The sequence below is a fragment of the Rattus norvegicus genome, chromosome 4 (assembly GCF_036323735.1).
Source record: "Rattus norvegicus strain BN/NHsdMcwi chromosome 4, GRCr8, whole genome shotgun sequence".
Lineage (NCBI taxonomy): Eukaryota > Metazoa > Chordata > Mammalia > Rodentia > Muridae > Rattus > Rattus norvegicus.
In genome coordinates, this window is record NC_086022.1 from 44,759,765 (window position 1) to 44,831,853 (window position 72,089).

General features: G+C 38.7%; 1 long non-coding RNA gene across 3 annotated transcripts; it reads left to right on the forward strand.

The window, feature by feature from the left end:
• Positions 1 to 8,268: 8,268 nt before the first annotated feature.
• Positions 8,269 to 37,085, forward strand: LOC134486732 (uncharacterized). Of its 3 annotated transcripts, XR_010066106.1 has the most exons (4): positions 8,269 to 10,169; positions 10,353 to 10,509; positions 11,735 to 11,805; positions 11,912 to 30,249. It is a non-coding gene; the product is annotated as an uncharacterized LOC134486732 (long non-coding RNA). The 3 variants fall into 3 exon arrangements; XR_010066107.1 differs by lacking the exon at positions 11,912 to 30,249 and adding an exon at positions 36,748 to 37,085 and having other exon boundaries at positions 8,269 to 10,509; XR_010066105.1 differs by having other exon boundaries at positions 8,269 to 10,509.
• The last annotated feature ends 35,004 nt before the right edge of the window (positions 37,086 to 72,089 follow it).

The window sequence follows — 72,089 nt, forward strand, 5'->3', positions numbered from 1 at the left end:
TGGGGTGTTTTCAGGTCCTGGAGGTGAGTTTATCCATACACAAACACCAATTAGTTTTTCTCAATATCAAGTAAATAAACAAAAGTATTTCACGAAGGAAAGAGAATGAAGACTTCACAGCCTTTAGGGAGAGAATGTGGATTGACGTTGAAGGTGTGTGGAAGAGTTGTGGGGTTTTGTTGTTTGTTTTGAGACAAGATCTCAAATATAGGTCTGTCTTGACTACTTTTCTATTGCTACGAAAAGATACCATGACCAAGGCAATTTATAGAAAAGATAGTCTATTTGGCTTACAGTTTCATGATAGTTATACTATCACGTCAGTAAGCATGGTGGCAGGGAGGCAGCAGTGAGGCCAAGCAACAGGTGAGAGCTTACATCTGTCTGATTTTTAAGCAGGAAGCCGAGTGCTGGAGAGAAAGAGCTAATGGGAATGGTTCAGGAATTTGAAACCCAAGGTCCATCCCAAGTGTCAGACCTCTTCCAGCAAAACCCCACATCCTGATCCTTTTCAAAGAGCTTCACCAAACGGGGACCAATTACTCAAATATATGAGCTTTTGGGGCCATTTTCGTTTAAACTCTTACAGTGTCACTGGAATGATGAGAAAATTGTGAAAATGGTCGTTGTACAGGATTGTGGGTGTCCTTAATGCAACTGAGCTAGACACTTAGCAGGATGAATTTTAGCTCCTAAACACATGTTTTACTGGATTAAAGCTATGCCCATAACAAACCTCATTCTATAAAAATATAAGTAAAAACAAAGGTAGATAAGACTTGTAGATGCATACATGACCTGCATATGTGATGGTCAGAAACCTGGCGCACTGTGGTCCGAAGAAGGGGGATACCCGAGGTGAACCTCATAGCACAGCACTTGCTTACAGGAACTATATACAGAAGAATCCACAGAGCAAGTGGCTGGCATTTGCACTTAGTAAGAGTCCAAAGTGAAATGTCCAAAGGAAGTCCTTCCGATATGACATATTTAAGAAAATGACTTGGAAATAATTGAACACAGTACAAGAAAAGAAAAGGTGTGTCTTGATAATAGGTAGCTCCTGAAATACTCTTGTGTGTCACCTTCCCTTTAGAAATGCTATGCTGAAACTAATTAATGGCAGCAGTGCCAGTTATCTCTGTAATACACATAGTTTTGTAATCAGCCTCACTTTAAACAACAAACTCGTAAATTTTCTTTGGTGTTTCATCTACCCAGATCATAAGGGTTTGGCTTGGCATGGTCTCATGTTGGAATGGTGATGCATTAGGCATGATTTGTTTTTCTTTCATTGAAAATAGATTTTTTTTCATACACTATGTTCTGATTCCCCTCACCCTGATCCTCTCCATCCTTCCCCACCTTCCCTTCCATCTACAACCACACCCTTTCAGTCTCTCCTGAGAAAACAAACAGGCATCTAAGGAATAATAATGAGACAAAATGAAAGATAAGTCAAAGTCTGACACATTGGAATATGACAAAACAAACAAACAAGAAAGAGAGGGAAAAAAAACAATGTTTATAGACACAGATGCACGCAGAAGCGAACAGTAGCTCAGAAGGTGGTGCCTCTGTCCAATAACATCATTACACCCTGGCCTCTATAGTTTAGTTGCAATATGCATCTAATATGGTTCAATATGTGCAAAATGTGGGTGCTGCGTGGGCAAACAAATGACCGACAACAGTAGGACCTCAAGGAAATATCAACTGTGATGGCTAGTACCTCTGGCAGAAAATCATACGGCTCCAGCTGTAGCCAATAACTCTTACTAAGTTTAGGAGACATGTGTCAAAGAAAGTATGAGTTTTTCCCTCTGTGGCTTTATCATGGAGTTAATATCACTGTTAGCCAGAGGCGGCCCAGGGCCAATAAACACAGAACACCTGCAGGAACAACAATGCCTTCCTGAATAAGCTTCAGAAGGCTGTCAAAGGGCCGAAATGCTTGGTGGGAAAATCCCCTACTGTGGAGGTGCCTTATAGGGACACCAGCCGTAGTGTGCTACTGCCAGAGCTGGGAGAGTTCAGGGCCATCATTAGGAGTTGATGTCACCGGGCACAGAGCACTAGAGGACTGACAGAACACAAGTGGCTGCCCAAAGGAAAGTGTATTTCCCAGCTACTTCCCCTCTGTGGTACAGGCTGGGTTGTGCTGAAGGAGAATCTTGACTACAAATAGTTCTGAATAAATGCTTATGGATTTACTGGATGGACACAGGGAAAGGTTGATTTATTTTATGCTTTCTGGTGCTTGTCATTATTGAATTTCTTCTCTTTTCATTATCCTCACATAGGGCAATATATACATAAAGGGCATATGCACACGTATACATATCTATACATACATGTAAATAATATATACATATAGGGCATACACACGTATACATACATATACATACATGTATTCTATATATATCTAGACACACACATATATACATATATGCATACATATATATATAATATACATATATACATAGGTACATACACACATACACACATATGCATCCATATATGTGCCCACGGTCAGCAAGCAGACAGCAATGATTGCTGGTGCCCACTTCTAGTTCTTTTTATTCAGTGCAGGCCCCTATTCCATCAACAATGCCACCCATGTTCAGGGTGGCTCTCCCACCTCAATTACCATATTCCACAAAATCTCTCTAGGCCATCGTTTTGCTCCTTGATGATTACAGTTCTTGTCAAGCTGAAAATTAATATTAAACTAATGCATACTATTCACAGGTAGACTTTTATCTACTAGAATACTCTTCAGACACAAGAACATACGTTAGTGTAAATGCTGACTTCAATTGCGCGATTGTAAAAGCCTCTGTAGTCACAATGTTCGTAGGCAACTTAAGTGCCTTTAGTAATGCATCATGGACTTCTCGAACTAACAAATGGCAAACCTGGGCACCACTGCCTGCTTAGCCAGGGGCCAGATGATGAGGGCTTTTTGGGGGACTCTCTCTCCTACAGTCTCTTCTTTAGTTGAGCAACTATTGCTTCCATTATCAAGGGTGGTCATCATCACCATCGTGACCCACTCAGGACGAGAGAACGAGAACCCAGCATTCTTTCCTTTGCTCTTCCAGAATAACGTCCAGACCTTCACCTTCTTTGTTACTATCCAAAATGTTAAAACTCCTAAAACACAGGTCTTCAGGCTCTCAGCTGGATGTGCTTAACCCGTTCTAGCAGCCCGTGCTTTGTGCTGTTAAATTATTTAGAGTCGCCAGAAAAGTCAGAGTCTGTTTCATCTTCACCTTGTCTTTTGTAATATTTTTGTTTCATTTTACAGTGTTCCCATTAGTCCTCATGGGCATGCTTATGGGCTAATATAGCCCTCGAAATCACCTTCTAGCATTAAAAATTTTGCCTTGGGGCTTCTAAAGCACAGAGATGTCTGCTGGGACCCTCTCCTCCAGGCCAGCCGAGTCGATTCCCTGGATCTTTAGCGAAATAAGAAACACACCCTGACAGTAATTCCCCCCATTGGGTTCACCATGCTACATGCTGGCAATTGAATGTTACATGAGGATTTTAAGTTTATATTATTTAAAACACACACACATGCATACTCTTGGAATGCCCTTCTTTCGACTGTCAGTGCAAAGGTGATACATGTGAGATTAAAAGTGACCTGTGTCTCAGGAAGGGAACACATGTACCGTTCACCGTGAAACCTTTGGGGCAGCTCTGCTGTGGTAAGCCAACACTGGGCATGGAGCTCTGCCTCAGCCATAAGAATTAGATGATACAAAAATTTCAATATAGGTACCCATATTATACTCTCTAAAACTACAATGAAAAAAAATGTATCATCCTATTTTGTTTAGGTGAAACTTTCAGATGTTAATTAAAGAATAAAGAAGACCATAAGGAGACTATAGGAATAGTGTGTTCATCTGTGGCTTTAGCCATAACTTTGAAGACAGATATTTCCCAATTATAACATACGACTGGAATTCCTCCTCGCTTCACACAGCTGGAGTCACACCCAAGGCTCCAGGCTGATGGAGTCAGGAGAGCGAAAGCCACATTCTCCCCTGCTGATGTGTCCATGAAGAGACTACAGTTCAGGCACACAAGATAGCCTGAAGACAGAATACTGGCTGAAACCTGCATGCATGAGTTACTATAAATGTCTGTAATATATTGCAGTAGTGAGATAGGCATTCTTTGCTAAAATGGTTACAGGCGTTTGAGATGCCTTTGTTTACATACCGTTTGGTGGAAATGAAAGATTACCAAACAGTATATGCACTGAATTCCACGTCGATTTGAAAGCACACGGAGAAAACTAGACTTAGGTACAATGTTCTATCAGTGCCAACTTTGGCTGATATTACAGTGGTTTTCATTGCTCTTTTTTTCCATATTTTCTTTAATGTTCTAAATTTTATGATAAAGGTTAAAACAAGAAAATAACATAAAAATTCAGATAACTGAAAACTTTTTTATTAAACAAATGGAAATTCTTTGCATTTAAAATGATCTTATATCTAGTTATGTACACCGTGTGTCTGTGTATGGGTAGGTTTGTGCAAATGACTGCAAGTATCCAGGGAGTCCAGAGGTGTCTGATTCCCATCCCCAACAACCCGGGGCTTAGGTACAGTACAGATGGTTTTACACAGTCCTTAGTGGGTGCTGGGAGCCAAATTGTGTCCTCTCTAAGAATAGTATGTATCCTTTAACTGCTGAGTCATCTCTCTAGCCCCAAAGGAAAATATTTTCTTAGGATGCCTTTCTTACATAGGAATAGCTTTTATCCACAACTGTTTTCACTAGGGCATTCCATATCAATATCAACATGGATGTCAATGTCTCATGCTTTCCTTCTCTCTTACTTGGTGCGTGGGCTTTGTGAAGGGCTGCTTTTCTATGTTCCTGACAGCAGAAATCTCCCCATGCCTCTTTTCCAGGTCAAACTAAAGAGCAATTGCTGTCTTGAGACATGTTCTTCCCAATGTACAGGACAGAAACAATTGAATTGACAGAAATTCGTGATACCGGCAGAAGCTCAGAGATGACACGCATCATAGACACCAGCGACTTGCTCATGGCTGCTGCTGGCTGCAGCAAAGTACAGGAAATGCGGTCTCTACCCAGACAGGCACATGCCAGCCAGAGGCAAGAGTGGGCTTGTGTCTAAAATAAATCCTTCAAATCAAAATGGTCAGGTCAAAGGATAAATGCTGCTGTAATTTTCGAAAAGAATTCTAAATTGTTCTCCTTCAGAGCGAAACCACTTTGTATTTCTAAGAGGAATGCATGAAAATATGCCTCTCGTTTTCCTCCCTACATCATAAGCATAGACCATAAAACTTGGATCTTTTAAAAAAAACAATTGGATACATTTAACATCCATCAATTTCTTTCATTTTCTCTTATTTCGAGTGAGACGGAGAACCACTTCACCTGTCGAAAGGTTGGTTGCATTGTTTCTAGGAATTGTCCACTCAAGCTGGCCCTTGGTCCATCTCATCACTACTGTGGTCGTTCTCCCATGATGTGAGCATCGAATATGGCCACCGCCCCACTTGAGTTGGTCTGTCATCTTTGTTTTCTATCCCTGTGGTAATCAGAGGATGGCTTTTTCATGTCTGTAATATCTAAGGATAAGTTCGATGCCTCGACTAGATATGGCTTGTGATCCTGGGTTGGAGGTAAACATGTGATGAGTCACAGGAAAGCAGGTTAAAATGCAGCATCTTAGAACAATTTGGCCCCAGATGTAAGTACTCAATGGAGAGATGCGTGTTTAAATGAACTTAGACAAATGATTGTAAGGTTTAATTTTACACAGAAGTCTTTGATCCTATTTGAATGGCTTCCCCTCAGGGGTAGAAGGTTTGTGTCCAAGCATAATTTTCCACAAGAGTGTCCAGGTGTGCCAACGTCAATTACTATCCCATGCGCCCCTGATAATCTTCTGGACAGCAGGAATGCTCTAAATCCTGGCAGCTGAAGACACACACATTTGGGATATCATGGCCTTTCTGGTCAGGATTCTGAGTGGCTTCCTGGTGGCTCTGTCTCCAAGTTGTTCATTAAAGTTTCGTTTAGTGATTGGCCAGGAGCACAGTCATCTGGATTTGCGATTAGTCAATAATAGGCCTTCAAGCTCGCTGTCTTGGCTGTCGGCAGGCTTTAGTTTCCAAACTTGGCTGTTGGCTAGAGGCCTCTGACACTCAGCAGTCGGGTTTCTCCTCTTCTGGCCCCTCTGCATCCTCACGATGCAGTCTCTGCTTTCCTTACATAGCAAGTGTTTCAAGTAAGAAAGCTCCCAAGACAGAAACAGAGATTTTTGTTTTGGTTTTTAACAATAGAATCTCAGAAGGAACACACTATCACGTCAATAACTCACTAAAAAGATTTCTCGAAAGCAGACCTCACTCAGGAATGGAACTACTATTTTTTTAACGTTTCTTTATTCTGTGTGAGTGACCCTCCCACACCAATGTGTGTGCCTTGGCACATGTGAGGTCAGAGGACAATTGAAGTTCATTCTCTCCTTCTACTATGTGAGTTCCAGGTACTAGATTCAGGACACTAGATTTGGTAGCAAGTGCCTTTAACTACTGATAAATCTTGTCAGGTCTATTATTTTGAAGGAAATAGTAAAGGAAATAAGGATATATATACATATATATATATATATATATATCCTTTGTTATGATACATCTATAGTTTTGGGTACATATTAAGAAGTTCCGTATGTCGGCAAATACATAGGTGAATGCCAGCAGCAAACCATGGAACTGAGAATGGCACCCCTGTTGAAGGATTCAGAGAAAAGACTGAAAGAGCGTGAAGGGGCTGGAGACCCCATATGAACAACAATGCCCACCAACCAGAGCTTCCAGGGACTAAGCCACTACCCAAAGACTGTACATGGACTGACCCTGGACTCTGACCCCATAGGTAGCAATGAATATCCTAGTAAGAGCACCAGTGGAAGGGGAAGCCCTGGGTCCTGCTAAGACTGAACCCCCAGTGAACGTGATTGTTGGGGGGAGGGTGGTAATGGGGGGAGGATGGGGAGGGGAACACCCATAGAGAAGGGGAGGGGCAGATTGACCTGGAAACTGGGAAAGGGAGTAACAACTGAAATGTCAATAAGAAATACGCAATTTAATAAAGATGGAGAAGACTTTGATAATTAAATAAACCTCTGAAACTGTAAAAAAAAAGAAGAAGAGAAGAAGAAGAAGAAGAAGAAGAAGAAGAAGAAGAAGAAGAAGAAGAAGAAGAAGAAGAAGAAGAAGAAGAAGAAGAAGAAGAAGTAGTTCCGTATGTGCTGGAAGCATGAACCTCAGTATGGTGGTATTCAAATGATTGAACCTCTAAGAGAGTGTGAAGAACGGTAATTAGCACACAAGTACTTCAATTAGAAGGTATTAAATGCAGATTGCGTAGGGCTCCATTGGTTCTTATGAGCATTGGCTAAATAAAGCAAGACCAGGTCTTTGCTGAGTCTCTGTTTACACATGTGTCTTACCTCTTCCATAAATATTTCTGATATTGTGATGTCACTTGCTAGGTGACTCTCAACAGAATCAAGCGGATGCTAGGGCCATGCAGAACCAAACGACTCTGTTGTCTTCGTACAGTCACATGCGCCGGACTAACTTCTATAATTCTGGCAACTTTTACAAAGTAATTTTAGAAATGATGCATCTCCCTGTGATTTATACGAAGGGCCATGCTTGCAAAAATAAGCTGTTTTATGGCCTGGTGAACCAACTACATTACGAAGTTGCAAACACTGGGAAAATTCTGCAGCAATGTTCTACTTTGGAAGGCTTTACCATTATTATTTTTATGTGATAGCATGGCCAAACATGTCGTTTTGAATTCTAGTTGGATTTGCTGAAACCGGCTCTTGGATCCCAATTGGAATGTGAGTTGTGGGCCAGTTATGGAATTTTTCCATCATAACATTTCATGTGGATTTAACAGAAACGAAACCCAACCCGGGAAACAAGCATAAATGTGCCAACAAGTTTACAATCCGAGTCTTTCCTGCACTTCTAGGGATCTCTGTTTGTCCTTTGGGTTACTATCTCGACAGCCACAGCCGCTGCAATGTGTGTAAATATGTGAGCATATTTGGATTGGAAGAACGTAGGACCCTACACAATAGTGCATAGAAGAGAACCTGGGAGGTACTAGATGAGATCATCTCGCTATGGTTCTCCTTTGCACTGCTTCTGTAAAGTCCTCCAGGGTTTCCCCATAATTGACTTTTTTTTTTTTTTTCGGGAAGAGCAGTCAGTGGTTTTTTTTTTTTTTTTTTTTTTTTTTTCAGAGCTGGGGACCGAACCCAGGGCCTTACGCTTCCTAGGCAAGCGCTCTACCACTGAGCTAAATCCCCAACCCCCATAATTGACTTTTTTAATTGGAGCTATGTCTTTGATGCAAATAATTGTACCAGAGGTGAATCCCGGTTGAAGTCTAGTTAAGCAAGACAGAAAGAATGAAAGAAAATCTTTGACTGGACAAGGGATCTGGTAAGGGACCAAGATTCAGATGCAACGACAAATGTTATCTATAGTTGTGTATCCTTACAATGGCCTTGGCCTGGGTCTTATGATGCAATGTATGCTGGCCATGAGTCCACCGTGCTCTTCTTGTCATAGCCTCACAAGTGCTGGGTGACAGCCATGTACCAGCATCCTCTGGATTTTTAAACCATGTGTGTTTTTCCAGTTCACAGTTGCTGCACTGAATCTAACACATAGACATGTTTTGCCTAACACTCACACTCCCCCCAAATATTTAAGATGTGACAACTTTTTAAAAGATTTTTATTCTATTTTATTTATATGAGTACACTGTCGAGTTTTCAGACACACCAGAAGAGGGCACCGAATTGAGCTCAGGACCCCTGGAAATGCCGTCAATGTTCTTAACCACTGCGCCATCCCTTGACAATTTCTTTTACAAACTTATTTTTCTTTCTTTGCAAAAGACCCAGATATATCACAGTCCCAGACTTTCACAGTAATACCACTCCAGACCTCTGTGGTGCTTGCTGCCTTCCCATGGACTAGAGGGCTCTGCGGTTTATTGAAACCTCGCCTGCTTCTTCACGCCATCTCGTTGCTCAGGCAGAGGTAGGCGTATACTAAGGATTCCTGGAATAAAAAGCTCAGAGAAGGCAGGCAGAGGGAAAGCTCTATGCCTTACCTTTTGGAAATTGATTTCACCCATGGGTGTTTGCATGTGCTGTGTACAGTTATGTTCTCATGAAGGAAAGTACTCCAAATGGGTCACAAACGACCAGTAATCATCCCGCTTCAACTGTCATGTGTGCAGCACTTTGATGCAATGCTCATAGAAGTCAGAAGAGGGCGTCAGTTCCCCCAGAACTGGAATTATAGAGGGTTCTAAGCCAACATGTGAGTACTGGCAACCAATCCCAAGTCTTCTGCAAAGGCAGCAAACGTTCTTAATCTCTGAGTCATTTCTCCAGCCACCAACTGATTCGTTTATACCTCACAGCTTAGTAAAAATGACAGAAGAAGCAAACAGAAGAACTAACATTCTTTAAGGCGATTCTTTACCAAAGTCAGGATGAAGATCATGTCCTTCGGGCACGGAATTCTGGCATCTGTGCGTTAGAGCCGAAGTCTGGAATATCACAAGAGAACTCTCACTGACTCTTAGTCCGTTTGACAGAGCGTGTCCTGCAATATTGCAGCAGTGTCTTTAGCACCAAGGAGCTGTGTGATTTTCTCACAATACCTGTCATACTGCACATGATGTCATAAAGAAGGCAAGTGCGGGAGGCAGTCCTCTAGCCACAGTGTCCATTGCTGCTATGATCTGTTGTCATCGACCACGAATACTGCTTTGGGGTCGCAGACCAAGCACTATCATGCGCTGTCCTTGACAGCAGGGAGTTCCAGGATTTTCAACCACTTCAGAAGACACTATGGTAGCTTGCGTCTTTGGTTCTTTGTGGCTAAATTGGGCCAGTTGAGACTTTCATCAGGATGCTGAAAGGTGACATGAGTCAGGGAAGTGATTTTCTAAGAACTCTATTAGTGCAGTGTGTCCAGGAGAGCGTCTTTACCACACCCCATAGAAACTGATCTGTCAGCTCCTCTGCCAGCGAGGGATACAGCGCCGCTCACAGTACAGACTAAGTAATTGCTCCGCGAGAGCTCCAGCAGCTTTCCCTGGTCTTGCTTCTCTGGTTTCTTTTCCCAGTCTGCCCAGACTTTGATCTCCTAATTGATAGTTTGACATTCAAGGTTGCTTTTCTGTGTTCGTTTTGTTTTTTTTGTTTTTTTTTTTTGTTTTTTTTGTTTTGTTTTTGTTTTTCATAGAAAGAACATCCTCCACATTATGTATGACCCAAGTAAAAAGTAAAAACTGGAACAATAACAACAGGCAAACAACCTTCAGTGGATCCAAATAAGATGTTTCTGAAAGCCTTTGAGCCATACATAGCAGGCTGCAGGCAGTTCCGAGGCCCGATACAAGGTACTGCTTTCCGTTGTTGTTCTTTGTGTTAGCCAAGATAACACCTAAAACTCAGATCCATGTGACCAAAACTCAATAATTTTGGCTTTCTTTCTTTCCTCTTGTAAGAGATTAGATGTTACCAATAGTTAATTCTTTATCGTTTTTTGTTTTTTTAGCCATTTACACGCAGTCTCCACTGTCACATTTGGTGCCTCATGGTCACAAGAAGGCTGCCACATTTTAGTTTCAACTTTTTATTTGGAATAAAAAGAAGAATTAAAAATAGAAAGCCAAGCACTTTTATTGGCAGAGCGAAGGATCTTCCAGAGATTATACTGGAAATGTTTCCTTGTGTGCCACCGGCTAGAGCTAGGTCATGTATCCATCCCTAGAAACAAAGCAAATATATATGTATACGCACACACTGTGTCCTTCTGACCTACTTTCCTGTACCACTCACAAACATCCTGTGATTTAAAAAGAAATAGTGGAAATTGGAAATTGATTATAAGCAAGCAAATAGCAGTCACTGTCAATTCTTAGGAAGCTGCAAAGCACATAAGCCTATTTTGGAAATTTTCTTCTTGCCTGCTTTCTTGCAACTAGCTGCCTCCTTTGGTGGAAACAACTGTGACCATCTTCAGGTATTTCAAGGAGAGGACTGGATATTTATAGCAATATTCAGGCTTAACAGCTGCATCTGGAACACTCAGGGATCCTAGCATTCTCAGAGACAAACAATACTGCCTCTGAAGACAGAATGTGCATCAGAACTATTTTATGGCTTAGAAATAATTTTATTATCTGTGTGCTAATTTCACAGCCTCGATTCTCCTAGACAACCCCCTCACCTTCTCTGCAAATCAGTCAAAGGCTGAGTCATATAATTTTTTTTATTATTAGTATTAGACTTTGGGACTATAGTCTGATGCAGTGTGCAAACACAAGCAAAGCAAATACATGACAACATGAATAAATTCATTGAAAGTAAACTATCCTCTTATAATTACTTTCTTGGATATTCAGCATAATTCCTTCTCCTCGGGCAGCCTGGACAGCTATAACTAGTTGTCAAATCACTCATACCATTAATATTAACAATATAGCATCTGTTGAAGACTTTCAATATGTCATAAAGCTGTAAGAAATATGGCTAAGTCCCTGAAGATGAATTTATACTATAAAATAAGTGAACATAGTTGATTTCAAATAATAATTCTTCCATGCAAATTTTATTTACCAGGTGGAAAGTGCATAACCAATGGAACTGAACCCTTCTAAAGGTTTTGGAACACTGTTGGCCATTTTTCTAAGGTTTGGATGTGTTCATTTAAGTCAAACATCTAGTCAAAATATGCTACTGTTGCTTCTTAAGGGATCGAGGCATTAAAGTGTCCAAATTAAATATATATGTTGGCAGGAGGATGGTGACTAAAGAGACAAGATAGCTACGAGAGTGGATATTTGAAGGGGCAATGTGGAGTCTGAGATATATTCCATCTAGATTTCATGTATTGCTGTTCTTTTCTTGTTAAAATGCTGTTCCAAAATCTCAATATGATGTCATTGCTTATCATCACAGCAGTTGGGAAATGCACATGGGTGACTTGATGTGGGTGTGGTTTTCTAGTGGGCCAGCCTAGCAGAATCAGTGAGTCCTGAGTCTCAGTAAGAGATCTTGTTTCAAAAATCGTGAGTGAGTGTGTGAGTCCTGAAGAACAAGATCCAACATGTATCTCTGGCCTCTGCATGCCACCATGCACACATGTGTACCCGTGTGCACACATATGGCTATACATGTCCTCCTTAAATCATTGTAATCACCTTCAAATGCTTTCAGCCAAGAGTTTACCCAAACCATGACCACATGGGAAGCATGCAACACTGAGACTGTCTTCTACAATCCATCTTCCCTAACACATCTAGCAGGGCTCTTGGTTTCTCTCTGTCTCTCTCCCTCTCCCTCTCCTACCCACTCTCTCTCTCCCACACTATCACACTACTCAATTTTCTCTTTCATCCCCATGCTTTTATCATTCATAAGTGCTAACATTTCTTGTTTTATACAGACACTGTTACTTGATAGACGGTAAAAACAATTTTTGAGAACATGAAGACTATTGGATGGGAACGGTGTTAACTCAAACATATCTGAAAAAGCAGGTTTTTGTTTAAAGTCATTTTCCATGATTCCAAACTCCTTTCTTGGTACTAATTTCCCTAGCTTCTCTTGCTGCCTTCACTGTTAGTCTCCTTGTCTAATTATTTACAGCAGTAAGACTTTCCCATCATTCTTGATTTAATTTCTTAATTTATTCCTTCTTCCATCCTTAGGATATTTATTGGGTAACCAAAGGGTGAGTGGAGATTTTTATGCAGGTCACACCTTCCCGTGAATAACAATCTTGGTGGCAGGGAAGTCAGGTTCCTTCTACAGAGATTAAAAGCCTTACATCTGCAGAGGTATTTAATAACGTAAGGACATTGGGATGTTGTCTTGCTAACTTTTAAAGGTAATTAAAGCTGTAACAGTTCAGGCTCTCCATTGATAGGAGTAGAACATTCTCGAAGCTGCAAGTTGGAGGAGAAGAAGCCATCCCAAACCTTGCAAGCAAGCAACTCTGATATAACTAGGCAGTGAGCTCATAAATGAAATGTAGCTCGCGGAGTCACTGTGCTCAGTGAATTTTGAAGGTTAAACATTTCAGTTGTTAATTTGCTCTTATTATTTTAAGTCAGGACATGCGTAGACTTCAGTTTATTGAGGTACGTGACTAATGAATATATGGCATTTTTACATACGGGCTAAAATCCAAAGCATTCAGTATACAAAAACACCGAAGGATTTGTCTATGTTTAATCACAGTTACTAATAAATTAAAAAACATAACCATAAGATTTCAAAATGTACTGTGGCTAAGAAATTCTTACAGATAGTAGCCTTTAGATTAGTTCCACAAGGTTCCTTAGAATAACCCATACTATGCCATATCCCCCACACATAGTTCAAATATTAAGTCATCGTTTATAAGCTTCTTATAATTGGTAGCCCCTTAATTTTTATCTTTTAAAAATTAGTTCACAAAGTAATTGAACTTTTGTGAGTAGTCATCATACCTATTTTATCTTGGTTGATTCTTGTCTCTTCCCCATTGTACCCGTAATATGCTTTTTCTAGAAATCTAACATTTCCTCTACTGCTCATCCATCCAATCCTTTGCCAAGGGTTCCTTCCCTTTTTTGGTTACAGTGTAGAATGAGAAGTATCATGAAGAAAGGAAATAGCAAATGCTCCAGAATAGTGAACTAGTCTTTTGTTTGTTTTTTTTTGTTTGTATGGTTGGTCGGTTTTGGTATGGTTTGGATTGGTTTTGTTTGATAACTGTGCCAAATATTTTCAAGAATTATCTGGATACTTCACCTTATTTCTTTGCAACTCACTGCTTACATTAGTGTGAAGAGGGAATAAGGAGAGGGGCTTAGCACTCCTGGCTTCCACTTTCTGGGAATGTTTAAAATAAATTACCCTGCTTTTCAAGTATGCCACACTGGGTATCATTCATTTACTTTTTAATTATTAGCATTTATATCTTTTTTCATATTTACATATCATTTAAAAGTTCAAAGAAAATATTCCCGCTCTGCCAATCTGAAGAGCTTCATTTTAAAGGCAGAAGAAGCATTGGGGAATCCCAACTTATGCCGAGTGGAGCCAATCTCAACTGTAGGCCGTTTAACTCAAAATCAGAGGCAATTTTGCATCCTACTCTGTTTGCTTTTTCAAAAACAAGTGAAACAGGTCTTGGTATCTTTCTCCACATGACACTTACTCGGATCTGTCAGTGTACCACTGTGTTTAAAGTTTTCTTTCGTGGTTAAATATTTCCTTGCAACAAGATCCAAGAGTTAGGCTGCCTTACACTTGGATGCAGAAATATTTCCCCAAGTCAGAAGCACCCACAGCCAAGGCCAGTGCTCTGGAGGATTCCCAGTAGCCACTCTCCTACCTCATGCTCACTCTCAGCACAGAAGTCTGCAGAACCTGAATCATCCCAGATTCTTAGAAATATTGACAACTTTGACATTTTTTGTCTCTTTAAAGTTACACAGTAGAATAAATGAGATGCATGGTTTAACCTTCATTTTTGTTTGTTTTGTTTTGAATGAAGTGAATGTATATTTGTTAAAGGAAACTGTGACAGGAGATCTAGACTTTTAGGGACTCTTTTGTACCTCAAAGTGGTAGGTGAGCACCTTAACCCTTTACTCACGTCTTTATTTCTTACTCAGTTGTTGGAAGTTCAGAACTCAGCTTCTAATAATTGCATAGGATTGCATTTATTTATCTGTGTATTTATTTGCTCCTTTACCTAATGAGATCAACACTGAGAATCTAACCCAGGGCTTGTGCATGGCTGACCACCATGTGGAGTAGGTTTGGCCTAATGCTGCTTGTATTATAATGTTAGTTTTGGTCTCCAAAACTGCTTACACAAGGGTCTCCACATAAGACACTGAAGGACCATGCGCTTGATTGGTGGCAATTGGTGAATAAAGATACCAGCAGTCAATGGCTGGGCAGGGCAGACAGGCGGGACTTTTGGGAGGAGATGGGGAAGCACCATTGGAGGGGTAGAGGACGGACCACAATGTGAAGAAGAGGAGAGTGAGATGTAATGTAGTATAAATGTAAATGTCGTATAAATGTAAAGCAGCCCTAAGGTGGCAAGGAAGGTGGGCTGCCCAGAAGGTAATGGGGCAAAAAAGATAAAATTAAGATTAGGAGGGTGTTAATTCAGGTATATGCAGAGGGGAGGTTTGCTAGCTACGAGGAGGTTTAAAAATGCCCAGCCATCGAGCTAATCAAGGCATATCAACATTAACTGGCATGTGGGTGTGCCTCATTCTACAATCCAGAGGGGTCTGGTGAGTGGCTGGAAGTGGTTTAACTAATTCGCTGCTACAACCATGCTACCTCTGTAGCACAAGATTACCCAATTTCATTTTCATCTCCCAATTAATGTTCCTAATTTGTAGGGTTAAAAATAATATTAAACACTAGAACAGGGGTTGGGGATTTAGCTCAGTGGTAGAGCGCTTGCCTAGCAAGCGCAAGGCCCTGGGTTCGGTTCCCAGCTCCGAAAAAAAAAAAAAGAAAGAAAAACACTAGAATAAATATTTCATTAGAAATCAATAGGGGAAGAAGTGAATCTTTTCAAGCAAATTTTGCTTTCTATTACACATAGAGTCTCAGAATTGATTGTCAAGGTCTACTGTAATTAGAGTTTAGTTTGTTTCAGAGTAACCAGAAGTTACAACTTTCTAGTATCTAACTTGAGATTAGAGTAAAAGAATAAATCACCACAAAGATATTTTGTGAAGGATAGTTCCACTACCCAGCTACCAGTCTTTTGATTTATACATAGGTGGTTCAGGATTAAAAACAGCTTTTTACAATTCTGACTGATCTCAAACCTATAGTTCCAAGGTAAAAAAAATGTGTTTATTAAACAATACAACTCATGTCAGCAAAAATGAGCTCAGCAGATTTGATAAGTGTGAGGTAATTCTTTTCCTGGTGATATGTGACAATCACTAATCATTCGCCTGAAATCTTTATGTGTTGATGAATTAGCCAATTTGCACTGGTAAGCCATGTCTGATCCGGTTACTTCAGTTACCTTAATAATCAATGCAGATCACTGCATGATCGATTCAGCAGCAAGATGGGAATTAATCATAAAGACAGTTCTCTAGACTATGGTCCAATGTAGTAACCACAAATAGATGTGGTTGTACGCCAAGATTCTTTTTTCCACATTGCTGTTAGTGAACTTTCCTCTTCGGTCTTCCTTTTGTTGGAACAGCTACTATTTCATTCACTCTCGAAAGATCCGAAGCACCAATATATTGAGGACATCAGATTTGGGTGATGAGAGAGAAAGACCAAAAAGTTGAGTAGGAGGAGCTAGGAGGACTTGGGGGAGAGGAAAGAATGTGAATAAAATGCATTGTGTTAGAATTTAAAAATTAAATGCAAAAAGGAATAAAAGGGGTACAGATTTTGGAAATATAGTTATCAGGCATCTACACCCACAAAAAGCAGTAATATTTTTAAAGAAGAGTATCTTGGGGCCCTTGCTTCTGCCACAGAAGGATGGACATAACAATAAGACAGTAGCATTTCAAAGAGGAAGTGAGCCATACCAAGCATCAAACTTGATGACACTGTCTCAAGACCTCCCAACCTTTGAAGTGTGAACAATAACATTTATATTTATAAAAATCAGGCAACCTAGGAGTCACAGATAGCTTAAGACATCCCTCTATAATCTCTCATTTCTCTGGAGAAACGTGAGGTGAGGCAGTATTCTGAGTTAGAGTGTATTACAAGTGCTTAATACCTCATCCCTTCTCTGTACAAACCTACGAAGCTTAGGGCCATTAACATAAGGGCCCATAAAGCAAGTGTCCTACAGTGGACTTCGTTGTACTATGGAGGATATGAAGGTGGCCACATAATTTTTTCAGAGAGTGAAATTGAGTTGGAGCAACACTGAAAAAAAAAATCAATGCATGCCTCGTTGAAAATTTCAGGCTCAGTGGAAACCATACTGGCAAGGGAAGACGAACTTAGACATGGGTTCTGGCTTTCTCCAAGATTTGTGCATTCCCCTTTCCTTTTCAGTGAATGTGAGACAAACCACTGTGATACAATGTTTTCCCACAGAGGATTTTCCCCTTCACAATACTTAGAGTAAGGGACTTTTTAATTAGACTTCCACCGTTTACTTAAGTTGGGCATTTCTTTCAAGTTCATTGGAGAATGGCTCTTTTCAGTTCACAGAGGTCACTGGAGTCACAAATGTCTTCTCACTTGATCACCTTCTGCCAGCAACCTCACACTTTCCAGGGAGTACTATCCAGTTGTTTTTAATGATTATCATGTCAGTGGGCATGAAGGTCATGTGACAGAGTGTGCATCACTAAGCAAGGATTCAGGCAAGAGCTATCAGCAGGTGAGGGCAGACACTGAACTTCTCGTAGATGAAAATAAATGTTTTTTCATTTCACTGGGTACAATATTGAGCAGGCACTGTAGAAAGAGCTATAAAAAACATTAACATCAGAGCTTCTACAAAAACTTGAGAAAATGTCTTTAGAAAATCACCAATCTCACATTTGAAATAAATGGTTTTTCAAAACTATCTGGAAAATAGATACAGTGAATCAAATCAAGCATGGTTTCACAACTGCTGATGATACAAGTTTAGCAGGTATTGATACTTTTAACTAGTTGAACTACTCATAAGAGGCAAATAAAATTGGTCATATTTATTATTTATGAAACCATTTTTATTTAAATATTTTTACTTACTTATTTTACATCCCTCTCACTCCCAATCACCTCTTCCCACAATCTTTTCCCAATTTCCCTCCCCTTCTTCTCTAAGCTGGGTTCCCCCACCCCCAGTTATCCCCCCATCCTGGCACTTCAAGTCTCTGAGAGGCTTCCTCTCCCCCTGAGGTCATACAAGGCAGCCCAGCTAGTAGAACGTATCCCGTATATAGGCAACAACTTTTGGGATAGCTTTCTATTCCATTTGCTCATCGAGGTCAAGCTGCATATCTGCTACATATGAGCAGGGAGGTCTATGTCCAGCCTGAAGTCACCATTTTTGACTGGCCTCAAATCTTCATGCATATGTAAATATGTAAATTTATTTTTTTTGGATTTCTATCCTAAAGATCAAGTCTATTGTGCCCGAGTCAGAAAGATCTGATACTGTAGAATGTGGTAGATATACTGAGGGTCACTTTGCTGGAATATCCCATGGAGCATTTGCATTCTAAGACACAAGGTTTCCAACATCTATATTCAAAACATTCTTGCCAATATTCAAATCATAGCGGAGACTTAGAAGACACACGGGCCTGAGAAGTTTGGTCACTTGGGAAAAGACCCTGAAGATGCTTAAGTTGTGTTCTCAGGCTGACTCTCAACTAACTTTAGAAAGAATTGTGGTTTTTTTTTACATGGACTTGTATTGCAGTTTAACTAACCACTAACTCAGTCAATATGAAACCCAAGAAGTGAGGAAATATTTAAGCCATATGTTTTTCATTTTCTTTCTCTCTCTTGCTTTGCTTTAAGAGTATTTTTATTTATTTTTTCAGTTCTATTGAAATAGATTTTTAAATACAATATATCTTGATTACGGTATCCTCACCCATCTCTTCCTCCCAGTGGCTTCCCAACTCTCCTCCCATCTGGATCGACTCCCTTTCTGGGTCTCATTAGAAAGGAACAGGTCAAGCCACATATTTCAATGTGGGCAGAAGGAAATAAATTAGATCAAACATCCTTTCTACCTGTCAAAGACAAGCCATGCCTTTATGATGAATATTTAAATTAGTCAAGAGAACTAAGGACTTTTTCAGACATTTATTACAGTGTAGGACATTTGTACACTGATTGGATGTAGTAAGTTCTTTTAAAGTATAAAATTTTCCCATATGTTGAACAAAAGCAGAGGCACCACTACTCTTCTATTTTCTCTCTTTCATGGTTACTCCACCCACTGTTCAGGATGTGAACCATAAGCATGCCCCACCTTGCAGAATGTGCCCAGTTCTTTCTTTCTACTGGGATTTTGTTGTCGTCTTTCTTGTTAGGTGCACTTCTGTGCTCACAGTTTTGTCACATCCACAGAGCTTTGTTTTTATGCATTTGAAATGTGTCATGGTAAACTGATTCTAGCAGTACTCTCTCTGTGGGATATTTCAGGTCATAGATTTCAAGTTTCTCCCAACTCTGCTGTCTAAATGTCATGGAGTTATCTCAATCTTGGAACAATTTATCTTATTTCTTGGGATTTTTGCCAAATTTATCAGGAAAGACAAACTCAATTCCCAAATCCCAAGTTTACAAAGTACTCAGAGATAACTCCCTTAAAATACAGACCAACAGTAAGATAAAGCTTTTACATCTTCATTTGCTGGTAGGGGTCAATTTTCTTCATCCACAATTTAACAACTACTGTCTATCCATTATACAGTCACAATTCTATGCGTGGAAATCTCAGTACAACTCCCACACAAAGAGGTCATCTCTTTTATTTTATTACTGACGACCAAAACTGCCTGTGCCTGAAAGGAAGCACTGAACTTGCTACATTTATGCCTGGTTTTAATTCCTCAGAGTAATTAAACCCTGAGAATTTCCTGTAGTTTGCTAAGAACTAGGCTCTGCATTTAGAAGGCCACTATAAGGCTACATGCTGTCCCTCTATGTACTCTCTGTCAAGAAATGGTTCAGTTTATTTAGCAGGATACAGTACCAGAAATAAAGTTTCATGGATGCCCAGAGTTTCTGACTGAAGTTACTTAGATTGATCTTTCACGCCTATAAAGTTTCTGGATTTGTGTTACATGGGTTTCCATGCCATCCTTGGAATTCTGATTAATCAACTTGCTATTGGTTTAGTGTGTACCTGTGGTCTCTCCTGCCAAACCCCCAGTTTCTTTCTAGCTCATGCACAGCCTTCATTTATTTCTGCTAGTTTCATTGTGCCAGGCACAGAGAACTTATTGTAGTTGTTCAATAAACATTGATTTCAACAATCAAACAACAATATGCATCTTTCATAGGACTAGAGAAAACCATTGCAGGCGTTGTCTTTCCTACAATTTTCTTTCACTTAAGCATTTTAATTTTCCCCCTAGAGGAAGGTATTGTATACCAATAACTTAATAATTCCTCATGCTATAACGAGTGGTCCTTTGCAAAAATGTAACCATACTGAAGACCCAACCTGATCTTCCTCCCACCTGCAACTCCTTTGACATATTGACTGATGTAACAGTAACCACTTGAAGGTTCTAGGGTTGGGTTTAGTCCAGAACAGTTAAGAGCTGTGATTTGATTATTGACAGAGAAAGGTAATATAATTAAAAGTGAAGGTAGCCATTTTGGAAATAGAGAAATGCTTTGTAAGTTAGTTTCATGGCCTAGTTGTACTGAGAAAGCTTGGAAGTTATGAAACTTGGGTGATGTGTATCATCCAGTGGAGGAATTCTGAAATCAGAGTTGTTCCTTATTCATTGTAGCTCGGTAGGAATTTTTTGCTTACTTTTTTATCCAGTAAATGATTCTAACCTCTCTTTCTCATTGAGGATAGAAGAGGTCTTCAAATCTGGAGGCTTTTAGTTGCCCCTATAGAAATTGACACTTTTCTAAATCTGAATAGAAATGGAACCAAAAAAGAAACAAACAAAAAGAAACAAAAACAGGCACAATGATAGATTTATAAAAGTAATGTTTCTCCATATGATGGAATTGTTAATCTAATGTGTCTTTTCTGTAAAATTATGCAGAATTTATTATTTAAATGATAGTAAAGACTTCATTAAAAGATTAATGGTTCTGGTTTACCAATTTACTTAGGAGGTCACTTCATTATTTAGTTCATTAATTCTGTAAATGTCAGGTTTACCATGAACCGTAATGATTTGCATAAGTCACGTTGTCATTCTACTGGTAGACCAGTATAAAGACTACAAATAGGAATTTGGCAGCATTTATACATTTCCTGTTAAATAAAAGGTGTGTTGTTGTTTTTATCCAATCCAACAAAGAAAAACAGCTGTAATCTATCTATGAAAAACAAGGTAATCTATCTGATATTCTCCTAACGTTTATATTTAATGCATCTGATGAACAGGTAAGATGGAAAAAAAATCTCTAGATTAAGTAATATGAAGAAGCCAATATTTGTGACCATGTTTTACATAAAATCATTTCTATCCGTGAAGGAGTAATCAAGTCTTTGATCAATCCTTATTTTATTTTATTTATTAAAATGATTAATTATTACAGACATCATCAACAACAACAACAAAAACAGTTTAGGCAGGAAGTCAGTAAAGAAAACTCTTGAAATTTTTGATAGAGTTGTTGGAGAGAAGCTCAGCATACCTGGTGACTTCTGCTGGAAATATAGGAGGGGAAGGACTCAAGTTCTCTGAGGAGCTGGTCACTGGGAGTTTGACCATGCTCCAGGGAGTATATGGACAATACAAATCGGATTTGGTATTATTTTTCTTTTTCTTTTGTGGGAGAATAGGTCACAAGAGGGGAACATAGACCTGGGAGGACTGGGAATTGAATCTGATAGGGGTGCATTATGTGAAATTCCCAAAATATCAATAAATATATTATTGGAGAAAGAGGTTACTAGGACAACTCCAGAAAATCTTCATTTCAGTATTGTAAGAGTTATAGAGCAGCACTGACTTTTCACTGTGGTGACCATCCTCTACACTCTTAGTGTATTCACATCACTCTCTGCAAGTGTTTACATTTAATTTAATTGATCTATATGATAGGAAATTGGTGCATTACTAGATTTAGCAGTTGAAATAGAATAAAAAAGCCAATGGTAATTATTTAAGATACACCAGGAGTTTGGAAAATGCATGAAATGAGATATTCTGTCTTTATTTTCTTATTCTGCCAAGTTTTGTAGATCCTTGAGAATAAGTGTAGGAATCCGCTATCATCTGTCTATAAACTCTCAACTCCCTGTGTGCCTGTCTTGAGATACATATTTACAAAGCTAGGAAAATTGTGAAAAATAAGAGAATGGGTCTTAACTTTATAGTTGTATTTTGCATAATATGTAGTGATAATAACTAATAACAACAAAATAAACAACAGTAATAAAAATAAATAACCAATTTATATTTGTATCTTTGTAGAATTTTTTGGCAAAATATAGATATTTGGTTTGGAAGGAGAAATTAAATGTGTGTCCTAATATAACTTTATGAGAACAACCTGCCTTAAATGATACATTCTATTAAGAAATTAATTTTCAAATGTACATTTTAATGCTGATGGAAGATTATTTTTCTCTATGATTAGTCTGACTCAATACTTATGAAGTAAAGATTAGTCATGGAAGCAGCTTTTGCATTGCTCTTAAGCATGGTGCCTCCTGAGGAAAGAAAGGGGACTAGCTTCCACACTTGCTTTCTATGTTTAGAGCAAGAAACCCCTTTCTAAAGATTCTAGCTGTATCTTTTAAATACATTGGCCCTCAAACCATGGAAGTTAACTAGAATTAGAGCTCCTTAATTGATGTCAAGTTAAACTAGAGTTAAACTGACAATCTGCTTCCCTACATCAATGCTAGCTCTGCAAGCAAGAAAATAAAGGGATAGATAATGCCCCTTACAAGACAGGAGGAGTAACATGGCTCCTACATGGCTAGTCAGAGGACATTAAGAGGAATTGCGGACTTACAGTCTGAGTCTTTTGGTCATTTGTTATGTGATCTTCATCTGTGCAAAAATTATGGTTAATATACAATTACTAAATAACATGATTCTCCAAGCTTGGGCCCATCCACTTCTAAGAGATAAAAGTCATGGAGTTGTTAGAGCTCTGTGCATGAGATTGGGGAAGGTATCTGGAAGCTAGCAAAAGCCTTAGCTGGCCCAACTATGCATCTCTGAGAATGCCAGTCCCCAGATCTGTAAGATGTACATAATGCCTGTCATGCCAGGTTGTCGTGAGACTCAGGTAACATACACAATGGAGTTTGTAGATAATGAAGCTTTACACTACATAATACAAGGTATGTCTAATGAAACACTCAGTTTTACCTCAGCACCATCACCCTCTCCAGCTGTTTGGTCCTGTTTTCCTGCTGATTCACCAAAGTAGCTTCCTGCTGTCTCATTACCACTTCATGTTTAACATGGCAAAGATCAAGATTTTAATTTTTTCCTGGAACATGCACTTCTCTTTTCAACTCTGGAGTCCCTGTAGTGAATATTACTCCAGTGTCAATCAAGTAGGCTGAAGGATGAGGCCATTTCAGAGGCTGCTCCCTCAGTCTCTTGCTGAACAACCATGATTTCGTGAAGTCTTGCCACTTGCTAAGTAGCATCTCTTATTTCTAACCATTTACTCTTTAAAAAATTCCAACAAATATGTGGTTCAGTTTTCTGTCATTTAATTAATCTCCTGCATAAAACAACTGTACCCTAGCCATCAGCTTTATTTGTGCCTTTCATGAAATCCCTCTAAGATATCTAAGTGAGATCTAAAATATTCCTATATGACATCTGCCCCTATGTTCATGCAAACACGTAGAGTTGCAGTCAATTGTAAATAACTGTCTGTGCCTTGCATACCTGGGAGAATCCCCAGTCCTCCTTTGCACAAGGGTACACTTACCAAAGGAAGACAATAAAGGTCTGCCAAATGCAAGGCCTCCAGAGGAAATCAACATTTTTGCCAACCTCTTTCCCCCCAGCCCATAACACTAGAGTACACATTCTACGATGAGATAGAAGAATATTTCACAGTCAAAGTGAAAACAATGGTAGATATGGAGTCACGTGACCCACCTCAGATGGACTGCTTTGCGGATAGGAGAATTGATCTCCCAGCTCATAACAAAATGTCTTTAGTGCAAGTCATGGTAGCAATAAAAAGGAATAAGAACGGAAGTTTTGTTTGGCTCTGAGGTGACTGAGGAAAGAATATAGTTATTATAGGTTGTAGCAAGCTACTGAGAGGAAAAGAAACATAGAATGCTTGAGTGCAAATGGACTCCTTTGTGGTCCTACAGACCTTGTGTTGAATATGGACTTCTGTAAAAAAAAATGGCTGGTTAATGTGCATGGATGTGTCATATTGAAATGTTTATCAGTAATCAGTGAACTTTGAAACCAAGTTGCCGAGCCCACTTCAAGGATGTTCCTATTCCCCTTTTCATTTATTTATTACCATCGGGCAAAGCACTGAGAGGCTGACCATTACTTAACCACAAGATCTTACCTATCTATTTACACTGAGCTCAGTTCAATCAATAATTATTTAAGACTGGGTGTCCCTTGGAAAGGAAAGAACATTAATGCTACCAGGGGAAAATGTCTTTAGTAATTGTGATCCACAGGTTGGATTATTAACATGAGGTCTGCATATTAATAGTTCCTTGTTCTTCCCAAAATCATTTCTTTCTTTGTGGAAGGCATACTGTATAAACCTCTTGGCATTCATTTCTTTCCTCTGCTCTTCTAAACTTCCTGCATCTGGGGTAATTCCCCAGTGAGTACTGAATCTTTCATGTTGCGGCATAGTATTAACAAAAGAAGTTCACAATGATTTAAAGAAAAGTTTCTTTCCTATCAAAAGTGTATTCTTAGATATTTATTCTCACTTTTCACTTACCAGAGGCAAGCACATTGCATCAAAAAGAACAAGGTGGCATGACTTAAGTTTCTGTGGTCTTTCTCTTTTTATTTCTCTCTTTTTTTTCTCTTTTGCTCTTAATATCTGGCCACCTTAGGCAAGTTCTTTAATTTTTTTCTGAGACAGTTTCTTAGAGTACTTGAACTGTGAAACTTGCCAAATTAGTCCAGCACAGATGCCCTATAGGAAGACAATTCATTTAACACTCCAGCACAGCAAAAAAAGACTTTTCCAATTCATTCAGCATCTGCCTGTTCATTCCTTTGTTTCACCAATAGGCAATCTGTCTAAACTCTGTACCATACATTGTTTTGTTCCTTTGATTATATAGATGAATAATTCAACTTAAATTCTGTCATTAAAGAATTCTTCTCTGGAACAGAGGAAGGAGACAGACTAGTAGGCAGAAAATAGATGATAGATCTCACAACAGGTATGTATATCATCATTAAGGCAGAGGTGGGAATGTCTAACTGTTCAGGGAAACCTTTATGACACTGCAGTGGAGGTACTGGCAGAACATGGGGAAGAATCAGATAGGGAGAGAAGGGGACTTTTAGGAAATATTTATCTTTATGTTTGCAACATACAGTTTGTGACAAGACATGACATACAGAGCTTCAGAGTAGAGTGGAACTAGGTCTTTGCTCTAGAAGGGTGACTCTGAAAAATTATGCTACTTTAAGGGAAGGAAATTGGGGAGATTTTTTTTTTTGTAATATGAAAGTGTAAACTAGTCCAGTCATTATGGAAGCAGGCATGACACTTCTAAATTTGTTTCCACATTAAGAATAGATAAGACATGATGCAGTTTCCTCAAAACCTAAAAATATAGTCAACCTATCATATAATCCAACTGTACCACTCTAAGCCAACATGTCACAGAGACGCTGGCACATAATAGCACTTTTAATAATAGCTAAATTATGAAACCAACCTAAGTAGCCATCAACAGAAAAGTGGATGGAAAAAATGTGGTTTATATGCACAGTAGCATTAACTTTTTGGCCATAAAAAAGTGACATTTTTTCATTGGTGAAAAAACAGATGCAACTACAGATAATAATATCAAAGACAATCTTATGAAAGTAAATATTACATTTTCTATCATGTGTTTAGTTCAAGATTTTATATAGATCCATGAAACTATATGCGTACAGATGACAAGAAACTCTTCAGGAGAACAAAGGGAAGGAAGAGGGAAGCAACATGAAAAAGGAAGGGCAGTTAGGTATGTGAGAGGAAAATATCCGTAAAGTTCACTGCATACTTTCAACAATGGTCTTACATGGCTTAGTACAAAAAAATAAGCATAATCCAAAAACAGGAAAATAGGGAAAGATTATGGATCTGGAAATGTAGGGAGAGTAGAAAAGGGAAAGCAAAGAATCAGATGGAAAAATTACCATACAGAAAGAAAATAATGATTTCTGGGTTAAAGGTTGAGGGCTAAAGTATTAGAAAACACTCTAGACAATGTCTGATCCCAGAGCTCCACCGTGAACATGCCCAGTGCCTGGTATTTGAATCCACATGATACCTGTGATGTAGGCACGGAAAACTGAATGACTTCTTTCTACTCAGTTCACAGAGATGACTATTTGCAGCCATTGAGACTAAAATTGGGATTCAACATTTGGTATTTCTCTTGCTCTAAGACTAAAAGTAGAAGGGAGCAGGACTCCAAATTCTGCTCTTATGTAGTCTCTTGGATCCTCTTAAGTTTCTATTCTTATTTTAAATTGGGCTTTGTTTTACTTTGACAAGTTTGAGATTTTTATAAAAAGGGCAAATAGAGATGAAAGTGGCTGCCTCCTCTAGACAGGCATGACTTCCAGAGGAGGGAGGGGGACATCATTCTACCTACAAAACTTTTGGCCCAAATTTGTCTGGCCTACAAGTCCTGTAGAGATAAAGATGAGGCAGAGACTGAGGGAACAGCCAACCGAGTACTAGCCCAACTTGAGACCCATCCCAGATGAGAAAGCCAACCCTTGACACTAATAATGATATTCTGCTATCCTCGCAGACAGGAACCTAGCATATCTGTCTCCTGAGTGGCTTCATCCAACAATGGATAGAGGCAGCCAAACATCAGGCAGAGCTCAGGGAGTATTGTGGAAGAGTGGGGGACAAAAGTGACCAAGCCAGAGGGGTCAAGGAAATCACCAGAAGGCCTACAGAGTCAACTAACCTGGGACTGTGGGGGTTCAAAGAGCTTGGACCACCAACCAAAGAGTACCCAGGGGCTGAATCTAGGCCTCCTACACATTTGTAGCAGATGTGCATCTTGGTAATCATTGGCTAACAAGTGGAGCCAAGGCTCCCTTTTCCTACCCAGGACTGCCTATTTGGGCCTCAGTGAAAGAGGATATGCCTAGTCCTGGGAGGACTAGATTCCCAAGGGCAGGATCGTACCCAAGGGAAACTCCCCTTCTCTAAGGAGGGGGAAATTGGAAGAGGGATTTGCAAGGATGAGACCGGAAAGACAGAATGGGGCTGTGACTGAGATGTAAAACAAACAAACAAACAAATGTTTTATCAAGAATAAGAACAGACACTGCAGTTTTTCGAAATTGAAATATGTAGAAGAAAGACACGGAGCTGAGTGCAAGTTAGCTTAATAAGGCCTTTGAGAACAAACCTTCAATGTGTCTATGTGGTGACCTGATATTAAATTTCCCTTGTCAATATGGCTGCACTACAGCTATGCTTTTTAAACCGCATTTAAGGTGCTTTTGTGAAGACAATTTGTTAATTAGTAATTTAGGTGATTAAGAATACAACGAGTTGATATTTGAGCAAAGGAGATTATCATAGACAACCTTGATGGCAGGCTCATGAGAGGCCTGCCCCACTTCTTTGTGCTCTTCCAAGTTCTAGTGTGGGAGGTTGTTTTCTTCACTGGAAGTATTGGTTTGGGTCTAGCCAGCCTTCTTGCTCAAGGGCTGAAACTGAACTGAGCCCATGAGATAGTCTGAAGATAGAAAACGTAAATTTGCATTAGGAACTGGCGTTTAAAGGAATGGGATGTACAGTGTCAAGAGGTGTGGCCTAAACCTAAATGTAAGTGGTACCACCCTATGAGATTGGTATCCTAGACTGCATAAATCAGAAGTGCAAGTGAGCAGATTTTTATTGCTCTTGCCTTTCTGACTGCAGATGCAACACCACCAGCTGCCCATGCTCCTCCTGCCATGCCTCCACTATGATGGACTTAGAATTGAACTTCAGGGTAGACTAAACCCTTTCTTTCTTAAGAGGCTTTTGTCAAACACTTTGCCGCACAAGATGGGTTACTAATTTGACAACTTGGTTTTTCTTTGTAAATGCTATCAACAGATATTCCATTGTTAGGCTGAAGGAGAACTTATTTCTTCACTTACTGAAGACCATCTGCACAGTTTCCATTTGGGAAAGACTGACAAATGATTCCTAAACTTGAGAATTGCCAGTTTAGGCAGTCTCAGCTTTGAGCTGTGCTATTAGAAAATATTGAGGTTAATTCTGCTGTTCTTGGATTCCAAGCCTCTGCATTTTGCAAGGAAGAAATTTCAGGTTTCTCCGAGAATCATCTGCATGTCTATTAAAAACTGTCTTCTTGTCTTGGGGGCTATGGCCATTGATTAACTTAACAGCATTTCTTGGTTCATGATTATTTGATATCAAGTGGTTAAGTAGAGTTGATTCAGAACTCTTGACTGAGTTGTAAACCAGATTCCAAATGTGGACTGAATACTGAGCCAGATGCTAGAGCTGTAATGATGAATTAGGTGGCGCCACCCTCAAGAGGGAATTTTCTCAGTCATGCAGGTCAAGAATATCTGGCGTTTTCTATGATCAATAAATAATTCATTTTCCTTCATACCTGTAGTGTATAGTTAAGGTAGACATATGTCTTGATTTGCCTGGGAAAGTCCAAATTCATTTTAGTTATCCTTCAGTATCAATAGTGCCCCCTTTCCTTCCCTAAATCATTCCATTTGAATGAAAAGTTTTATGGCCATTCTATCTATAATAAAAATTATGGTCACTGAAGTACAAAGGGTCCAAGATGATTAGATACTGCCCAAGTGAAAGAAAGTGAGAGTGGTCGTTCAGCAATGCAGTGTCCTAATCAGTTTGATTTCCTATCTACTGAACACAATGAGGGTAAAAGAAGAGAATCAAAATAGTGTCTTTATTCTAAAAATAAAAAGAGAAAGCAAAGGCATAATCTCTACCTATTCATTCATTTTAATATGCAAATTCTCAGGTATGAGGTCATGAGAGCTGCTGATTTTTGAAGAGGCTATATAAATTGGATGACTCAAACCAGAACAAAAGAAATAGACCATTGGTGACTTACAACCATAAACTGTGTTTTTCTGTTGATGCTGTGTATTTTTTTGAAATAAGGGCCAATTCTTATTAAAATGTCATTTAAGCTCAATTGCAATATGCACAGTTACTTTCCTAGGACATGCAAATATAAAAGTATGGAATTGTTCATCTGTATGTACAACACAGCTTACATAATAGACTATTCACATGAATATACCTTCTGGATAGTTAAAGTTTGTATAGCACATAGCACAGTATGTTTTTACTTCTTAAGAATTGCAAGGATCTAGCTATCTTGACCTCACATCGTCATTGCCAGGTAGACCTTCTACAATTTTAGCTGTCAAAACCAAAACCCTTCTTGCCTCTTCTTCATCTTTTAACTGCACTTCAGACTCTCCACTCCGGCAATGTCTTAGCATCTCGTCAATCATTTTCCATGTCTCCCAGCTTTCTCTCTCCTTTGCTCTCCAGCTTGTCCTCAGTCTATTCGAATCTTATTCTCTTTTTATCCCCACTTCATTACTTTTAGACTTTCTGCTCCCATATCAACACAAATGCTTTGTCACAATGTCCCAGGACACAGACTACTCTACCAAAAGGCTCCCCACTCAATGTCTCACTTGGCTTTTATGTGTGGCATTAAGATTTCTTCATGGCTCTCTCAGGACACTTTGCTCCACTGAACTCCACTGAAGTTTGCCTTGGTTTCTTTATCCTCTGGACATGACTTAAATATTTAGTATCATTTGTATATTTATCCACATGTTGATAATTCACGAAACTACTTTCTTTGGAGATTTTGTTACAAAAATTCAAAATGCACATATTCAATTGCCTATGAGTCACTGCCACCTAGATCACATAAAATAACCTAAAAATCAGCACCTCCAAATCTCTACAGACTTTCCCTCTCTTTCTCTCACATGCAGATCCTTGAAAGTAACATAACATCTTCCCAGACACTCGTGCAGAAACTGAAGCCAATCTAGATTTCACCCTTTGCCACCTTCCCTCCACCCTTGATTGTTTTCAGTATCAAACGCCATATATAACTTTTCTTTCCTCACTAGGCATCTCCTGGATGCTGTTTTTCTTTTGGTTTTCTCACCTCTTACCATAGTTATTGCAGTTCATATCTTAAAAAGAAGTGCAGTCGAGGAGCAAGAAAATAAACTTGGAGATAAAAGCAAAACAAAAGTTGAATCTGAAATGATATTTTTTTTAATATTCATGGATTCTGCTTCAGGATTTCTTTATAATATTTAACTTGATCCCCCTGCCCACTCATTTCTTCTCATCTGCTTCCTAAAACCTCTAGGCTTTTCAAGGATTAACCTATCTTTGAACACACTCACTACTTCCTTTCCCAAGTTCCATGGGACATGGATATTCCTCAACTGTAGAGAAGGTCTTGGACTTTCTTTTCTGTACCTTTCATTACTTTCCTGAATTGTTTTTAATTCTTTATTTTTTAAATAATAATAGGGACTAAAGATTGTATGGGACTATAACCTTCCAGTGGAGTTTTCTAATGATTATTTTCTTCCTAATTAGCAATTTCTTTTTCTGTCACTTTATGGTTCATTTTTTTTCATTTTTTGAATATTTTCTTTAATGAATACAATACAAACTTTTCTCATTTAATAATAAGTTCTAATGTACTTCTGGAATATCTCAAATATAGTCCTGAGAAGGAGTACTCTCTTGGCTAACCACAATACCTATCGTCATGAAGTTGTGTAAGAACATGAGCAAAATGTTTAAATTTATGGATGTCATTGGCTACACCCAACTTCTGGCCCTAATACTTAGTAAACACAAGGAATTAATTTAGTCTTCTAGTGTCTTCATTCTTCACAATTTTATTTATGTATATGGATTTTTTTAAACCTGGTATGTGTTTGTGCACCACATGTGCGCTTGGTGCTGCAGAGGCTAGGAGAGGACGTCATACCCTGAGTTATAACCTTGAATTACAGTTGTGAACTGCTATGTAGTTGCTAGTACTCTTAACTTCTGATCCATCTCTACAGCTCTGAAACTCTATTTTTTTTAAATGACAAAGGTTATGCTAAATGCAACTTATGGACTCTTTATTAAGCATATTTAACTTGAAGTACAGTGTTAGGCACAGAAGACATGGCAAAATTTTCATATATATTAAAACCTATCATGACTGCCCTTTGAAAGACTCAACAAGCAGCTGAAAGAGTCAGATGCAGATATGTGCACCCAACCAATGGACAGAAACTGCCTTGTGGTTGAATTAGGGAAAACCTGGAATAAGCTGAAGAAGAGTGCCACTCTGTAGGAGGACCAGCAGTCTTAATTAACCTGGATCACTGAGATCTTTCACACACTGGATCATCGACCAGGCAGCATACACCGGCTGATATGAGGCCCCCAACACATATACAGCAGAGGACTGCTGGGTCTGGTTTCAGTCAGAGAAGATGCACCTAACCCTCAAGAGACTGGAGGCTCCAGGGAGTTTACAGGTTTGGTGGGGGTGAGGGTGACATCCTCATGGAGAAAATCGGGCAGGGAGGAGGTATGAGATGTGGAACAGTTGGAACATGGACAGGGAAGGGAATAAAATCTGAAGTGTAAAAAAAATTAAATAAAAAGAGGGAATATTTTTAAAGATAGCAATAGAAAAGACTCAAGAACAGAATAAAAGAAAGAAATGGAGGGGAAGGAAGGAAGGAGAGAAGGAAGGAAGGAAAGAAGGAAGGAGGGAAGAAAAAAACAAGACAAAAACTTTCATTCTAGAAAAAGCTTTTGAGATTTTTTTGTCAAATGAAAGAAAGTCCTCGTGTCACACAAAATAAACTAAGAAGCCCTGGTGTGAAAGTTCCAGGAAGTATGGTCACTTATTTGTCCCAGTGCATATAACAGTAGCTGGGTTCCTGTATCAGAATCCTCATCCCAAGAGTTCCGCATGTCATGCCTGGCTATTCACATGATAGAAGGCGAACTATCAGTAAAGGGTTAGGAAGGAATTTTAGTTAAAATGGTCACTTTAAGAAGATTAGATCTTGGGGCTGAAGAGGTGGTTTAGTGGTTAAGGTACTGACTGCTCTTCAGAAGGACCCAGGCTCTATTCCCAGTACCCACATGGCAACTCACCACTCTCTGAAGTTCCAAGAAAGACCTGACACCCTCACATACATACATACAAGCAGGCAAAACACCAACACACATAAAATAATAAAAAATGTTCACAGCAAAATGGAGTTCATTACGAAAACCTCAAGAAGAAATGGAATTATATTTTTATATGAGATAAAATAACCTTTACTATATTAAGGTACATTTTACTGCATCTCATAATGAAACAATAATAAAGTAATTCACTCACCAATAAACTGGTCTGTAAATGGATGTAATTAAATAACTTTGTTTTTTTTTTTTTTTTGACAACAGACAAGCTGTATGTAGAGTTAATCTATTGGTGAGAAACCTTTGCTTAGCTTGAATCTACCACCTTATTATCCTTGCTGTGTGTGTCTGTACCTATGAGCTTTTACTCTACAAGAGAAGGTTAACAGTAGAAGGGGGGGGGAATCTCTGTTTAATGCATGGTTATCTGAATTGGTATTTTTTTTCTTCTACAAGGAGTTGCAAAGAAATGCAGAAAGGGGAGACATGAACTTTTAAGGAGGTGATGGAGAAAAACCACACTGATAAAAATGATAAACAATACGGCATAGGCCCCTCAGAAAGTGAGCTCTCTAAATACCCGAGGAGGCATGTTTACTCCAAGAAGAAAGATGGGGTTGGCTGGCGCCTCCTAAGTGTGCACACTCAAGAGTTCAGGACACACATGTGCCTTTGTGTGCGTTTTCTCAGAGGACCTTTTCAGACACCAATCTTTTCCTAATCTCAGTTGTCTTCTCAAATGGAGGGAAGTATGAGACTTCTACAGAGAACACAGATATGCAAAATCCCATTAGGAAGTTATCTGATATTTAAATGCAAAGAAAATGCTATTAAAATCCCACTATGCATTTCATAGTTTGTTTTCTTTATTTGAAGCAGTCAGGAATTAAAAATAACTGAGATCACTTTTTAAAAACCTTTCAAGAAGTTCAGTTTTGGATGAAGCCCAGACTGAGTCAGTAAGCCAAAAATGGACTATTTTCACAAAGAGTTGAGTGATGGAAGGCAGAAACTGTCATAGAAAGTGTTATGTGAATACTCTCATTAAAAACAAAACAAAACAAAACCCTGCCTGTGGACTGGAAGTAGGTATTGCTTTCCTTTAAAACTCTGGCAAATGATTTCCCTTTGGAGAAGATCGTTTGAGCTAATTTGCCTGCATTCCAAATATTATGGGTCTTGTGACAGTACAACATTTTATTTTTTTTTACAAGTCCCTTCTGCCATATCCCTAGGTCTGTGGGCAAGCTTACTTAAAAATCAGTACTGTGCGAACTTTAAGTGCAGGGACTGTGTTATTGATTTTGATTGACAGACTTTGTACAATGTAATTTACTCAGTAGTACAAATTGTGGATATAGTTCATGTGCTTTCTTTAGCTTCCACTAAAATACCATAGTATAGCGTATCCTCAGATAAAGTATTCACAAATTGTAGAAAGTCTTGTTGGCTTAGATGGAATTCTTAAAGTGAGGCTCTTTGGATCAGCAGTTTGTTTCACTACAAAACTCATTAACGAAGTGGACCCTAAGTCCTTAAAACTAGAAGACCTCTTCTGGAACTGTGGGAGCAGAGTCCAGCTATTTGTGATTTTTACAAGCAATCATGGTGATTTAGATGAGCTAAAGAAAAACAATGCTTTATGGGACAGAAATTGTAGGTAAAATAAATTAAAATTAGAAATATTTTCTGGTCTGAAATGTAGATCAAATATCTTTAACTTTTTAGAGTTTTAGAGGAAACTGGATTGAGCCTGACTTCATCATATGTTCTCGGGACATTGTAGACATAGCCAGTCCCAGTTCAATCAGTTAATATGACATAAGCAGCTGAATAGTTCTTAAAGGCTTGCCATCTCCAAAATGACACCAAGATAGTGTGGTGTATAGTGTTTATTTTCAAGATGACAATTTGGTATGCAGAGAGTCAGAAAACTTTTAGTTCAACTAAACATAACTCTTAAAAGGTATCTTCTGACTTCAGCGTACTGGAAAAACATCTAAAAGAAAAATTAGTTAGCGATATCACACTGATTGAAGAGCATGGGATTCTTACCCATGAAGTCAATCTTGTCATTCAGAATGCATATAACTTAGAAAAGAAGAGCTAAGAAAACACACATATTCATTCATATATGGCCATTAAGATTATACTTATAAATGCCATTTGCTTATGCAGAAGTTCTAAAGGTTTTTTGTTTTGTTTTGTTTTGCTTCATTTTGTATCTGTTGCTCCAAAAGAGAATAAAGATAGGTAGTGTTTAGAATTCCTGGAGTTTTGACTGACTCAATGAGGGATGTAATCTTTAATCCTGGATCTGCTACCAATGTGTGAATGTAATTAAAACATTGAAACCCTTGAGGCTTCAGTTGTGTTATTTGTGAAACAGGGAGATTTAACTTCGATCTCCAAATCCTACTTCCATTTGTTATTCTGGCATAACCAACACTTATAATAATAATGGCTTAAAAGAACAAAATAAATATGATGTCTCATGACTCTACAAGCCATCTGGGTGGTTCTTTGCTTGAGTTTTTGCTTGTCCAGACTTAGTTAATAGGATGAGAGTAGGGAGTTGACAAGTCTTGGTTCACCAACTCCTTCAGGCCTCTCATCCTCTTAGAGACAGTCTGGCCTTGTTATGAGACTGATGAAAAGGTCTGAAAAGAACAAGAGACATGTAAAATTAGAGGCTCTGAGCACTATAACAACATGGATCCCACATTGCATTGGCAAAGGGAGTCACAAACTAGGCATATTCAAAGGATGGGAAAAATAGATTTACCTTTAATGGGAGATGGCACAGTCACCCTGTAGTCAGTGTAGGAACGCAGAGTGAGAAGCTGCTTCTGCAGTCAGTCTACCTTCCTAGCTGCAAAAGCTGTTAAATAATAAGGATTATGTTCAAAATAATTCTATAGAATACTCTCTGTAGAGTGCCTCGGGTACACAGTGATATTTAGGAATATGGAAGATAAAGAAAGGAGGATATAACATATTTGTGAAAAAACAGAGGTAGGCATGTTTTAAGCAAGGCTTCTCTTTAATTATTGTCTGAGTTTCACATAAAGTCTGCTTCATCAACTGGATAAATATTTGACTGCTGTTCAGTAAATTGCATTAGTTTACTTTAACTGTGTGCTCAGTCTCACTCAGGCATCCTGCATTAGGCAATGTAGTGTGTAATGCATCTCTGCAGGTGACCAGAGCTATTCTCTGTATGAGGTAAATTAAAACTCATATTTTAAAAATTAAACATTCTTGCACTTCATGATTTCAATATTTAATTATAACCTGTGTCAAGGCCTAATCTCTGACTGAGTCAGGCATGAAATTAATCAAAAAAAAAAAAAAGGCAAAGCTTAGCAATTCTCCTGCACTGTAAAAATAGTGTGAGTTCTTTACTCGCATGGTGATATTCAAGTCCATTTCTTGAGGAAGTGATACATGGAGTGAGTAGATTAAGTTACAATATGTGGGAACAGTGACCTGTATAGAGAAAAATCAGTAACCTAAAATAATCTTCATTAGTTTTTTTAAAACAGGAAACCAAATCTTTCCCAGAAGTAAAATGTTGAGTTATTGATCTTATTGAAAGAGATAATAGAATACAAATTAATGTGTGGATGACCTGTTTGGAATAAAAGTGGAAAATTTCTAGTGGTTGGTTCTTATGTTTTCTGTGTACTGTTTGTCAAAGGCCTTTAATATGAAAGAATCCATGTGAAAGTTGTAGATCTTGTGTCATTGAAACAACATGTGGCTACAGAGATGGCTCAGCAGTTAAGAACACTTGATGCTCTTATAAGGACCCTGGTTCAGTTCCCAGCACCCAGGAGATCGTTTGCATTCTTCTCACCTCCGTAGCAGCAAGGACAAACATTGATGCTTGCAAATTACTCATATACACAAAATAAAATGAATAGATCCAAATTTTTTAAAGAAATAATTTGTTATAAATTGTTTCTTTTATGAATTTTTTCAGGCTAAACTAACAATATAACAGCATGATATACTGGTTACCAGTTTGAGTTTAAGCAAACATGTTTAGGAGAATTGCCACATTCTTTTTTTAATTAATTAATTAATTAATTAATTAATCTACATCAAGACCAAGACAAACCAGCATTTCTTTAAAGTTTGGTAACATATATTGGAAATTTTAATTAACACTTGTTGGTTTATTGTTGCCTTGTCTGAATTACTCCCTTTACTGGGCCACACTGAAATCACATTTATTATATGTAATAAAAAATAATACAGGTAAATTAAATATATGTGGAGCCAGAAGAATGGTTGTTGTCATTGAGTCTACACTGTGGGAATTTGGGGTCAGTTTCTGGAGTGAGAAATCAAAGTGATAAAGAAGGAAGAACCTTAGAGTGTATGTCTTCAAGATGTTCTATGGCTCAGTGTTCTGTAATGTCTTGAATTCTGATTCTGCCTAAGTCAGGTTTTTTTTGCTGTAAAGAAACACCATATCTGTGTCAACTCTTATAAAGGAAAGGATTTCATTGGTGATGGCTTGGAGTTCAGAGGATTAGTCCACTATCATCACGACAGTAAGCATGACAGCAAGCAGGCAGACATGGTGTTGGAGAGGTAGCTGAGAGTTCGACATCTGGATCCACAGGCAACAGGAAATGACTGCCACACTGATTATGCCTTGAGTACCTGAGACCTCAAAGTCTGCTCCTAGTGACCACTTCCTCCAACAAGGTCGTACGTACTCCAACAAAACCATACCTTCTAATAATGTCACTCCCTGTTGGCCTATGAAGACCATTTTCTACAAACACAACACTGCCTTCCCCATTAAACTCGATGGTAGTGCTCTGAAGTGTCTGTTTTATTTTATAACATAAATGAACAAAACCAATAAAGTTGAAAATGTAGAGTAAGACTGAAAACTAAGATCAAGGTCTTGAAGATTACAAATTGATGAGAAATTTAAAACAATGAAGGAGTCAGAGAAATGGGTAAGAGTTTAGGAGCACATACTGTACTTAAGAAGACCGTAGTTAAGTTCCCAGCACCCACATGAGGAAAATCTTAAGCTCTACAGGGAATCTATGCACCTGGCTTCCTCAGGCATAGGCACATACACAGAAAGATACACACACACACACACACACACACACACACACACACAAGCCTGCATGCATGTGCACATGTACATGTGCATACATACACTCCTAAATATAATAAAAATAAAACTTTATAAAAAACAAAGTATTGGGTAGGAAAGTAGTGACAGCCACATTATCTTAGAATTGGCCATGAAAAAGATAAAACTATATCATGGGACTTGTTCTAGGCTCCATATTGACTGCAGTAGAAGACACTTGCATGAGAGAGAGAGAGAGAGAGAGAGAGAGAGAGAGAGAGAGAGAGAGAGAGAGGAGAGACAGAGACAGAGACAGAGACAGAGACAGAGACAGACAGACATATGCCAACCTCCTCCTAGGCTTCATCTTGTGGGATATTGTATATCCAGGGCTGTGCTGTGAGAGAATAGTAGAACTTTTATTTTAACTTGTTGGCTAGAAACTTTATGGTTAATATTTCAAAGCAAGGGCAGTGTTCCCAAATTGCCATTAAAGCCAGTCACAATAAGTGTGAGGTAAAGGGGAAATTCCAAGATGGAATTTGAGTCATGATTAAATGAAGCTTGAAAATGTGGATATCTTTAAGAAATTTTAGATAAACTCAACAGTTAAATGTGTACTAGTATTTCACTTGGGAAATGGGACACATTTCCTAAGATGTGCTTTTTAGTTTTATGTCACCTTGACACAATCTATAGTTATGTGAGAGGGGGGAAACTTAACTAACAAAATTATTCCAGAAGATCAGGCTGTAGGCAAGACTAGAGCATTATTATTACGTTTCTTAATAACAGTCACTCCATTGTGGGTGGACTCACCCCTATCTGGGCTGGTATCCTGGATTCTATGAGAAAAGAGGCCGAATAAGCCACCAGCAGTAAACCAGTAAGCAACACTCACTCCTTCATGGCCTTTGCAACAGCTCCTGCCACCAGGTTTCTTTCCTGCTTGCATTCCTGTGCAGTCTTCCTTCAATGATGAACAGTGATGTGGAAGTGTAAGCCACACAAATTCCTTCCTATCAAAGTTGCTTGTGGTCATGGTGTTTAATCATAGGCATACTAACCCATAGTGAGACACGGGGTTGTAGAGAAATTTTAGTCCTCCAACATGGCTACTCTGGCAAGGGATCATATCCAAAGACCTAGGTCTGTGTGATCCAGCTGGAATGCAGACATGCCTTTAGTACAGACCTTCAATCCCCAAGAATGACTTATAAAAAACATGTATGGAATAATATAATTGAGTAACAGACAAAGTGACCAATTAGAGAAAGATTTGACAGAATGGGTCAGAGCTTAGATATGCTCAATTGTCATGGGAATGGACAGGAAAGAGTAGCTAACTAAGAGCAGTACAGGGAGAGATAAGCAGTTCTGTTTGGTATAGTTCAGTTGAGTCCAATTAAGTTCATGCAGTTCCTTTCCGATCTTTTTGGTTTGTTTAGTCAGTGCAGTTATCACTGTTCATTTCATAGAGTTCAGAGGTAGTTTTTCCAAGTAGAACAATTCAAGCAGAAGCTGAGAGGAGCCAATTTGAATCAGTCAGCTTGGAGAGGAGTTTGACCTAGAATACTTGATGTAAACCAACTATCCAGAGTTCAGAAAGAGCTATAAATGGCGAATTTATTCAGCAGTAAGTCTCAGAAGTTGAAACATTCTAGGCATACGTTAACAGACATAGGCTGGAAATAGAAACCTTCAAGGTTTGGGTTCTCAGAAGATTAGATTACAGAGGCTAAAATATTCCAGGCATAGGCCCAGGAATAGTTAGATAGAAATGATCTGGGCTCATCCCAAGCCCTGTATTCATAAAGCTGGGGTATAGTTCTCATCTCATCCCTTACTCTGAGGAAATAAAAGAGATATTTACACAGGGACAAACAGAAAATGTTATAAATCTAACAAAGAGTCAGAGGAGAATCAGATTCACAAGGGTCACAGCCAGCAGAGGTAAGCTGCATGCTGTCTCCAGACTTTTATCTTCTGGCTTCTGGCTGTTTCTGCTTTCTCAAGGAGTTCTGTAGAACATCCAACTTAGTCCCATTCCCCACCAATTCTCTGCCAGTTAGGTCTACCTGGGACACAGTCAATAGAAGTAAGTGGCATACTATCTCCTGATGTCCATTATCTGTCTCATAGCTCTCCCTGCCTTTCCAAAGAAGTTTGTAGGGCTCCATGAGCATTCAGGTTAGAACCTCTTTCCGGAAAAATTTCCGACCTACTGCGTCCTCTTAAGGCCCAGCCAGCAGAAGGTCTAGCTAGGTCACAGCCAGCAGAAATGAGTGGTATGCTATTCCTTGAGATCCACTGTCAAGCCCATGACTCTGCCTGCCTCCCAGAGGAATACTGCTAACATGAGGAACATCTATTAAATACCAGGGACAACCTGGTTACTAAAGGAGAGTATAAGAACACAGTCAACAAACACCAAGGCAGTATGGCAGCAGCAGAGCCCAGTTACCCTGCAATAGTAAGTTCTGGATACCCTAAAACAGCTGAAGCACAAGACAAAAACCTAAACACAACATTATAAAGATGATAGAGACCTTTAAAGAAGAAATTAAGTCACTAAAAGAAATTCTGGAAAATATCATCAAATAGGTGAAGGAAATGAATGAAACTGTCCAAGAGCTGAAAATGAAAATGGAAGCAGTAAAGAAAACACAAACTGAGGGAATCCTTAGGATGGGAAACAGGGAAGAGAATAGGAACTATAAATGCAAGCATCAACAGACTATGGGAGATAGAAGAGAGAATCTGAAGCTTAGAAGACACGACTGAAGAAATTCATGTGACCATCAAAGAACATGCTGAATCTAAAAAGTTTGTGACACAAAACATCCAAGAAACATGAGACACCATGAAAGTACCAAACTTAAGAATAACTGGAACAGAAAAAAGAAGATCCCTAGCTAAAATGCCCAGAAAATGTTTTCAACAAAATCATAAAAGAAAATTTCCCCAATCTAAAGAAAGATATTCCTATATACATAAAAGAAGCTTATGGAGGACCAATAGATTGGACCAGAAAAGAAAATCTCACATCACATAGTAATCAAGACACTAAATATTCAGAACAAAGAAGGAATATTAAAAGCTAAGGGGGGAAGGCCAATTAACATACAAAGGCAGACCAATCAGAATTATACCAACTTCTCAACAGAAATTCTAACACCAGAAGGTCCTGGAAAGATATTTTGCAGACTCTGAGACTGCAAATGTCAGCCCAGACTACTCTACCTAGCAAGGCTTTCAATCGCCTTAGATGGATAAAACAAAGATATCCTATGACAAAATAAAATTTAGACAATATCTGTATTAGACAGGGTTCTCTAGAGTCACAAATTTATGGAATGTCTCTATATATTTAAGGAATTTGTTGTGATGACTTACAGTCTGTGGTACAACTAATCAAACAATGAAGAGCTGTGAATGGGAGGTCCAAGAATCTAGAAGTTGTTCATTCCCATGAGGCCCATAGTTTGAGCTGGCTTTTTGTAGAAGTAGGTTCCAACAGATGTGCTGGCAAGTAAGTGTAAGTAGTCGAAAAAGAATGAGTCTTCCTTCGTTCAATGTCCCTATGTAGGCCTCCAGCAGAAGGTGTGGCCCAGATTAAAGGTGTGTGCTACCACACCTGGATCTGGGACTTGCTTTGTCCAAGGCTGACCCTGAACTCAAAGGTGTCCTTGCTTCAGTCTCCTGGGATTAAAGGCATGTACTACCTTGCCTGGGCCTAAGCTTTTCATGGCCACTATGCCTCAGGATCTCCATGCCAAGATTCAAGTCAGAAATTTGTCTTCCAGTCTCAAGTTCTAGATCACAGGTGTGCCCTCCAATTATGGATTATAGTTCATTTCAGATATAGTCAGGTTGAAAGTCAGTAATATCCATTAAAATATCTATCCACAAATCCAACTATACAGAAGATAAAAGAAGGAAAACTCCAACCAAAGGAGGCTAAGTACACCTAAGAGAGGAAATAAGTAATTCCTTACCAGCAAACCAAAGGAAGAGAAACACACACACACACACACCCACACACACACACACACACACACCACCACCACACCACCACCACCACCATCACCACCACCACTACCAACAACAACAACAACATCAAAATAACAGGAATTCACAATCATTAGTCATTAATAACTCTCAATATCAATGGATTTAATTCTCCAATAAAAAGACCAAGGTTTACAAAATGGATAAAAAAAATAGGATTATTCATTCTGCTGCATTCAAGAAACATACCTCAACATCAAAAATAGATATTACCATAGAGTAAATGGCTGGGAAAAGGGTTTCCAAGTGAACAGACCTACAAAGCAAACTGGAGTAGCCATTCTAGCATCTAATAAAATAGACTTTTAACAAGAATTAACCAAAAAAAAAGGTGGGGGGGAGGACATTTCATACTCATCAAAAGAAAACTCCACCAAGACGTATTTAAATTCTGATCACCTATGTTTCAAATACAAGGGCACTCACATTCATCAAGGAAACATTATTGAAGCTTAAGTCACACATCAAACTCTACACAGTAACAGTGGGAGATTTCAATACCCCATTTTTACCAATGGCCAAATCATCAAGACAGAAATTAAACAAAGAAATAATGAAATTAACAGAGGTTATAAATCAAATTGACCTATCAGATATCTATAGAACATTTCACCTAAACACAAAGGGATATACTTTCTTAGCACCTCAGGGAACCTTCTCCAAAATTGACTATATCTTCAGTCAAAAAGCAATTCTCAACGAATACAAGAAAATTGAAATAACCCCTTGCATCTTATCAAATCACCATGAGTTAAAGCTGGAATTTAACAACAGAAACAAGAGAAAGCCTACAAAGTCATGGAAACTGAACAAGTCTTTACTGAATGACCAGTGGCTCAGGGAAGAGAGAGAGAGAGAGAGAGAGAGAGAGAGAGAGAGAGAGAGAGAGAGAGAGAGAGAGAGAGAGAGAGAGGAAGGAAGAAAGGAAGGAAGGAAGGAAGGAAGGAAGGAAGGAAGGAAGGAAGGAAGGAAGAAAGGAAGGAAAGAAGGAAGGAAATTAAATACTTTAGAATTCGAAGCAAATGAATGCACAATATACCCAAACTCATGGTACACAATGAAAGCAATGCTAAGAGGAAATGTCATAGCATTAAGTGCCTTCATAAAGAAATTTGTGGGGTTGGGGATTTAGCTCAGTGGTAGAGCGCTTGCCTAGCAAGCGCAAGGCCCTGGGTTCAGTCCCCAGCTCCGAAAAAAAAAAAAAAAAAGAAATTTGTGACCTCCCATACTAGCAACTTAACAGTACACCTGAAACCTCTAAAACAAAAAGAAGCAAACACAACAAAGAGGAATAAAGGCAGCAAATATAAAGCTCGTCTGAAATCAATAAATTTGAAATAAAGAGAACAATACAAAGAATCAACTAAACCAAGATTTGCTTCATTAATGAAGTCAGCAAGATAGATAAACCTTTAGCTAAACTAATTAAAAGGCAAAGAGCAGTATATAAACCAACAAAACGAGAAATAAAAGAGGGACATAACAACAGACACTGAGGAAATAGAATCATTAGGTCTTAACTTTGAAACTCCACAAATTTGGAATAATCTAAACAAAATGGATTATTTTCTTGATAGAGATCACATACCAAAGTTAGATCAAGATCATATAAACAGTCTTATAAATAGTCTTATAATTGCTAGGTAAATAGAATCAATAATTAAAAGTCTCCCAACCAAAAACAGCCCAGGGCCAGATGGTTTTAGTTTAGAGTTCCACCAGACTTTCAAAGAAGACCTAACACCAATACCACTGAAAGTATTCTACAAAACAGAAATAGAAAGAACATTGCCAAACTCATCCTATGAGGCCATAGTCACTGTGATATCTTAAACCACACAGTCTCAACACAAAAAGAGAATTTCAGACCAATTTTCCTTATGAACATCGATGCAAATATACTCAATAAAATACCCACAAACTAATTCCAAGAACACATTAAATACATCATCTACCATCATCAAATAGACGTCATCCTGGGGCTGCAGGGATGGGTCAACATATGAAAAAAATTTCAATGTAAGAGTTTCCATTAGAACTTCAAAGAGTTAGACAGAACAATTTGCAAATTCATCTGGAATAACAAAAAACCCAGGATAGCTAAAACTATCCTCAACAATAAAAGGACTTCAGGGGGAATCACTATCCCTGAACTCAAGCAGTATTACAGAGCAATAGTCATAAAAACTGCATGGTATTGGTACAGAGACAGACAGATAGACCAATGGAAGAGAATTGAAGACCCAGAAATGAACACCCACACCTATGGGCACTTGATTTTTGACAAAGGAGCCAAAACCATCAAATGGAAAAAAGATAACATTTTCAGCAAATGGTGCTGGTCCAACTGGAGGTCAACATGTAGAAGAATGCAGATCGATCCATGCTTATCACCCTGTACAAAGCTTAAGTCCAAGTGGATCAAGGACCTCCACATCAAACCAGATACACTCAAACTAATAGAAGAAAAACTAGGGAAGCATCTGGAACACACGGGCACTGGAAAAAATTTTCTGAACAAAACACCAATGGCTTATGCTCTAAGATCAAGAATCGACAAATGGGATCTCATAAAACTGCAAAGCTTCTGTAAGGCAAAGGATACTGTGGTTAGGACAAAACGGCAACCAACAGATTGGGAAAAGATCCTTACCAATCCTACAGCAGATAGAGGCCTTATATCCAAAATATACAAAGAACTCAAGAAGTTAGACCGCAGGGAGACAAATAGCCCTATTAAAAAATGGGGTTCAGAGCTAAACAAAGAATTCACAGCTGAGGAATGCCGAATGGCTGAGAAACACTTAATGAAATGTTCAACATCTTTAGTCATAAGGGAAATGCAAATCAAAACAACCCTGAGATTTCACCTCACACCAGTGAGAATGGCTAAGATCAAAAACTCAGGTGACAGCAGATACTGGCGAGGATGCGGAGAAAGAGGAACACTCCTCCATTGTTGGTGGGGTTGCAGACTGGTACAACCATTCTGGAAATCAGTCTGGAGGTTCCTCAGAAAATTGGACATTGAACTGCCTGAGGATCCAGCTATATCTCTCTTGGGCATATACCCACAAGATGCCCCAACATATAAAAAAGACACGTGCTCCACTATGTTCATCGCAGGCTTATTTATAATAGCCAGAAGCTTGAAAGAACCCAGATGCCCTTCAACAGAGGAATGGATCCAGAAAATGTGGTACATCTACACAATGGAAAATTACTCAGCTATCAAAAACAACGACTTTATGAAATTCGTAGGCAAATGTTTGGAACTGGAAAATATCATCCTGAGTGAGGTAACCCAATCACAGAAAACACACATGGTATGCACTCATTGATAAGTGGCTATTAGCCCAAATGCTTGAATTACCCTAGATGCCTAGAACAAATGAAACTCAAGATGGATGATCAACATGTGAATGCTTCACTCCTTCTTTAAAAGGGGAACAAGAATACCCTTGGCAGGGAATAGAGAGGCAAAGATTAAAACAGACACAGAAGGAACACCTGTTCAGAGCCTAACCCACATGTGGCCCATACATATACAGCCATCCAATTAGACAAGATGGATGAAGCAAAGAAGTGCAGGCAGACAGGAGCCCGATGTAGATCGCTCCTGAGAGACACAGCCAGAATACAGCAAATACAGAGGCGAATGCCAGCAGCAAACCACTGAACTGAGAATAGGACCCCATTGAAGGAATCAGAGAAAGAACTGGAAGAGCTTGAAGGGGCTCAAGACCCCATATGTACAACAATGCCAAGCAACCAGAGCTTCCAGGGACTAAGCCACTACCTAAAGTCTATACATGGACTGACCCTGGACTCTGACCTCATAGGTAGCAATGAATATCCTAGTAAGAGCACCAGTGGAAGGGGAAGCCCTGGGTCCTGCTAAGACTGAACCCCCAGTGAACTAGATTGTTGGGGGGAGGGCGGCAATGGGGGGAGGATGGGGAGGGGAACACCCATAAAGAAGGGGAGGGGGAGGGATTAGGGGGGATGTTTGCCCAGAAACCGGGAAAGGGAATAACACTTGAAATGTATATAAGAAATACTCAAGTTAAAAAAAAAAAAGAAAAGAAACAGAAAAATCAAACAACTACATGATTATCTCATCAGATACTGAAAAAGCCTTTGTCAAAACTCTAGCATAACTGTCTCCTTAATGACTTCATCTGGCAGCAGATGGAAATAGATGCAGAGACCAACAGTCAAACATCGGGAAGAGTGGAATACAGAACTGAGCAACCAGAGGGATCAAGGACACCACAAAAGGATCTATAGACTCAACAAACCTAGACCCATGAGGTTCTCCCAGAGACTAAACCATTGAATGAAGAGCACACTGGGGTTGAACCTAGGCCCCCACACACATTCGTTGCAGATGTGCAACTTTATTTTCATGTAGGTTCCCTAGCAATCAGAGTGGGATCTGTTTCTGACTCTGTTACCTGCCATTGGATCCCTTTCCACTAGCTGGATTGCCTTGTCAGACCTCAGTGGGAAAGGTTGTGCCTAGTCCTTCTGCGACCAGGACAGGGTGGTACCCAAGGGGAGATTTCCCTATCCTCTGAGGAGAAGGGGAAGAGTTAATTTGGGGAGGAGACTGTGTAGAGAGGAAGGAGGAGGGGGAGAGCTGCTATTGGGATGTAGAATGAATGAATGAATGAATGAATGAATGAATGAGGATCAGAAGAAAGAGGAGGGAAAAAGAAACTAGAAAATATGAAAAACATTGGGGAGCTAAGAGATCTATTATTTATTACACTCTGGAAAAGACAAATTGAATGCTCTTTCTAGGAGACAGCACATTAGGCACAAAGACAATTGTGACTCATTTAGAACAAAGTGACAGAGAAAAAAGGCATACAAGTGAAATTTAAACTTAAAAAAAAAGCAAATGACAATGCTAATATTGAGCAAAATGGAATTTAATCAAAAGGCATTAGCAGGGATCATCCACCAAAAATGTAATACTCATAACCCTCTTTGCATCGAACTACATAATCTTAGAGAAGTTTCAAAAAAAATCTTAAAATTATCAGGTTGAAATTGACTCATAGATTCATAAAGGAAGACTTTAAAACATCTTTATAAAACAGCTTTTTAAAAGCAGATGGAGCAAAAAAAAATATTGAAGATACAGAGGACGTAGGTAACAAAATTACAAGCCTCAACTAGTACAAATAGTCAGAATCCTGTGCTAAATATAGAAAGAACTATTCTGTAAAAGAAGTCTCAACATATTTTAAGGAATTAACACTAAGACAGTTGATTTACTTGAATAACTGAATAAAACTTAAAAATCAGAATTGACAAACAGGCAGTTAAATTAATTACGAAGAAACTACTGAGAAACAAATACTTTCTATAACATGAAATGTAATTAGCATTAATAGTTGATTAACATGATATCAAAAACTCATCAGTCACTATAGTGTGTCATCCCCTAAATTAATCTGTTATTGCCAATAAATTATCATTTTCTTATCCTTCACTTCTTTGTTTTAACCTAGGTTGCATCTTGTAACATCTATTTTAATAGGTACAATTTGAAAACAACCTGAGTTTGATAGTAGTAATGTAATATGATAAATAGTGCGTATATATGTGTATATAAATCTTTAAAAAGCAATTTAAGATTTACATGTGTCCACTTAGATAAAGCATTGAAAACTATTCAGCCAAGGCAAATACATAAAATGATGTAGAACCATATATATATAATATGGTGCCTCTGATTACACTTAAAGATTTGCAATATTATATATTGCCTAGAAGTATATTCTTTCCTTTTTTTCTTTTTTTCGGAGCTGGGGACCGAACCCAGGGCCTTGCGCTTGCTAGGAAAGCGCTCTACCACTGAGCTCAATCCCCAACCCCCAGAAGTATATTCTTAATGCAGTGTACTCAAGTGTTTGCGAAGTTGTGTAAACAAAGGTAAATAAGATTGAAGAAATACTCCTCACAGTAATAAAGCACAACTGAACTCTTTTCAAAAAAAAGTCTGACTTCAACACAGGTAGGTGCTAATTTTGGAAAGTAGATGTGAATCATGTTTCTCTTATTTCCCGTAAATGTCATTCATATATGAGAGGTGGGTTATCTTTCTGTCTTTCAGACTTAATTGGTGGCCTATGTTATGCTGGTAAATTGTTCCCCTTCCCATTTTGCGCACATTTTCTAATCTAAATACAAGGTAGATTCTCAAACCTACCCAAGTGGCAGGCTATTTTAAAGCAGGAATATGAAATGACAACCTGGTTCTCTATGATGGTCATTCCCAAGGAGTAGTAACTCCGGCTGTCACATCAGAGACCAAAGCTATTCATCTGTATTTCGAAGTCAGTTTGTTGTGATATCAATGTGATGAGAGAGATGAACCATTGTCTAGCATTGTCACACCGTGAGTGAATGGATGTTATCTCCGTATCTAAACTCTATACTAAAAATGTTTCTAGTAAGACCCGGACCTCGCTTTCTGTTCTGTGAAAATTACAGTCCATGTTCTTTAAAATGTTGACCCAGTAACAGAATGTCCTGGTGAGCATCCCTTTGGCAGAACTTGCTGCTTATAAGTACCATCTTCATTGAGGTCGCTCTGTTTCACAGAAAGTTCACACCCTCTGGGAACTTTCGTCTGTACCAGCTGCATTGGTGAAAGTGGTGCCCAACCATCTGTTCTTTCATTTAACCCTGGAAACAGTCTGGTTAAGAAGTTCCCATTGAACCAATGTGATCAATAGTAGCTGATTCAGTGACAGCTCCTTAATCTGATAATAGACAGTGATCAATAGCAACTCCTGGATGGTGTCTAATTTGCTTGTCTCTAAATAAAACCTTTCCATGGAAAAGCCGATTTACCACAAATTTTATCATGTGATATACAATCATATTTAGTAGGCAACATGACTTGTGATATGGGTTAGAATACTATGTTTTTTTTTTTTTAGGAATTTTTGAAATCATCTTACAGATGAAAAAAAAAAAAACGTAAAATCAGAGAGGTTAAAGGAATCACCCATGTTTATAAAAGAGATACACAGCAAAATTCAGTCGCTAGTATGTGTGATTCAAAGGCCAAACATTAATTTTTGTTTCCAATGATCCCTCCCAGTATTGGCACATTTTAACAATACAACCTCCTCCTTATTAAAAGGTAGCATAGTCACTTGTCATATCCTATGGAAAGTTCTAAAGCTGAACTTTGGTGTAGATTTAAAGAAAAAAAAGAGTAGATAACTTTTAAAAGAAGCCAACAGTTAACCAATTTAATAATAAAGACATAAACTTTCCCTTCCCTCATATTTCTTACCACCTCCCAAGAACATAGTGCCCAGATCACAATTCTATAAGGTATAAAGGTATACTTCTCTCTCTCTTCCTCCCTCCCTCCCTTCCTCCCTTCCTCTCTTTTTCTGTGTATGGTGTGTGTGTGTATGTGTGTGTGTGTGTGTGTGTGTGTGTGTGTGTGTGTGTGTGTGTGTGTATGTGTGTGTGTAAGCCAAAAGAAAACCTTTGGCTTCGAGCTGTTTCTGGGCCAAATGTCTTCTCTTGTCTTCTCTTGTCTTCTCTTGTCTTCTCTTGTCTTGTCTTCTCTTGTCTTCTCTTGTCTTCTCTTCTCTTCCTCTTCTCTTTCCTTTTCTTTCTCATTGTCCTGGAACTTACTATGTTTTCTAGTGAAATGTGAGGTTTGAGGCCCAGGAACTTGTTATTTTTAAAATATATAAGGCGATTATATCACTGGGCAGGTTTGTGAGAAAATTATATCATCTTTCAGGAATCTCACTAAAGAGCCTACTGACCAACTAGGAACAAATAACTAAAACTACAACTGCATTTGAGCAATGACACTCGCTGGAAATCACCTTCCTTGTCTAGCCTGATTTCTCAGACTCCCCCTCCAGTTCTGCTGCAGGAACTATTGCTTCTCTACTCTCCTCTTCATTTCCTTCATCTCTTCTTGTGACTGCAGAGCTAGTTTGGGAATGGAAAATACCCAGTGTCCCTCAAAAGTAGCAGGGCTCCTTTCAAGTCCTCATGAGGGCTTTGCTGGGGTGACTGCCATCTGTTGGGATGGTTGTAACTTGTTCAGAAGCATGCTCAATTTTCAGAGGAAGGATTTTCTTTAGAGTCTGGCCTCGTGGCTTGTGAGTGGCAGCTGTATTGTGCCTGTTGTTGACAGCTGGTGGTTTTCAAGTTGGGAAAAGTTTGGCTCTACTGTTAATAAAACACAGAAACAAGAGGGGAATGGTGAGGGCCAGTGCTCATCTTTGTTATTACAGATGAAGAATGGCTACCTCAAAATACACAACATGGGCAGGGGAGCAGTTCAAATGTGGACAATGCTTAGTGCCTTCAGACTGTAGTACAAACACTGCCTGTGCCTAGCTTCAAAACATTTTATTAAATTGAAAATTCATACAATATAGTCTGATCATGATTTCCCTCCCCATCTCCTCCCAGATGCTTCCCACTGCCCCACCCATCCAATTCTATGACTTTCTCTCTCTCTAGATAGACATAAAAGCAAACAAAGATGAATTTTAAAATTCTATAGGTCACTTGCATAAAATATTATTATAACAAAACCTTTTATGACTCATTACATTAAAATAATGTCTTACATTATAGTTCAAACTGGCCTCAAACTCAATATGTAGCCCAGGCTAGGCTAAATCTTGTGGCAATCCTTCTGTTTCACTCCTATGTCTGAGCTACTGGTGTGAGCTACAGACCATACCTATCTATAAGTCTTATTTTTGTTTGTTTGCTGTTTTGTTTTGGCAGTACAAGATATTGAACCTAGGGCCTTGAATATGCCAGGCAAGCACACTACAACAGAACTAGATCCCAACCCTTTTATATTTGAAAGTCTTTGATTGGTCACCCTATAAGAGCTTTTATTTCTAACATGAATGAGTCTTTTAAAAATTACATGTATTTATCTGCGAGGGAGGAGCATGCACACGCAATAGTGTGTGTGTAGAGACTGGAGGACAATGTGTGTGAATTGGTTTTCTCTTTGCATCATTGTCTCACACTCACCTGTTCAGGTCTGGGAGAAAGTCCCTTTACCGATAGATATACTCATAAGGATTAAAAACGTGACTGAAAATCAAAATTGATCTAGATATTTAAATAATTAAAATAATTTTGAATAATTAAATATTTTAAATACTCTTCATACATCTGATCATTATTTTTAAGTAGTAATAATCAAATTATAAAAATCAACAAAAGTCCATTTTTGACTTTGCTAACTTGTGACTAACTTTACAAAGTCAATTTGCATTGGAATTATATTTTTCAAAATAGATGATGGAATAGGGTATTATGACAGATTCATTGAAAGAAAATCTAGTTTTGATTTTTTTTTAACTTTGTCCTTTCTATTGACCACCCTGGAAAATTTGCACCATGGAACAATGTGATGTAAATCAGCTGCCAGTGACAAAAATAATGGATTTTTTTTTTTGTTAATTGAGAGGAATGAAGTTCAAAGAAGGTACTGCCTTTCCCACACATTGCAGGACTCTGAAAGGGGGCCACTTTAGAAAAGTATGGAGAAGTAATTGATCTGTAGATTAATTATTGTAAAATAATTCAGGTCTCCTTCTCTTTGGAGGCACTCTGTGTATTCCCAGAGATTTGCGTGTCTCAGTTTCACTCTGTTTCCAATACCAATTTTAAAAATGGCCCAAACCCCATCTTTATCCCATTTGAGGACTCTAGAAGACAGTTATTGGATGCATAACTGTGCTCTACTAAGTATTCTTGCAAGCACAATCTTGCTTCATTACTAAAATAATTGTGCAAGGATGACTAGACTCTGCACAGAAGGATATCTTGCCTGGACCACACGAATCACAAATGGCCAGGCCAGGGTCTGGACTCAGGAGGATTCCTGACTTTTCTACACCCTTTCATTAGGCTGGTATCAGCCAGGGATAATCTAGTTCTCTTAAAATCCTCTGAGTTGGTCTTACTGTTATAAACTTGGATAATGTTACTATTCCGACTTTTCCCATCTCATAAAGACAGTAAAGACGTCAGCATAAACAAATCTTCATACATCATCACTTGAGAGGCTTATTTGAGCAGGTATCTACCCCAGCAACCAGGTCATTGCATAGTCCAGCAAAAGGAGCAGATCACAAGTGATCAAATTCCATCTCCTCTTTAAAGGACTGCGGAACTGGAGACTCAGCTCAGGTCTAAGTTGTAAAATTGAAACATAGATTGTACCTAGAGAAAATTGATTGAAGCTGGGAAGGGGGTCACTGCATAATAGTACTCTTTTTTAAAATATTGTTTATTTATTGTATGAATCTCTCTCTCTCTCTCTCTCTCTCTCTCTCTGTGTGTGTGTGTGTGTGTGTGTGTGTGTGTGTGTGTGTGTGTGTACAGATGCCACAGCCCTTAACTGAAGGTCAGAGAATAACTTGAGAAAGTCTTGCACCATGTGAATTCAAGAAATCAAACTCAGATCCTCAGGCTGAATGCCAAGTGCCATGACCCACTGAGCCACCTCACTGACCCCATTTCTCCCCCTTTTTTTAAGTAATGAAAACTGTAAAACCAAATTACTCAAATGTAGCACAGTTTTATTTCGAACATGGTCAGACCTTATATATAAGACTGCATAATTCATTGCTGGGTTATAAGGTAATGTGAAGTTGAGCCATCATTCCATAAATAGTGCAATAAAAGCACAGACCAACACCTTTCGGTTACCCCGCAAGTAGCTTCATGGTCAGATTTATCTGGTGTACTGAGCAGAAAGCCATTTTCTATCACATAATGAAAATATTTGGAAACCACTAGAGCAAGGAGAGTTATAGAAGTCTGAGAACTGTAATTGTCAAATTCCATTCTACTAGAGTGCAAAGACTTTGGAAAGGCTTTTGCTCCCAAGTAAATGGCACAGGTACTCTGTGAGATCCCTAATTGGCTTCCCCCACCCCTTTCCTCTACAGAATACGTTCTGATGAGACAGAAGGAAAACCAAGAGGAAACTCCCAAAAGAGAAGTTGTTGTTTCTACAGTTGCAATTTCTTTAGGCAGCATGCCAACTCGGAAGTTTTAAAAGACAGGCTGCTGTGGAGTTAACGTGAAGCTCCAATGTCCCCTCCAAAGAGCCCGTGAGAACCTGATAAAGACAGCAAACATGGAAACAGAAGATGGGCTCCTGGCCTTAGAAAAGATTTTGATGTTTCAACAAACACTCATTTCTTAGATATTTCTAGTACCTCTTCCTTTTCTCTTCTGCTTTTTGAAGAAATACAGGGGAAAGTTGGAGATGGGGAATAGTGGTTATCAAATTGTATGTGAAGAAATTCATTTGTAAGATCTTTGAAGAACCTGTTGTGACCGATATACTCAGCTAATTATACCTTTTGTTTTTTTTTAAAGAAACTTTATTATATGACGGGCAGAAAACAATGAGAAGCCAACATTTTACTTTCTAGCACAGTGGAAAAAGAGGATCAGGCAAATGGTAGGGGATGAGAGTTGGGCATTTTGGATAGATTTTAGTACTAAGTTAGCTTTATCATTTTTTAAACCCCTGTAGATAAAGAAACTTCAAATATGACTTTCTTTGATATTTAGTAACTTTTTGGAAAAGTTCAGAAGGAGAACGTTTATTTGTGGCCAAGAAAACAGTTAAATATACAGAATGCAGGAACTCAGTTTTTATTTGGAAAAAAAAAAATCCACTCATGTAGTTACCTTGAAAGAAGGATAAACATTGGCAGACAAATTGGCCTATCTTGGGAACAGTTTCACAAGATAAGTGAACCCTTGTTTCTTCGAATCCAGGAATTACTCTGCAACCTGACAAATCCTACGTAGAGTGTATCAAACGGTCACAACAGGTCCCTCTGAGATCTCACAAATGACATTTCTTCACACACAACTTGATAAGCGCAATTCCCCATCTCCAACTTTTCCTGTATTGCTTCATATCTAATCTAATTCTTTCTTTCAAGAATTGTTTTATGCCACTTAATGTATTGTTGGGAATTTGCTTTCAGGCTCTTGGGTAACAGGGGGAAAATGAATTGCAATCTAGTAGAATCTTGACAATATAACCGGTGTACTGTGAATAGTACTGTGAGGAAAGCAGAGACGAAGAGAGGGACATTGGGCTCTATTAAATTGTTTCCTTCACAGTTTTGCTTTTGTGGAATAAATACAGCATATAAAATACCTGCCTAAGGATAATGTGTGAGTTGTTTTACTCAATGAAGAGCAGAAGTAAATCATTCCTGTGTGGAAGAACTTGACAGTGATGTGAGCATCGTTTTCAGCAAGATAAAATTATTGTTATTTGGCAAATAGTTATTGATGCATTCAATAAGCTATACTTGCCAGACAGCACTGATGAAATGTAGCCCCCGCTCTTAAAGAAACACACAGCCGCGAAGCGGGAAGTGGCTGCTTTCTCTTTTAAAGAAAACATTTTGGCAATGTACGATGATTAATTCTCAGTTATGTGCATAATATCCAAGAAAAAATGGGTAGGTGTGGTCCAGTGAAAATTCAACAGTCTTAATATGAACACACAGTCCAATGAAAATTACAGGCTTCAGAATTTGTCATGCCTGAATGTGTTTTAGTTCCTATGAACATGTTGAACCTTGGGAAGACATTCTTCAGCCCACTTGCTTTCTGGTCTACCTTCTGAACTTTGGGTTTGTGGCATTGAACTTCGTCTTTGAAAGACCCCCGGAGCGAGGAGACCCTCACTCAAGTCTCGGGATGATGCGACACCCCCCAAGAACTCACGAGAGACCAATCTTGATGCAATTGACAAGAGGTTTTTTGATAGGGACGACAGAAACCAGTGCACTGGGGTCGAGACTTGTATACCACGCAGGGGTAGAGGAGTTCGACCTCGAATGGCTGGGAGAAGGGGTATTTAAAGGAAAAACCATACCGAATCACAAGGAAGAACCTCCTGTTTCTCATGATTGTTCTTTAAGATTTTAATCTAACTTTAGGGATAGCCAATTCCTGCTACTATGGTCAGCTGCTATTATGGTCAGCTGCTATTACGGTTAGCTACTTTCTGGAACAAAGTAGATGAACCAGCTGGTGAAATTACTCTTTCTGTGATCAGCTAGTTTCTGGAACAGGCAGTTCCAGGGCCCACTTTTGGCTTCAACTTTTGTCTAAGGAGCAATTTTAAACCTTTTCCTTTCAGTCTTACCTGTTTGTCAGCCTTTAGCCTTAAGTCTGATCCTGTGAGAAAGACAGAGAGTGAGACCTTGGATTGTTCACGGCTCCACTACTGGAAGGACTGCAGTAAATTGTGATTTTTCTTCAGAGATGACTTGTCCTCAAATAAGTATAAATACTTAGAAATTTTTCTTGCAAATATTTATAGCTCTCAGAATATTAGCAAATAATTCATAAGGTAATAAAAATTTCAAGATGAATATACAACTAATAGTGCCATTTGAACTAAACTTCATGGAGTCTGTTTAAACTGTATGGTTAATTCAAATATCTATATGTGGTTCAAAATATGAAACTGTGAAATAAATATCAATATATATTTATGAGTAAATATCAATAATAGACCTTTATAGTACTACATCATTTATAATCAGTATATCAATGATACCGACTAGTTGCCAAATACCAAGAAGTTTTATTTATTTTAAAACGTAAGTTGCCTAAATAACCATTATCTTAATTACTTTATCTAGAAGCCTTTAAAATAGCATGCGTGCATTCTTGTCTGTGAGATCGGAACCGGGTCAGTGGAGTCCAAAGTATAAAAGGTCAGCATCAAACCCCTAGGCTTATTATTCCTTTTAACGATTTCTTTAGAGACTGAGTCTAGACAAAGAACCTTTGAGGCTTGTCCTTCACTCCTCACACACTTTTCAACTTCTTAAAAACTTTGTTATTACAAGAATAACAGGAGAATTCATATCATTGTCCTAGCTGGTTAAATGTCTCTGCAAACAATATGTTTATACTTTGGTAATTCCATGACTCAAAAAAGAATGTGTTAGGACCCATGCGAGAGGGTGTGTCTGTGATAGTTTTCTGGGGTTATTGGGTCTGGTTCCCACTCCTCTCTTTCTCTATATTCAGTGATGAAGATGCATGTGCCCTAAACTTAGCCAAGCATATTGCCCTGGTAATCTAAGATTTGCAGTGTGGTGGTTGAAATGATCATATTTATGGTGTTTCCCTGAATGGATGGCATTCCCAGAACACTGCTCTACTAGAGTAATCTCTCTGTCTCTTGCACGAGGAAGTCCAGATGCAATAATCCATACCACATTTTTATTCATTGTCTTAAATAATTACTATGAAGAAAAAGTACTCACAGAAAATACCACCCCAAGCCTAGTCTTTATTCCTTAGCCATATCTTGCAGGAACCTGAGCTTGTTCTGGGGTGCTCATTTGGCTTTAGCCATAGAAGCCCTTTGCAGCCACATTGCATTTTGGTGGCCAGTGTCTCTTTGCTTTGTCCCCTTGCTTTTGTAAAAGGGCTCAGCGATTTTTTCACTTTCTTAGAAACCTGAGTTTTGCCTGCACCCAAGTTCAACATTTTAAATTTATGTTTTACATGACTCAACTTGCACTTCCTGCATTAAATACAGTATTAAGCACATTAGTTTATGCAGTTAAAATTACTGTGATTCTTGTTTCTCAATTAATAAAGGTTGGATTGAATTCGGTGAGTTACACTTAAATAGTCCCGTACTGAGAAGAAAAGAAAAGTGTTGTAGTTTACCTCCAGATCCTTGGGTGCTGCCTTCTTGGCAGTGGCTCAATTTTACCTCTTTTTTTTTAATGGGATGCTTTATTTATTTACATTTCAAGTGTTATCCCCTTTTCTGGTTTCCAATCCACACACCCCCTCCCCTGCTTCCATGAGGGTGCGTCCCTCCCACCCACCTACCCACTCCCACCTCACTGCCCTGGCATTCCCCTACACTGGGGCACTGAGCCTTCAAAGGACACTAGGGCATTGAATCTTCAGAGTACCAAGGGCCTCTCCTCCCATTGATGCCAGATAATGGCATCCTCTGCTACATATGCAACTGGAGCCATGGGTCCTCTTTGAGCGAACTTCCCTTTGGCTTCCTGCCTGCTAACATCCAGCTGATTAAGTTCTCTCCCTTCAGAAACTAACTTTTGAGATTAACACAAGTGTAAATTATTAATACTAGTTACAGCATTATCATATTACATTTCCCTTCCCACACTGTCTTTCTCATCACTAGCCATAAGCATCACTGTTAGCAATAAAAATCAATTTATAAATATCAGATAACTTGGGGGTGGGGGGAGATTGCAATGTACCTGGAAATCACACAGTGAATTTTCTACTTTTAACTCCTAGTCATAATGCTTATGGAATGGTAGCTGCAGTTATTCACGGAGCCCCTGCCAGGGTACTAGAGGGACCAAGGGTTATTTTGCTTCTCATTCTGAGTGCTTTATAGGTCGATGGAAACCTTCCTATCAATTTACTGATAACCTTCCTATAATAAGATTTCACCTTGTCTCAATTTTTCCTTCTATAAAATGAAAATACTACTACACTTTCCTATTTATAGGATAATCAAGTTTTTTTTTCTTTAAAGAAGCTCTAGGTGGAAAGCACAGTGTATCTTTTATAGTTGTGGTTTTGACAGCATTGTGTTGAATACAGGCTAGCCAGTTTCACTTTTTGTTTATGCCGAACTGAACTAACATCCAAGAACTGTACTAGGCAGGCTTGATAGTCAGTAGTTTCCATATAGGAAAAAGCCTCTTGACCATGCCAAAGCCAAACAATTTGCCTGTACCAAAGAAACACTCAATGAAGTTGGTTTTATCCTTCAATCATGTGGGCAACAAAGGTCTCACTCGGATTATCAGTCTTGTCAGCAAGCGCCTTTCCCAACTAAGTCATCTCACCACCCTGAAAGGAATATTTTTAATATGAATGAGATCCTTAAAAAGCATAATGATAAATATATATTTAAAGAAATATTTAAAATAAATGTAATTTAAAAGAAATGTAATATTATATTGATATTTACTGATGCTTGTATTGAAACTCTGACTCCATTCTCTTGATGTTCACAAAATAAAAAGAAAAAATTAATTTGTAGACATTATTTCTAAAAATGCTTTACACTTGTTGATTATCCTCTTATCACCCTAGTCTCTTATCTGAATGTGATACTTAATTTTATATACCTATTATTGCCACTCAGACTACAAATGCCTAATAAATCCATAAGCAGTCATAAGTACTCATGCAAAAGTGAAATATTTAGTTACAGAAGTATCTTGTATTTGGGAAACCATCTGCTGACTTTCCTCCCTCTGATATTTAGAAACTGCATAAAGTGATTTACGCACTGGAACTTGAAGGGAATGCACCCATAGTGACTTTCATAATATTTTGAGAGTATTGCAATACATATTTTAAAAGTGCTTCTATTGTAATGTTTTTCAAATATTTTAAGCATGTAAAAGTGCACTTGGCAAGCAGATACTCTAGTGGGATTTCTTAATTCACCCCACAGAAACCAGTATGAGGATATCTGTGGCCATTTCTGCATAGCAAAGTAGACAAAATGTGATGGGTTTAATTACGGTTATTAATTTAACTTTTGTTAAAGAAAAGATTGATTATAATAGCCTGCTTATATAACAGCTCTTTATTACTTTAAACCAACACTAAACATTTGTGTAGCAGCGAATTGGTTTTGGTTTAATAGTTGTAATAGAAAATTAAGCATTTGTTTTGCATTTGAAATGTACTAAAGGCGTCCCTTTGTACACATTATATGAAAGTTCAAACTTGTACACACCATGAATCAGCTCTGTCCATTTCCTTGGTAAATACTGTATATGTGAGGAAGGTATCAGCCTTTGTCCTGTGACAGTTTGATGTTCCACTTTAGGGGGGATGCTGGAGCAGTGGGGCTGGAATTGTTGGGGGAGCACCTTCATAGAGGCAAGAGGGAGGGGTGAGAGGGCATGTGGAATGGGGGGATTGTGGAGGAGTAACCAGGAAGAGGAATTTCATTTGAGATATAAAAGAATAGAATGATTAATTAAAAATGTTTCTAACAAAAATATATATTTATGGTTTAAGGCAGAAGGGATTGGTTCATGTACTTCTTTCCTGTTCTACTAAGTCTAGCACTTTAATTAGGGTTTTGGACTTTACAGATGATCTTCACTTTCAAAAAAGTCGGATCATTATATGACTGCTCTGCTGTACATATATCAAGTGTCTGTTAAATAGATTTTGTTATTTTCTTCAAACATTCATTTCCTGACACTCAGAAATGTGTTTTCATAATTATGATAAAACTTGTCCCACTCTATTAGAAGACTCAGTGTCTATATCCCATTTTCATCTTAATTGGTTATAATACTTGTTTTGCCAATGAAATTTAAGCAGTCGTGATGAATGTCATACTCAAGTAAGCCCTTGAAAGCCTTTGCACACAACGCTTATTGTTCTTACTTTCCTCTGTCTCAGAACAGCATATCCAAATGGATGGGACTCCAGCTGCCTGAACCCTTGAATAAATAAGACATATGAGGCAAGAATAACATTGAAACCAAGCCACAGGAGCAGACTGGTTAATTATTTTGTAATAATTTATCAGTGCAACAAACACAACCTTTTCTTTTAGAAGGAAGGATTTACTTCGTTCAGGATTTGAGGGTCTGGTCCATCACAGTGAGGAAGACATAATGATAGGAACATGAGGCTGTTTGCTTGACTCCAAACAGATCTATAATCCAGGCAACAGGTAGCTACTTCTCTCAGGTAAATGACAATTTCTAAAGGTCCCACGACCTCCTGACTTAGCACCCATGAACCTATAAGGGGCATTTTTCTTGCAAACCATAGTTCTGAAGATCCTCACTATTGATGCACCTGGAGGGATTATGAAAAGATGGTCCCATTCTTTTCTTCATTAGTGTGTATCTTATCTTTTATTCTCACCTCTGCTTATCCCAAACTGTTCCTCGAATAGTCCTGCTTGTCCTGTCAGGTCTTTTCCCCTATCTATATAGCATCACCAATATGTGATAATATGTGCCATGTTTGTCATTTGGAGTCAGATTTATACATTTACTATGATGATCTCTAATTAAATAGCTTTTTTTTACAGATAGCATTTTATTTTTCTTAAGAGCTATAAAAAAACCAAAACGTGCACTTAGCCACAACCTCCTACCCATTCACTGAATGATATACCAAGGCTGGTTCTGTAACTTAACGGTTGTGACTAAGGCCACAGTTAGCATGTTTGTACAAGTGTATATTTCAAATATAAACATGGGTATATTCAGGTAGATTCCTTTAGATATACACCCACCAGTGTAATATCATATAGTAATTAGATTTTTTTAAAAAATATTGGAAAACCTACATAATTATTTCCTTAGGAACTGTGTAGTTTACACTTCTATTAATAGTATTAAATGTTCCTTTTCTTTACATCCTTCCTGTTTTCCTGTCCATAAACTCCCTATCCCATTCCCTCTCCCCCTTCTTCTATTTCCCCCACCCAACCACCCAGCCCTTCCAGCCTCCTTGCTCTGACATTCCCCTACACTGGGGGGGGGGGTTCAACCTTGGCAAGACCAAGTGCTTTTCCTCCCATTGGTGCTCAGCAAGGCCATCCTCTGCTACATATGCAGCTGGAGCCATGGGTCTGTCCATGTATAGTCTTTGGGTAGTGATTTAGTCCCTGGGAGCTCTGGTTGGTTGGTATTATTGTTCTTCTGGGGGTTGCAAACCCCTTCAGCTCCCTCAATCTGAAGATTTCTTTCCACCTGTTCTATGATGCATAGCATCTTTTGCACTATGAAAGCTAGACATAGAATCAAAACTTTCAAGTCAGTGCCACATTGATTTCTTTTTGTCCTGTGACTCGTGCATATGGTGTTTTCAACAGTAGGGCTTTCCCATCAAATTGTGGAGGGTAAGCAGGAACAAATATAACAAATTGCAATGTTTAGGGTGTTGATACTGTACTTACCAACAACTCAGAATGTGGTAACCCATATCTGTTCTGCACATTACCTAAAACAAATATTAATATTCTGTATATAATAACTAGCACTGGAAATTAATAATGGTGACAGTTACCCTTTAATCGGTAAACATGCCAAAATCCTTGAGATATTATTTGCTATACATTCCATTCTCAATACTTCTGCTTCAGGGCCATGCTCATGGTACTACCCCACGGTAACTTCCTTATTCTTCCTTTCCTGGTTCTCTCCTCATGGTTCCTACCTGAGACCCCAACCTGGGATCCAAAGTACTAATTACCTCTCTGCTGCCCAGCTACAGGCTATCAGCAACTCTTATTTAGCAATCAGGGAGAATTGGGGATGGGGGCGAAAGGTTTACCCCCAAAATAATGCTGGCGTACATGAGAATCTGCTCTACTTGGGTCAACCAGATCTTGAGATGCAGAATTTGACATTTGAATACACAGCAACAGACCAAACCTAACATCTTATTTGATACCTATGGTACCAGGAAATATATTGCTCCTGACCCCCATTATAGTGTGCTTCCACTTAAACCCCCTTTGTATAGGTGTATGCTTATATTTTAGAAAGTTTCCATAGTAGTATGTTTTCATTTCAAAGACTTTAGTGGTGATTATCCTTCTCCAAACTCCCTGATCTGCCATCTCCTCACATTATCACTGTATAGTGGTTCATCTACCAGCTTAGACTCTAACAGTAGTAGTTGTTATCATTATTGTTGTTTCAATGAAATGGAGTGTACCTTTGTTTGGTGTGTATGTTTAGAATTGTAAAATTCTCTTGGTGGATTCTTCCTTTCTTTTATTTTTTTCATTTTTTATTGGTTATTTTATTTATTTACATTTCAAATGTTATTTCCCTTCCCAGTTTTCCCTCCACAAGCCCAATAGTCCCTCCTCCTTCCCCCTGCCTGGATGAGGGTTCTCCCTCACCCACCCACCCTGTCCTGCCTCAGTACCCTAGCATTCCCCTACCCTAGGTCATCGAGCCTCCATAGGACCAAGGGGCTCAACTCTCAGTGATGCCAGATAAAGCAGTCCTCTGCTACATATTCAGCTGGAGCCGTGGGTCTCTCCCTGTGTACTCTTTGGTTGGTGGTTTAGCTGCTGGAAGCTTTGGGACTGCGGGGGATGGTGGTGGATCTAGTTCATTGATATTATTGTTCTTCCTATGGGGTTGCAAAACCCTTCAGCTCCTAAAGTCCTTGCCCTTACTTCTCCCTTACTCAGTCTGATGTTTGGCTGCATACAACCACATCTGTATTGGTCACACACTGGCAGAGCCTCTCAGGGGGCAGCTATACCAGGATTCTGTAAGGAAGCACTTCTTGGCATCACCAATAGTGACTGAGTTTAGTGTCTGCAGATGGGATAGATCCCTAGTTGGGGCAGTCTCGGGATGGCCTTTCCTTCAGTATCTGCTCCACTACATTTCCTTTTGACAGGAGGAGGTCTGGATTAATATTTTTGAGGCGAGTAGCTGTCCTCATCCTTCAACTGGGGGTTGTGACTGTTCAGTGGATATGGTGTCTACAGGTTCTATCTCCGCTGTGTTGGGTATTTTGGCTAATATCTTCCTGTTGGGTCCTGGGAACCTCTTGGGTCCCTGGCATCTAGAACTTTTAGTGGCTACTCCCAGTTCCTCCTTCCCCACTGCTACACACCTCCTTTCAAATCCTGACCCCATCTCCTCCCATATCTGAACTGGTCCCCCTTTTTCCTCCCTGTCCTCTCTCCCTCCACAATCCCTCTCTCCCTCTACTTCCCAAGATTATTTTCTTTCCCCTTCTGAGTAGGAAGGACTGTAGCACCCACAATTTGGTGTGATCTTTATTCTTGGCTTTCGTATGGTCGTGAGTTGTATTCTGAGCTTCTTTTTTTGGCTAATATGCGTGTTCTTTTGTGACTGGGTTACTTCACCCAGGACATTTTCCAGTTCCATCCATTTGCCTGTGAATTTCATGAAGTTATTGTTTTTAAAAGCTGACTAGTAGGCCATTGTGTAAATGTACCACATTTTCTAGATCCATTTCTCTCTTGAGGGTTATCTGGGTTCTTCCTAACTTCTGGTTATTATAAATAAGGCTGCTATGAACATAATATAGCAAGTGTTCTTGTTATATGTTGGATCATCTTTTGGGTATATGCCCAGGAATGGTGTAGCTGGGTCCTCAGGTAGTACTATGTCCACTTTTCTGAGGAAACTCAGAGTGTTTGTACCAGATTGCAATCCTACCAACAATGGAGGAGTTTTCCTCTTTCTCCCCATCCTCACCAGCATCTGCTGTCATCTGAGTTTTTGATCTTAGTCATTCTGACTGGTATAAGGTGGACTCTCAGGGTTGTTTTGATTTGCATTTCCCTGATCACTAAGCATGTTGAACATTTCTTTAAGTGCTTCTCAGCCACTTGAGATTCCTCAATTGAGAATTCTCTGTTTAGCTCTATGCCCCATTTTGAACAGAGTTACTTGATTCCCTAGAGTCTAACTTTTTGAGTTCTTTGTATATATTAGATATTAGCCCTCTATCAGATGTAAGATTGGTAAAGATCTTTCCTCAATCTGTGGATTGCCATTTTGTCCTATTGACAGTGTCCTTCACCTTACAGTAGCTTTTCAATTTTATGAGGTGCCATTTGTCAATTGTTGCCCTTAGAGCATAAGCCATTAGTATTCTGTTCAGGAAATTTTCCCTTATGCCAATATGTTCTAGGTTCTTGCTGACTTTCTCATCTATGAGATTCGTTATATTTGGTTTTATGTGGAGGTCCTAAATCCTCTTGGATTTGAGCTTTGTGCAAGGAGATAAGAATGAGTCAATTTGCATTCTTCTACATGCTGATCACCAGTTGAACCAGCACCTTTTATTGAAAATGCTTTTTTTCCACTGGATGGTTTTGTCTCCGTTGTCAAGTATCAAGTGACCATAGGCTTGTAGGTTTATTTTTGCATCTTTAATTCTATTCCATAGATCTACCTGTCTGTCTCTGTACCAATACCTTGAGGTTGTTATCACTATTGCTCTGTAGTTAGCTTGAGATCAGGGGATGGTGATTCCCACAGAAGTTCTTTTATTGTTGAGAATGGTTTTTGCTATCCTGGGTTTTAGGTTATTAATGATAAATTTGAGAGTTGCTCTTTCTATCTCTGTGAAGAATTGAGTTGGAATTTTGATGGGGATTGGATTCTTCCTCTTTTGAGTATGAAGTGAACTTCTTTATCTCTTAAGACCAGTTTTTGTTTGAAGTTTATTTTGTCAGATATTAGAACAATTAAGTCTGTTTGTCTCTTAGTTCTACGTGCTTAGAAAACCCCATTCCATCTGTCTGTAGTTGGGGTTTTACTGCTCTAACAGACACCATGACCAAGGCAACTCTTATAAAGGACAACATTTAATTGGGCTGGCTTAGAGGTTCAGGGGGTTCAGTCTATTATCATCAAGGGAGACACATGGGCATGATGGAGGAGGCGCCTAGAGTTCTACCTCTGGTTCCAAAGGCAAACAGAAGACTGGCTTCCAGGCAGCTAGGACAAAGGTCTTAAAGCCCATGCCCAAGTGACACACCTACTCCAACAAGGCCACACTTTCTAATGTTGCCACTCCCTTAGCCAAGCATATACAAATCATCACACCGTCCATTTATACTAAAGTCATGTTAATCATTGATGCTGAGGTATATTTCTTTGAGTGAGGAAAAATGATGGATTCTGTTTTATAATCTAATCTTTATAGGTGTCTCTTTTTTGATGGACTGAGACGGTTGATATTAAGGTATTATTGGAGAATGTGTGTTAATACCTGTCATTTTGGTGTTTTATATTGTTTTCTTAGAACAGTTGATTCACTGTTTTGAGAGTATTTATTTATTTCCTGTAATCCCTTGCACATTCTTATCCTTATCTTCAGACTCAAGTATTCCTATCAATTCCTTCTGTAGAAGGGATTAGTGGGCATACATTCCTTTGCTTTTGTCACAGAAAGTTTTTATTTCTCTTTCAACTATCAGATAGTTTTTCTGAATATAATAATCTGGGTTGTCAATTATGAGCTTTCAGAATTGGAATGTATCTCTCTAGGCCCTTTAAAACTTGTCAAGTAATCAGTTTTTATTCTGATGTGTTGATTTTTATGAGCAACCGAGCCTTTTTCTCTTGAAGCTTTTAATATCTTTTATTCTTTGCTTTTATTTATTTATTTATTTATTTATTTTTTAGCTATAATGTCTCATAGGGAATTTCTTTTCTGGCTTTGTCTATTTGAAGTTAGGTAGGACTCTTTTAGCTAGACAGACATTGTGCTGTCTAAACCTATGATTTTATTGGAAACATGCTCAGTGCCTTCATTTTGATATTCTTCTTATGTGTGCACAATCAGGTTTGAACCTTCCAGGATGTCCCAGAGATCTCTAGCCTATGCAATAACCTAGAGTCGAATCCAGTCCCAAACAGGGGTTAGCAGCTTCAACTCAAGATCGAGACTATTTTCATACCTGTAGGTCAAAACTAGGGTTCTTACATTATTTTTAAATTTTAGGTATGGGCAGGGTGTATGTATGTGAAGGGGAGAATTCGGTGTTTAGGGAGGTCAGCTGAGGGTGATAAATCCTCTTAGGCTGGAGTTACAGGTAGTTGTGAATAATCCAACATGGGTTCTAGGAACTGAACTGACTTCTCTATGAGAGCAATCTGGGTGTTAAACTGCTGACCAATTTCTCCAGTATTGCAAACAAAGTCATAAATGTCAATATCTATGTGGAGAACTTCTTTTAATTAGTATGGAGCCAGTTTAGAGCCAGTTTCCAAGACAGATTTCACTCAAAATGATTCTGTTTCAGTATTTGTTCCTCCTGTCTGTACTTACACATTTAATATATCTGTGTGATTTATAGCATATTGAGAAATGGGAGTGTGTAGTTTTAAGAGGTAGAGTCATTGCATTTTTATTGCTTTGAAGAGACATCATGGCCATGGCAACTCTTGGTACTGCCAAGGCTGGACCCTCAGTGCAGGGGAATGTCAGGGGGTAGATGGGGGGAACACCCTTATGTGGGAGGGGGAGGGGATAGGGGGCTTATGGACAGGAAACCAGGAAAGGGAATACCATTTGAAATGTAAACAAAGAAATATATCTAATAAAAAATTAATGTTAAATAAAAGAAGACATTTAAATGAGGCTGGCTTACAGGTTCAGAGGTTTATCGTTATGGAGGGAAGTGTGGTGATATGCAGGCAGCCTTGGTGCTGGAGATGCTGAGAGTTCTCCATCTAGATTGGCAGACAGCAGGGGGGGAGAGAGAGAGAGAGAGAGAGAGAGAGAGAGAGAGAGAGAGAGAGAGAGAGAGAAACTGGCCCTGTCTTGAGCATTTGAAACATCAAAGCTTACCCCCAGTAACACACTTCCTTCAACAAAAGCACACCTATTTTAACAAGGCCATGCCTCCTAATAGGTCACTGTCTATAGGAGCCATTTTTATTGTAACCATTAAATAGGGATAGAACCATTTCCATTTCCACTTTGGTCTTTATTAGATAATTCATGTGATAGTTAGCTGCTGTGTTATAGGCGCATGCAAGTAGTTGTCTATGAAAAAGAGGAGGAGCTTCCTGACAAAAGTATCAGTTTGTTCATTGTGAAGTTGAGTCAATGTGAAGTTCATTTTAGAGTTCAGGGTAATATTTGGCTACAGGCTGGTGAGTGATCTTGAACTGAGACCACATGCTTCTAAACCACAGAATTTCGATTCAAAGAAACCTGGAGACAATGACAGCATGTGTTATCATGTTTTGGTGTGATTTTACATATGGAAATACACAATTTTAAAAACAATGAGGAGATCTCAGGACATGTTTGCTGCTAGCAGAAACATAGGAGGTTTTATTCTTCAGTAAGCTATGACTTTAGTTATGAAAAGCCCAGAACTGTACAGAAGACATTCATTCAAAACACAGGAGAGCTCTGAATGACACCAAGGTTAGAAGAGCTGATATTCCAGTATAGAAGGAAGTAAGTTAATACTATTCAGGCAAATATTCCCCGTGACTTTGCTGATTCAGGGCATAGGGGAAATGTAAGGGAAACTGATCTTTTCTACAAATAAGATAAAATGAACCCATGATTTTCGGTGCTCTTATAGTGGGGTGGAGCTATCAGAGGACCAGATCAGATGGAACAAGAAAGAGGATGGATATGAGTACATTATTAGTTTTTCTCAAGAAATCTGGTATTGTGTGTGTCAAAAGACTGAGCAACTCAAAGGAAGTCTAGTGCAAAGTCATTTGGGGATTTAACAGTGAGACAGGTAGAGGAGACAAAGATTAGAGGTGAGTGATTACAAGAGAAGGTCTCCAGCAGAACACTAGGCTTTAATTTGGAAATCCTGGAACTCTTGACCATGAGAGTTGAATGAGGTAAACCTTAGCCTGCGAGACCCTTGTACAACTCAGAACAGAGCTCAACTTTATTGAGCTCTGAAACAGGTTAAAATAATAAATTTCATTATATTTCAGATCTAGAGTACTAATTATCAGGAATCTATACCATTTGTATTTGATGTATTTGATGTCCAAAACACCACCACACTCACTAACAAATATAGAAGGGAAAGAACACAGTGACAGTAGACACCAGTAACTCATTTGAGTTCAACAAGAAAGAAATAAGAAATAAAGAGGCACAATGAAGCAACAGCACAAAGCCCAGGCAGCTTTGGGAGAGACTCAGCCTATGGACTCTGGGACAGTTTTCTTCTTTCTAGAGAATGTTCCTCATGCCATCCTTTGTAGTAGCATTTTCTTCAGGCAGGATATCATACTGCTTAGCTGGATGGTTTCCAAGACACTTATTTTCAGATGTGTGTTTATTTGATTCTTTTCAAGCACATGTAAATCCCACAAAATCATGAAACCTGATGGCATCTCTCAATTATGATAAATCAAAATACATAGAAACAACAACTAGAAACAATGATATCAGCAACACTGGTCAAATATCAAGAAGTTAAATATCCAGCACTATTTCTAATTCACTAATTCTTTCTTTAACAGATTCAAATTTAAAATCGAACCTCTTACAGAACACCATTTCTAAGACTGGAAAGCCTCTGTGTGTGTGTGTGTGTGTGTGTGTGTGTGTGTGTGTGTGTGTGTGTGTGTGCACGCGTGTGTGTTTTAGGTATTTAACCCAAGGCTCTATGTATACTAAGGAGGTATCTCACTGAGCTACTGGCTCCACCAGCATTTCTAAAGTATTGTTATTATAGTTTTATTTGGGGCTACATAACTCGAGAAATTCCAACTGTCTAGTGTGATCTTCTTGCAGAAGAAAATATTCCCTTTATATGGCAAGAGAAAAGAGTTTCAAAAGAAGGGAAATCAAATCTTCTGAGAGACCTAGACCTGCCTGCACAGCTCTCCTTGGCTTGCCTCAGTCCTCAGGCCCCACTGGTGTAATTAGAAGGTCAGCTTACTTACCTATCCTTAATTTGGGTTAACTCTATTTTATCCACAAAGCAAGACCCTATTCTCCTCATAGCCATGAACAAGAAAACAAACCAACCAAGTTTATCAGAGGAAACATGTTTCAGAAGAGTCTGCCTCTAAGGTAAAAATTTTAATGTACTGATTCAAGACTCAATCCATGGCAGAATAGGAAACTGCATAATCCAGTATCCTCCAGAAACTACTTTTATTTACTATTCAAAAGAAAAAGTTGAATTCAAGCCTCAACTCTGAGGGCAGCAATTTTAGGGTGATTTTTATTTATTTGTAGGGTTCATAATTCAATTCTAATTTGAAATTTAGATATCCAGTTCATTCAAGGTTTAACAATTCAAAGACTAGAATCGAAAATGCTATTTTTTCATGTGTAATATGCATACAAAGTGAATCCTGTGAAAATATTGTTTTAATAACCACTACCAAATGTCAACCTTTCTCACAGCCATTTACTTTCAAAATTCAATTTCTGTGATCTAAACTTATTTTTGCTTTTGTTTTACTTATTTTGTGTGTAATGTGATTGTGAGTGGTGGTGTGCGTTTGCGGGTGTGCATGGTGTATATGTATGCACTTGTATATGTATGCACATGTGTGCTATATACATATAAGGGTGTGAGTGTGTATATCCCCATGGACAGCTCTATCACTACTGGCTTTATTTCCTTAAGTCAGGGCCTCTCACTGAAACTGGAGCTAGGCTGGCAGGCTGTAAGCACCAGTGAACCTCTTGTCTCTGCCTTCCATAAAGTTAAGGTTATAGGTATGTATAAATCCTTCCTGTCCATTTATGTAATTTCTAGGGAACCTGAATTCAGGTCCTCATGGTTACACTGGGAGTACTCTTACCTTCAGAGTAGTCTCACAATCACATGGGTTTTATGTGAACTAAACTGTATTTTTGAAAGTTAATTGAGTAATAAAATTACTAAAATAAACAACGAAAACAGAAACTTGAATTGCATTGACTTTATAAAATAATGAAGTAGTCACCTTCTTACTGAGGTTGAAGTGCTAACAGGTAGATGCTAAGGCTGCTAAATGTAAGACTAAACAGTGAGACACTCATTAATTCGCTCTTCTGTTCTGTTTATAACACATTTGTGTTTCACTTTGAGATGACCAATAAAGGACTGAGTATTATCTCCTGGTAAATCTAATTCTCAAATAAACCATCAGCAGTGGAGAAGAGAAATACATACATTTTTCCCTTTGAGTTGAATTTTTTTTAAAAAAATGCACCTTCACGGCATTTACTGATAAATTACTATATGCTACAGATTAGCTAGAGCCCAATAAATTGAACTCAATTCTCCTCTTTTCTTGCAAGGGTTTACATTCTAGCGGAATCACAGCCCACCATCGATAAAACCACAATAAACACATTTACCCATTGGCTTCGTGCACGGTGACTTTTTTTTCTAAATTTTTGTGTACTCCATCTGGCAAAAATTAATCCAAACAATTAGGACCTTTCACTCTAACACCAAGTAAGTACAATGATTGTCAGCTCCATATTTTGTTATGACTTAGCTTAATATTTATCTCCTAAAAGTGTCATGTTTCTCACTCCATCACATAATTTATTTGTAAGAACAGCTGTTAAGTGTATGTGTAACGTCTGTGAAAAGATTAATGTGCCAAAAACGTTGGGGATAAAGGAAAACCTCAGAGACCTCAGGGCCCGATTATACAGTGATTTGGGTTGGAAGTGGCCACAAGCCACCGAGCGTGCCTCTGAGCGTTGAAGGTGTTATCCTGTTGGAGAGTAGAGTATTGCTTGGCTCTTGTTCTTGGTATCTCCGAGATTATTAGCATTGTCAAGTGAGGAATTTCCAGAATCATTTTAAACCAATTCTTCTGAAAATAAGACAACATAGCTTTGTTGTTGCTGTTGTTGTCATCGTCGTCATTGTTGTCGTTGTTTTGTTTTTTCTTTAATGGGTAGAAAAGCCATTGTTTTAGTCAGATGAAGTGGAGAAAAAAGTTGATAAGAGAAAAGTATAGCCTTCCAGAAACCATTCCACTTAAGGAATCACTCCATGGAATTTCGGCTTTAAAAGACTTACAGTTCCTTTAATTTCCATAGATGTGATGATTCGGCTTCTTAAAATCAAATCCATTACTTTATTGGATGTGAAAACTAGGAGACTTATTTGGGTTTGCTCATGTCTCCATTTCTTTCCCTAATAGCAAGCATACAGACCACAACCAGAGGAAGCAGATTCACCGTCGTGACGACGAATTAATGAGCATGAGATGGTGGTGATCTATCCTCTGAGCCAGATTTCTTAGGACCAGCCCAGCCCATTTCGCACCTGCGGTGTCTACAAGGATGAGGCATGAGACGTCCTTCCCTTCTGCTCAGCACACAGCCCACATGTTCAGTTATGGATATTCAGGAAATGCTCTAGGAGAGTGTCTAGTACTCCTGTCAGCAGAGACAAAAGCGTTTGACACATCCTGTCAGATGGCATTGACTCAGGTATTCCCGGCTGCCTTCAATAATGCAATGTGAAGGCAAGAGCGAAAGCTGGGGATGGGCTGGTGGGAGAGGCAGAGTTTTACAAATCCACAATTTAAGAGAATTTGAGCCTGTCACAACACCTTTCAAACTTTCTCATAGTCTCCCTCCTAAGTTGGGATCTCGGAGGAAAACCAGATAGAGCAATGCGCTATTCCTTGTTTGGGCAAGGTGGAGGGGTAATCAGGGCCTGGTAATTTGTATTGCTCCCTCGACATACAGAGTGGAATTTGTATAATTTATTTCTTCATACATATTTCATCATTATTAATCATCATAAGTAAGTCATGTCTTTTAATGACATAGGCGCTGAAGAAATAGACTGTGTCAGTGTGTGACAGAGCCATGCCATCATCATGAGGGGGCTTTCTCTTCTTCCTTTCTTTCTTTCTTTCTTTCTTTCTTTCTTTCTTTCTTTCTTTCTTTCTTTCTTTCTTTCTAAAAGAAAGCAAGTGAAAAAGACTCAGCTCAGTAGTCAAAAGTGCAATTTGGGTTTTATTGTGCAAAAACCTAAAGTGGAAACGGTCCTTCAGAAACTGCTTAACATACATGGAATTCAAAAAGCCTTCTTTACAAGGCCCTCGGTGCATTCATGCTAGCACAACCAAGTTCTCTGCCCATGTTATTCCTTAAGCTTCATAGTTTAAGCACAACATGAATACATCGGCCATAGGAACTCACTGAAGCAGCAAACACCGAGCTCAGTATCCCTCCTTCACTTAACAGGATTCTGGGGAAACCTCCTATTGCTCCTTTCAGAGTCAATTAATGGTTCTGAATACACCTGGAGATTATTAATTCTGGGAGAGACCTCAAAGCTGCAGGTCACATTTCACTTTGGTCTAGTAAGAAAACCAAATAAAAGAAGGATTTGAAAATGTAGGCAATTTTTATTTTAATATTTTTGCCTGCAAACCGTTCCTGCTTCCTTTGGCAAAGAAATAAAAATTTTCAGTCTAGGGAGCCTCGATGTAGCACATGAATATTACATTTAAAATAAAATAAAAAAAAACTCAATTTAAACTGTTTCAAACAGGGAGGGAGTGGAGGGAGCGGAAAGTCGAGGTCATGTCAGGCATGGTGTTGTGGCTCCTAGGAGCTTACCTGAACGGATGGCCGCCAGGCCAAGTCGGTAAGGACAAATCCAGGAGTCAGTAACTCAGCATTCTACCAACTCCGTACATGCTTAGAGCTGATTCTGCTTTGTGTCATAACTGAAGAATGGGTAAAATATTGTATGAGTTTTGTGAGGTGACTCCAAACTCTTTGCTAAAAAAATAAATGTTTCTCACTTAAAATTTTAAATGCTTATTCTCAGCACAGTGCATAATAGCATTTACCCTAGTTCAGGGCTCTCACTCTCGGAGAATGTTAGAATCCATTGGTGAGCTTTTAAAACAGTAGCAATACCTGGGCCCGCCCAGTACCGAATTTTAATTGATCTGAGGTGATGCTCAAAAAAAAAAAAAAAAAACAAAAAAACAAAAAACAAAAAACAAAAAACAAAAAAAGAAAACTATAAGCTTTTTAGATGATTCTAAAGTGCTGCCAAGGTCGAGAACAACTGCTCTAAATACTCAGAAT